This window comes from Leptopilina boulardi, unplaced genomic scaffold, assembly GCF_019393585.1.
Source record: "Leptopilina boulardi isolate dan_hultmark-lab unplaced genomic scaffold, ZJU_Lbou_2.1 LbouV2_211, whole genome shotgun sequence".
In the NCBI taxonomy this organism is placed as follows: Eukaryota; Metazoa; Arthropoda; class Insecta; order Hymenoptera; family Figitidae; genus Leptopilina; species Leptopilina boulardi.
The window spans coordinates 126613-195339 of NW_026137765.1; the positions used below are offsets into that span (position 1 = coordinate 126613).

The 68727-nt window shown below is 28.8% G+C and overlaps 3 protein-coding genes across 3 annotated transcripts in view; 2 read left to right on the plus strand and 1 right to left on the minus strand.

Annotated features, from left to right (window-relative positions):
* LOC127278832 (Y+L amino acid transporter 2) overlaps positions 1-2138 on the plus strand; it is a 4669-nt gene extending 2531 nt beyond the window's left edge. The window contains exons 8-11 of the mRNA XM_051300755.1: positions 1-161; positions 233-382; positions 447-624; positions 712-2138. The exon at positions 1-161 is cut by the window's left edge and continues 40 nt beyond it. Coding sequence (XP_051156712.1) covers positions 1-161; positions 233-382; positions 447-624; positions 712-773 — 551 coding nt within the window. The 3' untranslated portion in view covers positions 774-2138. The remainder of the gene's footprint in view (positions 162-232; positions 383-446; positions 625-711) is intronic.
* A 33-nt stretch (positions 2139-2171) lies between these two features.
* Positions 2172-3467, minus strand: LOC127278835 (V-type proton ATPase subunit F 1). The gene is made up of 5 exons (XM_051300759.1): positions 3284-3467; positions 3090-3171; positions 2824-2906; positions 2573-2695; positions 2172-2424 (listed from the first exon to the last, which is right to left on the minus strand). Exons 1-5 carry the CDS (start codon positions 3335-3337, stop codon positions 2395-2397), a joined length of 372 nt encoding a protein of 123 aa, XP_051156716.1. The 5' UTR covers positions 3338-3467; the 3' UTR covers positions 2172-2394.
* A 1453-nt stretch (positions 3468-4920) lies between these two features.
* On the plus strand, positions 4921-59827 carry LOC127278834 (ras-related and estrogen-regulated growth inhibitor-like). The gene is made up of 6 exons (XM_051300757.1): positions 4921-5529; positions 7949-9134; positions 21533-21589; positions 30437-30513; positions 47366-47547; positions 55815-59827. Exons 2-6 carry the CDS (start codon positions 9044-9046, stop codon positions 56071-56073), a joined length of 666 nt encoding a protein of 221 aa, XP_051156714.1. The 5' UTR covers positions 4921-5529; positions 7949-9043; the 3' UTR covers positions 56074-59827.
* Positions 59828-68727: the final 8900 nt, after the last annotated feature.

A 68727-nucleotide genomic window follows, 5' to 3' on the forward strand; every position in this document is an offset into this window, starting at 1 on the left:
TCCCGGTAATGGTGTCTGTATCGGCTTTTGGTGGCTTGAGTGTTCACATTATGACATCATCTAGAATGTGTTTTGTAGGCGCTCGAAATGGACATTTTCCATCAATGTTGAGTCATATTAATGTCAATAAATACACACCAACACCGGCATTAGTATTTATGGTAAGAGCGTTAAATTAAAACAAAATTTACTTAGACTGTTATTTTATATAAATTAAAATTTTTCTTTTCAGTGCATCTTGTCATTATTAATGCTTTCCACTAATAAATTGGATGTTCTTATCACTTATTGTACAATTGTTGAATCGTTCTTTATAATGCTCTCTGTGGCTGGAGTTCTTTGGTTGAGACATAAACGACCCAATATGACTCGACCAATAAAGGTAAATTTCGATAAAAATCATTTTTCAATTTCTAAAAATAATTAATTTAATTTTTGTTTTTTAGGTTCCCCTTTGGATTCCAATTGTATTTGTTATTATTTGCGCATTTTTAGTTATTGTTCCATGTTATGAACGACCATTTGAAGTTGGCATGGGTTTAGTTATTACATTAACAGGTGTTCCCGCTTATTTATTAGGTGTTTGTTGGAAAAAGAAACCAATAGGTTTTCAAAAATTCAACAGTAAGTTTCTTTTTTTTATTAATTTTATATTCTTAGGAATAATTCAAAATTTATTTTAGATAATTAATGAAATAATTTTTTTTCCAGTGAAATTAACGCATACAATACAGAAATTATTTATGTCTGCCCGAGAAGAACATGACGATTGATCTAGTTTACTTGATTTTAAATTGTAAAAAAAGTAAAAAGATTACAGACTGTCTAGACAATAAGATAAAATCTTCAATTGAAGCTATAATTGTCAAAAGTCACAATTTTTGGAGCGTGACATATACGCTTGATGTACCAATGATTTATTTTTCACCAATGATATTAGAACATCAACCAAACAAGAATCTAATGAATAGCTGTAAGCATTTATATTTCTACTTAACATTCTATAATTTTTGTTTCTTTCTATTTATTTTTCATTATTTTTTTGAGGGGAATTTATTAATCTCTTGAGTTTGTAAGCTACGTGTTTAAAAATATTATCTCAAAGAGTTTGAAATCAAAGAAAAATTAACCTAATTCTTATTTAATTTCAAAAAAAAAAAAATTTAAGAAAACTATAATGCAACAAATGATCTAATTATTAATTCAGGTTTTTATGATTTAATAGTACAATTATAAATTACTTAAACTTACGAATTACTGTTAGTTAAAGTAATTAATGTTCGTTATATTGTTTAGTCTTATAAATTATATATAAGGTGAAGTCAGTTACCTAAATTTATCTAACTACGTAGATCTGAATAAATTTTATACTGTTTTATAAAAGCTAAATGCAAAAACCATTGCCTATAAAAAAGTGTTTTCGTCTTAAAATTTTTTGCATTGTGTGTGAGAGAATGAAACAGCCAAAGAAATGTTTATATTAAATAATAATATATCTACGAAAATGGTATGAGTCTAAAATTATCGTTGAATCAATGGGTATTATGCATAAGAAAATTTTTTAAATCATTTGTTATCAAATACGTTTTTCATTAAGAGTAGTAATAATAATAATAATATATATATTATTGATAAAGAAATTGAATTTTCAGCATCTTTATTGAATTATTATAAATATATTGCTATAGTTAAATATTAATTTTAAAAATATATAATTGCAGTCAAGTGCTTATTATAATACGTGTTAAATAATTATAATCTAAAGTTAATTATAGTATATTATATTATAATTAAATTTTAATTACCATTTAGTTAATAGGTTAGAAAATTATTATTATTATTAATAATACTCTTTGATTAGAAATTTAACTGAATAGCCAAAGTATTAAGGGATTTTTACTCGATTGATTCACTTGAATCATTATAATGTGCACCAATTGACAAAATTAGTTTTATATTTCGCAAAAAAAAAAAAAAAATGCCAAAGTAAAATACCATACTCATAAGAAGATTTCGATGAAAGTACTTTTTTCAGTGTCAATATTATAAAATTTATACTTTCTAACAAATAAGTAAAAATTTAATAATATATTGTAATTAAAAATCTCACGTCTATCAATAAATGATGTGTCTTAATAGATCAATTTTTTTTTATTGATTAAGTAATATCGTTTAGATTATAAACAAACTTTATTGTACTAATGAAAGCATGAAATTTTTGTTTAACAATTTTTTCAGTGGAATGTTATATATACTTTCAGCAATACTGTACAGCAACAGGAAATAATATTTAGAAATTTGCCTAATAAATATTACATGAGGGATTAACATATTTTTTTTTTTATAATACATCTTATACATTGCAACATTTTAGTGCAAAAATTTAATTTATGATCAGTGAATATCTTCAGGATTGAACATTCCCTAAAAAGGCAAAAAAAATATAGTTTACCATTTTTGAAAATGAAAATTAGAATACTAGAGTTGTTCCATTATATTTTCAAGTATAATGGAATGACTCTAAGGAATTTCTTTCTAATAAATGACGTAATTTTAATTAAAAAATAATTACCTTTGCTCGTCGTAATATAGAATCTTTACTGGCATCGTAGGGATGATCTTTGCTTGGAATTTCTAATACTGATGGGATAGGCTGAATGTGACTATCAATAACGTGTCTAATCATTTCTGCAATCTGAAATTAATTTAATTAAAAAAATTAATTAAAACAGTAATTCTAGTTCTATTTTCCTGAATGAAAAATATTTAATTAAACTCCAAAATTAGTGATGATAAATTGTGAAAAAACTTCTTTAAACTTACATTTTGATTAATGAGTATAATATCAATGTCATCTCGTTTGATGAAACGTTTAAATGTATCCTCAATTTCTCCGACTGCTGTATCTAGAAATAAAATAATACAATTTTTAATAATTCAATAAACTTCAAATTACAAAGAAGCGAATACTAAATATCAATATAAAAATAAAAATTCTAAAATTAAATTAAATAAAAATAAAATAAATAATAAAATTTTAATTAATTGATCTGAAAATAAAAGTACGTGTATATATAATAAAATATTACTTTTGTCAACAACCATAAAATTGGGATGACGATTTTTGTTAATTTCGCCAACTCCTCCCAATAAAAATCCTACACAGGTATCCTGAAAGAAAATAAATTAAATTTCTTAATTATTACAAGAAATTAAATTTTTGGAGCTATTTCAACAATTTTTTTGGAGTAGGAAAAAACTAAATAATTATTAATTTACTCACTTCATCACCAATGACAGCTAAAAGTTTTCCCTTTCCTGCAGAGTGTAGTGCCATTTTTCAAAAAAAAATTTATTTAATTTACAAAGTATTTGAAATAAAATATTATTTATTTTCCAAAACGTCTGCAAATGATCTTTTTCTCTTTCAGAATAGAAAATCAGCTGACCGTCACACCTACAATCAAATGGATGCGTTCAATTTTTCTTGCTACACAAGTGACATCTGGAATTTGATTTTCTTCAGTTGGTAATACCGACTGTCAACCAGTATTACCAACGTGAATCGGGGAATCCACAGTCATTTCGGGAGTTCCCCTCAAGATGACACCATACAACTGAAATTCAAAATAAGTAAGTAATTATTAAAATTCAATCATTATTTTTTATCTCTTATTTAGATATAATTAATTTTAAGTACTTGAGTAATAAATGAAGTACATGCCAGTTAAATAAAATAACACTTATTCGGAGAAATTAAAAATATTAAAAACTTAATAGAAAAAAAAAAAAAATTAATTTTAATATAATTTGAAAGATAAAACAAATTATATTGCCAATAATTATTATTTTATTGATAATATAAATAATTAATTGTATACAAAAAACAATTAATGTTATTTATTTAATATTCTTTGAATTTATCATTCGGTATTTTATAATAAAAAAGAATATTCTTTTTTTTTTGTCTCGCGTTAATTATTATTATAAATTAAATTTAAATATCAAAATATATTAAATTTAAAAATATAATATTAGATTAAAAAAATGTTATATTTAAAAAAATATTAAAATTAAACTATCGTAATATTAATAAATTATTAATACTATTAATTAATAGTAATAAACCTAATTACTAATTATCTGTTAGTAGAATTAATTTATTAATTATAATTTTTATAATAATTGAATATTATTTGTTTTAATGAAACTTTTTTTCTGATGTAAAAATATTGTCAGTGAATGAACTGGGTTAAAAAAAGTTGATTGAACCATTAATGAAATCTTTGTTTTATATTCATATCAAATATAATTAAAGTAAATAAAAAAGTTTGCCAAAACGAGATGACATAAAAAAATAATAATATGCGTCTATTCGCATATATATATATATATGGGCTGTAAATTTGCATTATCTTTTGATATCACGTACACACAATGAAAATTTCAGTAGATAAAGCTAGTTTCAGTCAGGCGCGCAGTCACTGGCTCATGAACTGTGCTTCGTATAAACATTCAGTGGAAGTTACGATAACAAGATTATTGCTTTCTTAATTTATATTATCTTGAGGAATATAGGTGTTTTTTAAAATATTTAAAATAAACAGATATATAGGAAAAATTGATTAATATTCAATGACAATTATATAAAATTTATTAAAAAAAATTTTCTATTTAGTAAATTTTCCATATTTTACTTTTGTTTTAAATACTTTATTATTTAATTATTTCTCTAATTTAAATAAAAATTTTGTTCTCATTTTTATATTTAAACATTTTTAATTTAAAAATTTTATTTTTCAAAATAAAAAAATTAAAATCATCTCCCATATATGAAAATTTGGTTAATAACAATCGATTATTAATTAATTTTGCGATTGGTTAAATAAAATTCGATTCAGAGGAAATTCAGTACTATTTTTAGTAAATATTTGTGCGCGTTCTCTTGAAGAAAATTGTAGGAAAAATTATTTTTTTTTTTTATTTTCCTTTTTTTTTTTAAAAGAAGTTTTTCAAGAAAGAAAACCACAGGCGCCACATTATCGTTGCACGGTCATGATTGTATGTGTTTGTACTAACACGTGGACATTTGACTGGCTGGTTGGTTGGCTTTACCTGTTAACATTCAGCTTGTAGCATGGCGCGGTATCGCGTACTACCCAGTAGGTAGTGCATATTAGACGGTGCACGGACTCAAATGCGAGCATTCGCCGGCGAGCGCTCAGCGCGAGTAGTACAAATTGTATATGTATGTGCTTAGCAGTCGCCGCTTTTCCTCAATATAAATAACATTTAACCGGCATCACTTTATTAATCAAGGAATTTCCGTGAAAAATCGCTCAAATAATAATTTTTTTTTCTCATTCGTCAAGTGAAAATCCTCAAATATTTTTCCCTTTTGGATATTTAATAAATTTTCGTTCTAAGTGAAATTCATGAGAATTTAGTGTGTGCCCATATATCGCAAAAAAAACGGTGATCTTATAAACGAGCTTCTCATACAAAATAAATTTGAGAAAGAGTCTTGAGGTAAGGTTCAAAATTTGAACTCTGCCCTTGATGTAACAAGTCCTCCTTTTCTTTTTTTAGATTGCAAATTTAATTGTGTATTAATTTGCATATATAGCTATTAATCAACTTTTTTTTTTTTTTAGATCAAATTGATAATTGGAATGTAATGCAAAAATTTGCATAAATACATTAAACAAAGCAATGATTGAATGCTAATTAAATTAAAATGAATCATGTACCAACAATGATAATTGATAATTAAATTTAATCCCTGTTTTTTTTTTATCCTTGGAGAGTTCAATTCTATGTGTCGCAAGTTATAAGGAAATGCTGACAATATTATAATGTTGTGTGTACATTTTTGTAATTCTCCTCAAATAAAATTCAATATTGATATTATTTTCGGTGAGATGTATATATATGTGGAATTTTTCTTGCAACGAATGATGAGCGCCGCGTAATTGTTTTTTTATGGTTCTTGGTATTTTCAGACGAGGAAAATGTAAAAAAAAACAGATCGATTTATTCAATGTGAGCATTAAAAAAAAAAGAGTGAAAAAATTTTTTTTCTTAAATTTAATTTGAAAATTGAAAATTTTTTAATAGTAAATGAAATTTCTTTTCTTGATCTAAAAAAGAAAGAATATACGCACCTGAATCATCAAAAATTCAGGGTGCATCATTAATCTTATCTTAAAAGAATGTTAATAAATACTTCCTTCTTGATAAATGTAATTAATTCAATTGGATAGTACCTTGTAACGAATTCTATTTATGTGCACTAAAGTTTATCGCAAATTTACATCTACTGAATTTCCTCTATATCGTTTCCTATAATCTGATATTATTATCATATATTGAAAATTTCACGCAATTTAAATTAAGAAAGTCTTTTTCTTTTTGTTATTAGAAATTTTATTTTAGAAATCGTTAATTAAAAAAAAAAATTTAACAGTTTTTATACGGAAAATTTGTTCTTGATTTAAAAAGTTAATTATTTCTCAAATCTATATTTCCGGAAAATTATGATGATAATAATATAATAAATATTTACTTCACGTGTATAAAAAAAAACCTTCGTCTGAAAAGGCCAAATTACTAGGATTTCGGGATTAATATGATGATAATATAAAACTGACATAATATTATCAACTGATAAAAATTCGTTTTTTTTTTTGGTAGTAAATGCTCTTTAAAAATGTAATTTATCTAATTAACAGATAATTACGTTTACATTGCTCGTTTTACAAAATTCTACCGAGTAGAGACTGTTTATGAATTCAATGATTAGGTGATAAAAATTAATTCGAAGGGGCAATTTTATTTAAAAAAAAAAAAAAAAACGAGTTCGAATATTTCAAAAATTATCGAAACAAGATTAAATTTTTTTTATATAAAAATATGCAAAAAATAAATAAAAATAAATAAATAAACCCATTAATAAATAAATAAAATAAAAATATTATTTTGTATTGAAAAGAAATTTCTTTCGATAGATTAATTTTTTTTTGTCTCTATTTATACATGAATATCACGTGGCTTTTCCCATATGCAACGAGTGTCAAAAGCAATAGATCATATATGCGTGAATGAGGAAGTACCATTCAAAAGATCTGCGCATATATTTATAAACGTGAATGATAAATGACTAGTCATTGTTATCAGTTTGTGATCAGTTTTTAACGTGGGTTGTGCAAGTGTTACGTGTCTCCTATCACCAAACAATATAGAAAATCGTGGATCACGATTAGTTCAGAAGCTCAATATATATATATATACTCCAGTTGTTGAACCTGCTTAATCTTTTTAAACATAATTTTTATTTTTTGATCTTGCCATATACTTGACCTGATTAATCTCACGCCTTAATCTCCCCTAATCCAGTTGCTTAATCATTTTAGTTTCAAATCACTCAAACAAATCCCTCGCGCGAAAACAGTAGTTTGCAATGTTTTATATCTATAATTTAATTCCAAATTTTTTAACCGGTAATTTTTCTTTCAATACTTTCGGTAATAAAAAAATTTTTAAAAAAAACTGATTTTATTGATTACAAGAAACTCCAATTAGTTAATTAGAATAATTACTAATAATAAAACAATTACACAAATCATTGTATAAATTATTTATAGGAAATAATTAATTCAATTGTTTTGGATTAATTTATCAAATAATTAATTAATAATTTAATTATTATTAATTAATTATTATAATAACTAAATTTATTATAAATCCTTAAATTATTAATTTATCTTGTAATTTGTTCGTTAATTCGGCAAATTCGAATTTTTCTTTCTTTTTAGTTTTGGTACCTTTAATTTTTTTTATCGTTTTGTTTAAAAAAAAAAAAAAATTCTGGTAATTTTTTGCATCCTATATTATTTTTAATGACTTAATGAATGAAGAAAAAAAATTTTTTTTTCTGTCTAAATTGCAGAATTGTCAAGTCCCACGTGTCGAGACGCATCTCTCGCGACCACTACTACCACCACCACCATCGATACTGTCATCATCGTGAAGTTACTTACTCCCGGATAAGTCCCGAGGACGCAGAGAAAGTGAAGTGATCGGCCAAAGAGAGAACTGGAAGCGTAGTCGAGAGCTAAGTGGCGCCTCGGCACTTTGAGTGGTTGCTCTTGTGCCTTCATTACGCGAATTCCTGCGGCTATCTTCGCGACCCTCGACAAAGCATTATTCTGCAAAAAAAAAACAATAATAACCAGCAAATTTTTCAATTGCACAAAAAATTTAAAATGAAAAAAAGGACCAATTTTTCAAATTAAAATTTAAAAGCAAAAAAAAATTATTTAAAAATCTCATTTAATGATAACCGCAAAATGTTTGATAAATGAGAAAAAAAAAATGAATAAAGGAAGTTGTGGCTGGTAATTTAGCTGGTAAAACGTTCCATTTTGCAAAAGAATAATTACAAAGCGGTACAAAGATATCGCGCATATTTTGAAATCCGCGGAAAAGTGCGTGTGCCACTTGTTTACACGCAAAAAGGAAACAAAAAAAAAAAAAAAAAAAGAAAATTTACGCGTCCAGGTAATCTCAAGAGTGAATAAATTTTTGCGGTGGACCGCGAAAGAGAGAGAGAGAGAGAGAAAGAAAAAAAAAAGTTTCTGCGAAGTTGCGGGCAAAACGACAACGACAACCAAAGGTAAAAGGGAATCCGATCCCGAGTTAGATGCAAATCAGTGACAGTTGGCGCGTATTGTCGTGTTTGTAAACACTTTTATCAAAGCACAAATCTTCAAGTGAACATAAGACTCGCCTTTACCCCTCCCCCCTCCCCTTCTTTATCATTTGAAGTGGGTCAGTGTCCTCCTCTTTATACATATATAGATACAAAAGAGAGAAAGACCGCATTGTGCTTTAAAAAAAAAAAAAAATGTGAGTGAGAATCGCGCAATATTAACCATTTTTTTTTTGAGAAGAGAGAAAAAATAAAGAAGAGAAAAGTGATAAAAAAAAAAAGTGGGAGATCATCATTCAAGATATAAATGTATAATGTATCCATGTGCTTCAAATGACACCTAACATTTCGCCCTGCCAGCTGATGACAAACGTCAACAGGATAAGGGTGGTCGTCCTCGGCGGCCCCAGAGTCGGCAAATCTGGTGAGTTTCCCCCCCCCCTCTTTTTTTTCTCGTAAAAAATTCTTCTTTTTAATTTTCAGTATTTAGCATAATATTATTTTATCGAAAATTATTTTATTTCGAAGAAAAAAAAATAAATGATTTTTAAAATTTTCCTTTAAGAAAAAATTGGATTTTCTTATTTCTCTTTGGAAAAAAATTTATTTGATTACAAATTATATAATAATTATTACCACCATCATTTTTTGTATGTCCCGATACATGCGCCCCTCCTGACCCTTCTTCAGAGAACTTTCGGTCATTTTCACCTGAAGAGCGGAAATTTGGTACATTATTATTTTACGTCCGATGAATATTTATTAAATGAAAATATTTAAACTACTTCTTACAGTAAAATTTTTTTAAATTGATTTTTATTCTCAAAAATAGAAGGTGAAAAAGTGAAACTATTCGACAGTAGTAATGTCCTGTTTTAGTAAGACGCAACTTCAAATAAGAACTAATTTCAGCAATAAACTATTTTGTTAATAACGTTAGCCGGATCATTAATAATACAAAGTTAACTTTCAGTTATTTTGCAAAAAAAAACTAAAAACAGTATAAATACTATAAAAACATTAAAATCTCGCTTCAATTATATATATAGTATATATGTAATCTCATCCTGAGATGAGAAATCGTAATAAAGTTTCTTTATTTCTTTTTTTTTTTTTTTTTGCGGTAAATTACAATTTAATTGAAGAAATCGAAAAACTGATTTCCAAGTGCAATTTCCAGAAAAACGGGATCATGCATTTTATTTTAATATAATCTAAATAATAATTATTTTTTCTATAATTATAATATAAAGTGCGCACTCGATTTTATTAAAACTGTTTCTTTTTTTTTAATTTCGTGTATTATTAATGTCTTTTAAAAATGTTTATTGTCTTTTAAAATAAATATTTTCACGCCAAATTATATATAGATATTAAAAAGGCAGATATTGTTGTCAAACAGATGCACTTAATCATGAGAAACATTATCTGAGAATATTTTTTACTCGAAAATTTTTTTAAGTTTTTACAAAAACTCAGTAATTAATTAATATGAATTTTTTAAATATGATACTGAAAATAAATTTACTAGATTCAAATAATTTACTTGACTATTATCAAATAATTATTAATTAGGTCAATTATACAATTATTTAATTTTGGTTTCAATTGAAATTAAATATTATTAAATTAATTGGCACTAATAATTAATATTTTATTTTAGTTAGTAATAAACGATAATAGAAACTAAATAAAATTGTAATAAAAAAATAGATAAATATTATATTATTTGTCATATACAAATTAAAAAAAACAATATAGTTCCTATAGAAAAGTAATCTATATTTAAATTATAATACAGTCACTTGTTCTTTTTTCGATTCTAATTTTTCATTATATCCATTGTTATTATTGTTTTGTAAACAATGATAGTGTATATCATTATGAAAAGGAATTTCTTTTATATTGAATATAGAATCACAATATTTGATTATAATTTTATTGACTTTTCATGCCTTTTTAATAAATTAACTTTTTTATTTTCAAAGAATGAATAAAAAAAAAAAAAAAACCAAAGACGAACAATCATATCGTTTTTATATATTTTTTTTGCATTTTAAACTTTAATGGAGATTAGATCACGCAAAATGAGTGTTTAAAAATATAATTTCTCAGAATTACCTCATTAAAATTACCTTTAAACAATGGTTTTGATAAGAGACTTTATTTTTTTAATTAAAAACAAAAGAACTGTATAAAATATATTAAAAATACATTTTCTTCTTTTTTTTAATAATCTAACTCTGTAGATTAAAAATCATCTTACTAATTAATTTTCCAGATATGTTAGCGATTAAAATCATAAATCACAGAGGAATCTACTCTGGAAGTCTTTTTCTTAAATTTCTAATTTTTTTTTTTCTAAAAAGTTAATCACAACATTCTATCAGTAGTAAATAAATTTTAAACTAATTGTGTGCACTGGAGATACTGAAATGTTTGTTTTAATTAAACTGAATTGAAAATATTTTCTGAATTAAGTAAAATTTAAATAAAAATTTCTAAAATAATTTTTTTTAATTAATAAAGACACATCAAATTATAGCAATTAAATATAATTTGATATAATTTTTAAATTACTTAATTATCAAAATATTTGTTATTAATTATATAATGAATTATTATTTCTTGGCATTTTTATTAATGCAGAAATGATATCAAACGAACCGACATAGTCCTGCGCGAGTTCATTATTCATTCGCGGTTCTCCTTATTTGAATTCCTCGCTCGTAAGGGAGGATCCAGATAAAGATAAACCCTCGTTAATAACAATTTTTATTTCTTACTCAATGAAGCATTACTCACATATATATATACAAATTTAAAATTTCCATTGTTGTTTAAATCTTGCTTATAAATAAACATTAAGATATTCTTATTTCAATTTGTCTAAAAAAAATCTTTAATTATATAATTATAATTTTAAAAAAAAAATAATTTTCCCTTAAACATTTTTATTTAAAAATATTTAAAAATTTTTAAAAATTCTTTTTAACAAACAAATTATAGCGAGAAAATCTCACTCACGTAGTTAAGTTAATTTTACTTGATGTACTTCAAGTTTTACTTGCTTTTATATTTTAATTTGACACAACTTTCTAAAATTGATTACCAAGATTGTAAAATTTTGCTAATTATGTAATTTATTAGCTTTTTTTTTTGCTTTAATTTTTAAAAAATTCAAATTTTACATTTTGAAAATGTACAGGAAAAATTACGTGAAAGCTTTCACAAATAAATATTTTTCTTGAATCAAATAATTTTTAGTTGAATTAAATAAAGTGTATTTGAACCAATAATTTCTGTATTTGAAACAAATACCATCTCAAATTTATTTGGTTTAAGTAAATATTTATTTGATAATAGTCAAGTAAGCGATTATTTGAGTCAAATAAATTTTTTTTTCAGTTTAGTAAAAGTTTTAATGGTTTCAGTAAAAATGCTTATAATATTTCAATCGTTATAGCATTTAATTAGTCCAATTTGTCTATAATATTAATATGATAATTAATTATCCCATCTTTCATTTGCGATTCATTTAATCCTCTCTGATTAAAAATGATTCGCGAGAAAATTATAATATCACACTATATAAATATTATAAAATATTGATGTGTTCTATGAGCGCGAGATACTTTAGGGAATAAATTTCGCGATTAAACCATATATATATATATTGAAAGTTGTTTTATATAACTATATAAAAGAGGGGACGAAATGTTGGGAGAGAATCCGTAAAAGTCGTGAGATCTCGTGTTCTACTAGCTATAATAAGGATAAGGACGGTTCGAGGACGTTATCGGATACCACGGACGGCTGGTGAGGTTCTTTCGCTGGTCCACGAAATCCTGAGAAGCTGGTGTATACAAAGATGTGGACATCCGATATACGCGAACGAGATGGTGTACTGAGAAAAGTAAAATAAAAAAAAAAAAAAACAAAAAAAAAACAAATAAATAAAAAAAAAAAACGTGTACTTACGTGTACATATAGGCTTTCGTTAAAACGTCCACGTGGATTCCAAGTTTACGCATTCACATTAGTTCTCCTTTTATCTCCATGTGGTGTGTGCGCTTTTTCGACACGCTTATAAAACCCCCCTTCAACAGTAGCCGCCGCGCATATCCACCAGGATAATTCTTATGTCTCGTTAAAATAGATCCCAGGAGCTCGGCTCTTTTATATATAAGCTCCTTCTGAAATCAAACAATTTACCGCATTTCATTTTTTACCGAAATTTCTCGATTGGAATTTATAAATCCCTTATTTTATTATAATTCTCTATAATAAAAAAATTATTTTCAAATAATTAGTTATTAAATAAATATTTACGTGAATCGAATAATTTTTATTTGAATTAAATAAATTTTATTTGAACCAATAATTTTTGTATTTGAGATACAATTGATCTGTAAATCAATTGAGATTGATAATTATTATCTAATACAAATACTTATTTGATAATAATGCAAACCAAAATCTGTTGATCCAATTAAAGTGCGCTTATAATTTTAAAAATATATATTCATTTGTCGCAAAGAAAAAATATTTACCTATTGAACAATAATAATTGTGCAATTAAAATATTAATTTATTTTAAATTTACGATTATTTTTATTTTATAAAGCTCAAAGACAATGTAGGTTTATTTATTAATGATTCCATCCAATCTCATCAAGTCTACATCGCGATGTAGCAATTGCGTAATTACTTAATTGTTCGTATATACTATATACAGTATACCTGGAGAAGATGAGTCGGTTTCACAGAAGAATCTCTTACACAATTATTTAAAAAAAAAAACAATTTTGTAATAATTTCAAGTCCATTTTATCTCCATGTGATGCAAAAATTTAAAGTATCAGAATAAAAATTATCTGTCAATAAAATTATTAAATATTTTACTCGCATTACTTTTGACAATATTAAAAATTTCTTCATTTATTCGAAAAAATTCATAATTATCAAAAAAAATTGATTTCTCCAATACCAGTGTAGAAATTTTGTCAGGGCCCAGATCGGGGCCGGATCAGGCTGCCCTATTAGGGAACGAAACGCCGCGCCTGATGTGGCCCTGATTAGAAATAAAATTACATATAATAAGCAATTGAAAAGTCAACATATTAAAGGTTTAGGTTTATTTCCTGTTTGAAACTCGTTGATATTAAACTTTCGACTTTTGAACAGAGAACCCTCTGCTCATGGTGTCAGGTAACATGACACATTTTTTTTTTTTTTTTTTTTCTTTAAATTTTAATCCCGTCTTCCGGAATCCTTTCTTTGTTAGCAAAGTGTTTCAACAGGTTTTTCTTAAAAGTTAACGAACCAAACCTGTTGGACACTTTGCCCAAGCAAACCATGTCTGGAAATCAGTCAAGGAAACAAGAGTGATAATTAAATGCTGTACACAATTACACGTTCATTATACCAAAGGCGAATAAAAATGCGAAAATTATTTTTCATTAACACCAAAGAACGTGCGTGCGCGTGAAAATGATTTAAAAATAGCATTCTTATAAAATCACATTTTATAATTATACACCTTTTCTTATTTAATTTAATAATGATCTTAATTAAAATTTTTAAAAAAATTAATTTTAAAAAATGTCTTTTTATAATTCTTATTATATACGATAGTAGAAAGCAGCAATAAATGACTTTCAACAATAAACGAAAGTTTTATCATTGATAATTATCAAAATGTTGCTTTTATATACATATATATGAATCATATAAAGAAAAATATTAAACAAAAAATTGTAATGATTATTTTTGCTAATTACTCTATCGAGAAAATGGGTCATTAGGTGCCTATACATCCCATGGATGTCGATAGCGTGTTCCCCTTTTCCTTCCATAGAACATAACGGACTAATCGATACTGTTATCGATACGAAATGGACAACACGTTTTCCTTTCCGTTTATAGATTTGTTCGTCGGCAATACTAAAAACTTTTTAACGACGTCCTGTGTCGACAATTTCACAGCGCATGATATAATATTTCATTGAGAAAAACTTCTCCTTTCACCATAATCGACATCATTCAATCCAACATTGAAATATTGTTCATAAACAAAAATTTTAATTGATCCCTGATTAATTTATTGAATAGAAAAGAAAAAGTAGCATGAAAAATTAGTTTCATATTATTTTTATTAATTAAATTTATGATTCTATGTGTGAGAAAAAATATACTTTAATCGGAGTTTTATGCAAAGCCTCGTTGTGTGCGAAGGTGGTTAGGTGGGTAGGTTATCGACTTACGAGCATTGGGGTCTTGGGTTCGATTCCCGGTGGTTACAATTTTTTCTTCGTTAGATATACATAGGCGTTAGGGATTTTAATTAAAAATTCGAAATAGGATAGAACAATTGAAATTATAATAAATATAATTTATTAAATTCAATTAATTAAATCAATGGTAGTGGCAGATAATATCAAGGGTAGTTAATATCAATGGTAGTTATTGTCAATGGTAATTAATATCAATGGTAGTTAGTGTCAATGGTAACTAATATCAATGGTAATTAATATCAATGATAGTTAGTGTCAATGGTAACTAATATCAATGGTAATTAATATCAATGGTAATTAATATCAATGGTAGTTATTGTCAATGGTAGTTAATATCAATGGTAGTTAGTGTCAATGGTAACTAATATCAATGGTAATTAATATCAATGGTAATTAATATCAATGGTAGTTAGTGTTAATGGTAACTAATATCAATGGTAATTAATATCAATGGTAATTAATATCAATGGTAGTTATTGTCAATGGTAGTTAATATCAATGGTAGTTAGTGTCAATGGTAATTAATATCAATGGTAATTAATATCAATGGTAGTTAGTGTTAATGGTAACTAATATCAATGATAATTAATATCAATGGTAGTTAGTGTCAATGGTAACTAATATCAATGGTAGTTAGTGTCAATGGTAGTTACAATCAAGGGTAATTAAAATTATATAAGTTATCCGTGATAACTCTTCTTCGAAATTTTGTATAATTGTTAGAAAACAGATATGCATTTCCTCGCAATTTGAATACTTATCAAAATTTTTCTCTGAAATCATTTCCATAGTAACTCTCAATACATTTGCATTATCTATATGTATCTCTTTTTTTCCCCTTCTGTGAGAAACGTGCCTTGATAGAAAATTTCTTGAACGCCTTGAGACGAATAATTTATACGTTGACGTTACAAGTCAATTTACGACTTTGGTTATTCTTCTATTTTTCGCGTCTTTCGCGATTGGCGCCATTAATAATCAGTAGGCAGTGAGTAAGTAAGAATTTTTCACTATCACGCCTGCCCATCATCGCCTAGGGACTACTATATATATATATACTCTCTCAAAGAACCGGCGTAACTGTTAGGGGAAAAGATGAGTATCGATTGCACTTGATAAAGTCTCACAAAAAAGGATTAGATTAGGTCACATTAAGTCTAAGGAAGATCATAAAAATACGATAAACAGTTGGAAAAAAAGAGATAGATCTTAAATCTCCCTCTTTGAGAGAGATACAGATAATTGAAGGTTTTAAAACTGAATTAATATTAGTGATAATATAAAAATCACAAGGGTTTAAACCATCCCTTTTTTGGATCCATTTTCGACTTTTTTTAATACGTTCAAGTGCGTGTATTATTACAATTATATATAATTTTTATATAATTTAATTTCTATATTTATATAATAATATAATATAATTTTTATATTTATAATTTAATATATTATATTTTATCAAGAAATATAACTATAATATGTTTTAAAAAAAATACAAACTTTGTTGCATTCAATCTTTATCGTGACAGTAAAATTTAATTGACTTGATGTAACTTTCACTGATGCGAATGTACTATATATGAATAGAATATTAACGATTTCCTTGACTAGATATTACAAATTTAATTTTTTTTTTCCATCAATTATTATATCTGCAAATGGATAACACCTTCAAACATAATTATCATTGATTAACAAATGAATATACGTTTAAATGGATGAATTTGATGATTTACATTAAGTGATTAAAAAATTATTATAGCTGTCTGCTCATAATCGAAAATCCATTAATCATCATTTTTCCTGCAAGTAGAGGAAAAACTTGACAACATAATTTCAGATTTTTTTTCCTATTCTTCCACTTTTACTTTTTTTTCAAACAGTAGCTTTCTTAATTTTCATTCTAATATTTATATAATATATTTAATTTTTTAAAGATGTGTTTTTTAAAACTTATTTTTACAAATTTGTTATCAGGTTTATATTAGGTAAATTTTATTCAATATATAAAGTAATGTGTATATGATTTGATTTTCATAAACAAGTAAAATTATTGAATGTAGGTTGAAAATTTTTATTGATTGGCATTCCTCTGCTTTTATAGTCTCGAACATTAACTGAATGGTGATAAATTCCCAAATCCCATTAAAATCTTCAAGTTGAAAACGAAATATAAATGGTAAATTACCATTTTGCTAAGTATGTCTCTTCCTCGTATATCTGTTTGAAATATAACACAGTAAAGCTGAGTAATAGTAAAAGAATGTGAATTTGCTGGTGATATTATGGTAACACAGAGGTATCATGCTTGAAGGATCAGGTTATAAATTCCTTGTTAGCTCATATTCCTTTGCATTGAAAATGTATGATTTCGCTTACGAGAGAATCTGAACTTTCGATCCTCTGTTATAAAGAATAGTTTAAATCTATTCTTCATGTGACATATAAAAGTCAATGACTTCAAAAAAAAAAAAAATAGTTTTTCACATATTTCTCATACTACAAATTCTTTTCATATTTTTGTAATACGAAAACTTTTTTTTTTTTTGATTTTATTTCGTTTTTATTAGAATTTATTTTCTCGAAAAAAATTCTATCTTCAACTTGTTGGAATCTAAAGTCACAGAAATAGTATAGTAATAATAATGAAGAAAAAGTATGCGAGAATTTTTAAAATGTGCGAATATACAAGTTTTTGGTTTTTTTTTTTTTTTTTTTTTGTTATTTACTCGAAAGATTACATTGAGGCATTTTTGTATATAAATATCTTTCAATGTTAATAATTTTTTTACGAATTTCAATGCGACAAAGTATATAGAAAATTCAAATGCCAACATGATAGTGTCGAGTACGTTGTGTATATTTTTGCTTTTTCAAGCGGAAGGCCAACATGACACTCGATATGCAGAGAGAGAGAGAGAGAGAGGAGAGAGAGAATAAGCGAGCATTGCGTGGCGCGCTTCATAAATTTCTCGATACTTGGCGAACTTATAGTCAGAAAGGTATAGTGTCGCACCAACCGATGTTATTCGCATCGAACCTCTGAGACTTATTAACTACACACAGTACAGTCGTCCAGGGATTATGTTCTGTTCATAAATTTGTCTGCAAGTCTCATTCAAAAAACTATATAGCTTCGCAAAAAAAATACACATTTACTCCCGGTGTGTCTTATTTAGAATGCTATGTATTGGCAATCAGAGAAATAAAGATTTAACAAAAAAAGATTTCGAAAAAAATTTTGTTTGCTGAATTTTTTTATTTTAAAAAACAAATAATTGTTCAAATTTGTTTTTTCAAATCTCTCAGTTATAAGAATCCAGGTAACTGGATTTAATAACAACGTACACAGAAAATTAAAAGGCATTAAAATAAGCTGCAACGCTTATTATTTTAATCCAATTTTGCTTATTTTAATAACAAAATGGATTAAAATAAGCAAAATTGTATTAAAATAATAAGCGTTGCAGCTTATTTTAATGCCTTTTAATTTTCTGTGAATGCATTTTTCTATCGACAATAATTGTAGTAGGTCCGTGGTTAGGTGGCTATGTTATCGACTTGCGAGCCTTAGGGTCGTGCGTTCAATTCCCGGCGCCTAAGATTTTTTCTCCTTTTATTATACAAGGGTTATGATAAATATAATTCATAGTAGTTTTCAATAATAGCATTTATAATCAATGGTAATTAATATTAATGGTATTGATAATCAAAGGTAATTAAAATTATAAAAGTTATCCCTGATTAAAGTTACAATTAATAGCAGTTGTATAATTAATGATAATTATAATTCTTAGTTATAGAAGGCAATTTTCGACTAAAGAAATTATAATCAAACTATCTGAATTATATAATTGTAGTTTCAATCAACAATAGCTTCGTAAAAAAATATTTAAAAAAAAAATGTTTTATATGGTTCTTACAAAAAGGCGCATATCTAAAATTCCATTTCATTTTGAATTGGATTTTTTTTTCAAACTTAAGAATAGACGTTAAACAATCGGATTTGAAAATAAAGGATTGTATAATACACACCTTCTTTAAATCGACAATTGTCTCGACTTCCAACAAACAAGATTATCTAAACAAAAAAAAAAAAAAAAACAAAAAAAAAATGGGAAATAATGACAGAGGGCGGTTAGAATTATTGCTGGTCATAATAATTGCAGAACTTTGCGCGCTCTTTATCGATAAATAGAATAAGAAAAGGTGTTTCTCGTCTCATTTGCATTTATTCAATATATATCTAGTCATTTTGTAACCGAGTGAAATTTAAAAATTTTCAAATTTATCGAGTTTTGAAACTATAGCGATTTTTTTTTTCTGGGAAAAAAAAGAGAATTATTATTCCTTTTTTGATTTATCTCTGGGATATATCGACCCACTTAATTCAAGAGTATTGGAATTCTATGTATTATTTTTGCATATTAATCATATCGTGGTAGGAATTTATAGTATGATAAATATCCATATCTCAAATATATTCGACACTGATTACAAATATTTGATAAATGAAAATATTTTCTTTTTTAGAAAATTTATAATATTATATAATTTTCTTTTTTTATATATTTTTTTTTATATATTTTTTTTTATATATTTTGCCAAATTTAATATACTGTATCTCCTTTCTTTTAAATCGCGCGTGGGTCAAAGACTTTTGTTACATTGCCTTCGAGCAATCATCGTCAGAAAAAAAAGGACTTTACTTTGGCACTTGAGTTTATTGCGCTCTTCCTATAGTTGTTGTGGTAATCGGATCAAGACGCTATTTTTGAGGTGTTAGGTTGTTACGGTGTGTAATTACGATTCGATGAAGGACCACGAGAAGTAATCTTCTTCTTATTCTTCTTTGCAAAGAGCAAGCAAAATTGTAGGGTATTCTTATATTCAAAGAACCAAATCGTTTTTAACAATCTACAAACACGTGTATGTGTATCCCTTTGATTCTTTTAATCATTTTTTTTTTTTATTTTTTTTTTTTATAAACTAATTTAAAATTATTTTTAAAATTATTTTTTAAAATATTTTTAAAATGATATCTAAACATAGAATTTAAAAATTCTACAATCTGCTTATCATCAATTGCATTTATTGCAAATAATTTATTCTGTTTTGCATTCATGACTTTCAACTTTCGACTATATCGGTATAGACGTAAAAATTTTTTCTCGTCTTTTCAGGTGTGAAATACCCCAACTCTCACTGGTGATATTCAAAAAAAAAAAAAAATTATCTTTCATCACGTATAGACATCCAACTATAAATTTTCTTCCGCTACATTAATTGCTAATTTAGAAACACACTATTAGAATTATTGAAGCTATTAAATTATTATTATTGAGACCCTTAGAAAATTACTTAATAAAATGTCACAATTAATAAGAATATATATAGAGAGATTCGAAGATAATTGCATTAGATAAGTCTCTAGTACGATGATTTATATTACATATGCGCATGGAAATCATTTTATATAGATGCACTTTGATCGAGGAATGTGGAAAGTAATGTGGATTAATTTAACCTGGATTTACTGGTTTCATATGTCAATTTAAATTTAAATTCAAGAAAAAATTTTCTTTTTTTTTTTTTAATTAATTACAAAAAACAATGATTTTACCTTAATTTATGATCTAATCATATGGCTTTTATTTCAAAAATTGCTATCGAAATAAAGTGCCCTTGTAATGAGGTGTTTGAAATTAATACACTTATTATTATGTTTATGAACTTACTTTCTAATGACTGTGACCACCTGTCAAATTGATTGATGTCAATTAGAGTATTAGAGAGGAAAATCATGTTAATTATTCTCACTCTTTCTCTTATGTATTTTTTTCCATATATGTTTATATAATTAATTTTTTTATGTAATAAATAATAGTATTAGTGTAAACTACTAATTTTTAGTCATCACTAAAATTTCAGTAAAAAAAAAATACTGAATCAAATAGTAATATTTAGTATTAGTAATAATTAATAATTAATAATTAATAATTAGTAATAATTCTCACTAATTTAAAAGAGAGTAAAATATTTATATGTTTATTAAGAGTATGTGCTGACAGGTGTTTGAGAATTATTCTTCACCAAGTTAGGTCAATACTCGACAAGATTTTCAGGGTCGGGTCGTAGCGTATTACAAGACCATCGACCGACCGCGTTATATACGCTTTTGTGCAATTATTTTTTATTGGTTCACTCAATCATTATCACACACGCACACACACACACATACGAACGTGTGCAACCAACTTTATATTACACTTCATTCTTTCATCGTAATTGCCTTTGTATCATTTTAAATTCCCAAACAAAAATTCTTCATCATTATGAAATTTGTCGACAACCGAGGGACAAAAGAATTTCCAATTATGGAATAATTTAAGTCTTATTTAAGCAATTGTAAATGCATTCAAAATTAATATAAAAAATTCTACAAATATTGCAAAAATCAGTAAATAGAAAAAATATTTTTTAATAAATTAATATTTTTATAAAATAAAAATATTTTTTTATGTTACAGCCGTCGTAGTGCGATATTTGACGAGACGTTATATCGGCGAATACAGCTCAACCAGTGGTGAGTAAATTTTTTTGCAATTTCTTTAAAAAATTTTCCTGCAAAGAATGTCAAAAGATTCTAAGATTGGAAAGATAAAAAAAAAACGAAATGTATATCATTAAGAAATGTATGTAAGGAATTTGAAACGTTTCTGGAGAAAAATGCATAACTTTTTTTTATTGATTGTGATCGAGTAGGTTATATCTTTTAAATGTTTCGTCTAGTACTTAAACTATTCTTAAACAACTTTCAAGTATATTGCGGCAAAAGCATTTTTTTTCGCATTTATTTTTTTTTTTTTGCTTATATGGGATTCCACGGGAATTCCTCAGTGAAATTCCATATACTCTATTCACAAGTGAACGAAGGCATGTAAAATGAGCTTCGATGGAGTTACTTGCCGTAATAAAATATTTACCTCATATATACCCTATGAAAGATAGATAGATATCCTTTTTGAGATGAGAGTTTCCGCGCGCGTGTGAATCGATGCGCAGAAATAAGTAACTTTATTTTCATCGTAAGAGCAGTTGATCTAGTTTTTATGACACACGAGAAACACATACACACAGACAGAGTATCTTAATTACTTTATTATCCGCACATTAGTTTCTGTTACTTTTCCTTTCTCGTTAATATAATTTTCCCATATTTCATATGGATGGAGAAAAAAAAACAAAATTTTAACAATCAATAAAGTAATTTTCCACTCAATTTTAAATGTGGAAAATTATTTTTAAAATTTGTTAATTAGAAAAATATTTTCTATTTACTTAATTGAAACTACGCGAATAGGATGTTAAAGTATATTGACAATATAACGGAGTTGAAAAATCGGGTAACGATTTCCTCAATTGATTGCTAAATTCTCCGAAGACCGGTAGCTATCAACCATATAAATGAGACTCGTGTCTCCACGTGCTTCAGGTCCAGTTCTCTTTAAGGTCGAGCGAGCAATCACCAATGGTATAAATGTTAAAGAAATAAAGTCAAGTTAACATTCTCTGTTCGTTTCAAAATGAAATTAAAACTTTCATATGGAGAAAAAAGCGTTAATCCTTAATTCAAAAATTAACGATTCATATTCAAATTTCAAATATATAAAAATTCAATTAAAAATTTTTATTAGATGACAAATTTTATTAAATTATTCGTTTAAATTCTAACCGAGGATTTACAAACAAATTGGGGCCGATGAATTTTCTATATATATATAAAAATCAATAGTTAGAATTTTGTGTTTATATAGGAGTAAATTTTCATGATATTCAAGGCCAATATCAAAGTTCAAGCATTAGTTTGATTTATATGATTTTGAGAGATGATTGTCGTTGTTTCCAGACTTGTTTTCTAAAGCGTGTTTTAAACAGTGAATCAGAGGGCGGAGATTTAAACACTCGATATGAAATAGAGCCTCAGGGAGGGCCTTTAGAATGCAGATCTTTTTCTCTCTCCTTCTCTCATAATTCACAAGGGCTACCATGGCACAATAATTGCTACACGCCTGTGGATATTAAAATCTAAAAAAAAAAAAAAATCCAACTAGCTGAATCATAGATCCTCTTTCCCTTTCGTCGTAATCCGCTAAATACATATACCCTTCTAATATATAATAACAAAACTCGCGCGATAGGATTCTAAAACTTCCATTAAATACACAAGTCAATTAATTTTATTCTTTACGATCCTTTGATAGCTTCATGAATATAACTTGAAAATTGTTTTCTATACTCCTTTTGAAATTTATATTCTTTGGCAATTAATTTACAAGTCTCAACAATGTAGCCCAAAATTAATCAACAGCATTTAATTTTTAATAATTTCTCTTTTTTTTTCCTCTTTAAATAATTATTTATTATTATTTAAAAAAAAAATTCATTCAACTAATTTGAAAAACAAGGAAATCATTTAGACTTTCACCAATATAATTTAATACCTTTCGATATTATAAAAATTGATATATTAATAATATAAAAGACAATAAAAAGATATTTAAAGTGAGCAATGATTCGTGACATGGGAATAAATTCAACAACTGTTATAAATTTACTACATGTCGTATAAAAAGAACAAAGTTGGAATGCAAAACATAAGTACGGGATGTCCAAATTATATTATCCTTTTAAAAAGAAAAAAAAAATTGCTTTTATAACCCGAACACTCACCAGGGAAAATATGTTCAATATTTATATTTTAAATGACAAAAGCAGTTATATATATATATATATATATATATACACAGAAACAAAGAATTTACACAAGGAAAATAAAATTCAAGTTTCTTTTTTTTTTTTTAATTTTAAATTGCGAGACAATATTTTTCCCTATTAAAATGAAGGTATACGCAAATGTCTTATATCCGCAATTAATTCTTTAAAAATCACAGAAAGTAGTTTTGCATATAAATATATAAGTGAAATCTATTGAAACTTTCATAAATAATCCGAAAAACTATAAATGTGAAATAAAAGTCAAAAATAACGAAGTTTAATTATCTTGAATATCATGACAAACACAGTTAAATATGAGAATAGACACATGTGTCCCACTTTTGTATATTCTATTAATTGCATATTGTTTTTTTTTTTATTTATTTATTTTTTACCATTATTATTTTTATGGTTCAATTGGGATTTTTTAAATTTTCGACTTTTTCTAATTAAAATATTGGAAGATGAAAGTAAAACAGCATTTAGAGAGATTTTAAATTCATAGTGAGAAAAAAAATTATTATAAATTCAAATAATTTTTTTTTTTTTATTCTCAACAGATGAAAAATAGATTTATTTGAATTTTCTTACAATATTTCCAGTTCTTGAAAAAATTACAGAAGATGATAATTTATATATGTCGAGTTGTGAATCAAGAATAGCGGCAGGTGTATATAATTATTATCTGATTTATAACACGCGGATTTCCCTCGATACTTGGATGGGCAATTTTGACACCTTTTTGAACAAAACAAAAGCAAAGTTCGAGGGCATGAAATTGAAACAAGTCGATCTATAATGAGTACCTTAGAGTGTATATATACAACGTGTATAGAAAATGATCGATCGACTTGATTTCACCTATTGAAGGTATCTTGTCGGAAAAGCGATTTACTCGCCGATTAGATCAATCACCATTGAGAATTGACGCTATAATCACAAAGAATTATTTATTGACCGCGAATCGGTCACACATTAGGATATTGTGTATAGAGAAAGAGATAAAATATTGTAGACATTACAATAGTGCAATTGACCTAGATTATTCATATATAAAATTTGTGGGCGTTAATTTTATCAAACTTCCAACAATGAAAGTTTTCACGGATTCGTTATAATTTCACTGGAATTTTATTTTATCTATTATATACTTCTACTTTTACTATATATATATTTATAAACTATTAATAGTATCAAGCTAATATTTCTGATACTAGAAGCCATGTTATCTTCTTTTATTACTTGTAAGAGTACCTTTTCTTTACTCAATTTATATATATTTTTCTTCTTTCAATATAATTTTGAAACCCTTGCGGTGCAAAAAGATCTGATTTCACTGCGAAAAACCGGTTAATTCCAACTTACGGTAAAATCATCTGATACGAATAATGTAACCACAAAAACCGATAATTGTGTAAAGACGCTAATATAATGAAATCATTCTATATATCACCCAATATATCAATAAACACTTGACTTATTGGGAGAATATTGAAAAAAAAAATTTTTATTTCATTTAAATAATCGGTTACTTTAATCAAATAAATATTTTCTTGAATCAAATATAATTTTTTTTTTTCAATAATAAATAATTCCATAATACACTTTTTTAAAAATAAAATTCTTCTTTTTTGTCAATTCTAAACCAGAAAGTCCCCTTAATTTTTGCCATATTTTTTTTGCGTAAATATTATGGAAATTTATTTTCTAGCACACATATAGGAAAATTTATTTTCTTACGCATATTTTAAAAAATTTATAAAAACATTTATTTTTCAATATGTACATAAGATATTAAAATCTGACATAGTATTGAGTAAAACATTATTTGTGACTATCTTTATTAGACACATATTAAAGACCCCTTTGGTGCAGCATCGATTTACAAGGAAGTTAAGCAATTTCACTTTTCAATCAACATTCCTTATAATATTTTATTCTTGTTTATTAAAAGGCGTGGGAGAAGGAGTTTCTAACGCTATGTATATAATTCTATTCAAAGAAAATCCTAGTCACGTATATATAGCCTGCTAATTGAACGTCGTTTAAACCAAAACAGCTTACGATCTTGTCTGAATGCTGATACCTGACAAATGGACCTCGTTCGATGTAAATCCACCAGGGCAGGTCATTTACATCGTGATCGGACTTGCACCCGAGCTCTTATTAGCGTTCATTTAATCTGCTTATTGTACCTTGGCAAAGATACTCGCGTGATTGCCTTTCATTAGTACTATATATATACATATATATACTATATAAGTTCGCAGGATTAAACGAGTTTCTGAGGATGTATCATGGATCCAGATGATACTGTATTTTTGTTGATCGTTAAGTAAAAATGCCCTGGTTTTTGGGTTCAAGATTCGTTAGCGGAATTGAGGGCTGACTTCTTCGAGGTGCATCGTTAAAACGTAAAACCTTATTTACGTGGACCTCTTTCTGCCACCAAATAAACTTTCTTAATAGCCATGTAACCCATCCAACATTTTTATATTCCCTCGTGAAATCTGATATATCTTTTTAAACTGACTCCGCGTATTGAATTTTCACACAACAGAACAATAAAAATAAAATTAATAATTTCTTTTTAGATTTCATACCCCCGCAAAAGTTTTGCTTTTAATTCCGAAGAAAATTACTATTTTATAGTAATTCAATGAAATTTCACTAACTTAGCAAATAAAGAACCGTGCTGTAAATAATATCTAAATTATATTAAGAACGATTGGACCATTATAATATATGATATAAAATATAATGATATGTAATGAAAGTTAGTAAAGAAGGTTTTTTTTTATTTCTAGTTCATTAATAATCATAAACATATTATTTAGCATTAAAAATTTCTTTATAGGAGCACTAAGAAGCCAACAAATATCGTAATAGATCGAATTTTATCGCGTTCACTTGTTTCTTTTTTTTTTTGTCGCACGAAACATTAATGTGGCTTCATCATCATCTTTCACATACATATCCGATATGGAAACATGTTTTCATCATGGACATAATGCAATCAATATTTTAGTTGTCGTCGTCTATAGGTCAAGTGTGGTTTTCATGCGATCGTTTTGTATTGTACGCAGAGAGCAGTAAAACTTTCTCAACCGTAACGCAAACTAATGTATATAACGAGAGAGTCCTTATTTGCGCTTGTTCTTCTAGTTTCTGATCATGATATGAATTACGAGGTGTTTACGAGTTTATTTATATCGTTTTAGATGCTCCCGCTGCTTCTGATCATGATGGTTCATTTCCGCATTTTTTATTTTGAACCATATATATATATATATATATATATATATATATATATATATATATATATATATATATATATATATATATATATATATATATATATATATATATATATATATATATATATATATATATATATATATATATATATATCATAAAAAAGCTTTTTCTAACAAATTACCTGTGTCATGGAATTCAATCAAATGCTTCCTAAACAGTTCCTTAAAAAATAAGTTTCCCAAAAAAAACTTATAAAGGCATTTGTAAAATCAGAAGCACCAACTCAAATTCCAAAATTTTCGTTAGCACGTCTTGTCAATTTCTCGAAAAGTACACAGAAAAAAGCTGGTGTTATTTTTATTGCGGGTAATTTTCTCCAATGCTAAAACCTATAAGATTTAATCCAGATTTAGGGTAAAATTTGTTGCGTGTTATTTTAACACCAATTCTGGTGTTAAAATAACACTTTGTTTTTTTTGTGTAATTAAGGTTCTCATACGTTTTTTTTTATATAGGTAAATAGACCTCGAATTCATTAATAATACCCTTTTGATGTGATCGAATGCTAAAAATGGCAGTTAGAGGTAAACGATTCGTGATTGAAATGGTCTATTGCACCTGCTGAGTTGAATTTATCACTTGGATAAAAGCCTTTCGATAAGGCAGGACTCATTTTATATATCGATCTCTTGTTTATGAAAGTGATAATTTTCACTCACTGGAAGAAAATTATATTCATTTCTATATATATATATATATTCACGAATCTGAACGCATTTATTATAATCTTGTAATATATATGGAAATAACTTTTGCAAAATGAATTTTATTCAAGCATTGCAAATTCATATTTTTTCTGGATGCTGTGAGAAAATTTTGCATCCGAATGAAAGTAACGGTTTTTTTTTTTTTATTATTAATTTACATATTAGGTCCGGAAGTTCATTTTTTTCACTTTTATTAATCACAAATAATAAAATAATTTCGATAACTTTCAATTTTCTTCTAAAGTTTTGGTTTTTTTTCCCTCCATACTTTTATTTTACTATGACCTTTTATGAGGATAAAAATTTCAAAGAATTTAACATGAGTTTCGAGTTTTGTTTGTTTCTAAACACATAATTTTTTTTTTTCTATACGTATTTATGTAAATGAGTTCCAGTTATTTTGCGTGTATTGAAACGATGAAGATAGTCGCGTGTTATATATACATTCTTTGATGCGTGTTTTGTCGAACTTAGCAGTAATTCAAAATGCCAAACGTTTCGAAACACGAAACAAGATATAATTTATTCACTTTTCAGGAGCAAAATATATTTTCACATATATATATATATGTGATAGGAAAAAAAAGTTCAATGAAATTGTTTATTTTAAATCAAATAGTAAGACAGTATTAATTCCTGATAAATTCTCAATAAGTTAACTGCTGCAGTGATTTTGATGTATTAAACTTTTATTTTCCAATCTTACAAAAAGGATCTCACATATATTATGAAAGTCTTATTTTCTTCAATTTTCTGTTTAGATAATAATAGAGCGGCTTATAGAAATAATAATGGATATTCAAATGTATTATAAATTTTATACTTTCACAGTCATTATAATTTTTAACTTAACAAAAGAGAATATCTGATTAGTGAATATTTCTTGTAACATTAATAGTAGCCTCGGAAATTGTCAAACAGTAAAACAATTTTTTATTTTGTCCTTTTTTAATAAGTTTAATTTTCTTATCCAAACATAAATTTAAAAAAAAAAAATTGTTATATTAATTTATTATTGAGAGATTTTAAGCAATTTTCTTGTGCAAACAAGAAAAAAAAATATTAAATTTTTGAATATATAAAGAGGAGATGATATATATGTATGTAAGAGATTGACATTTGTTTTTATTTTTGGACAGGATACCTTCCATTTTAAGGAAGCGAGTGCCACTTTTCGCACGTCTCGTGTGTTGGTCCCTCGAGGGGTTTAAGCAATTTACATGTTACACGCAACTTTTGCACACGTACACTCGATATATTACCGACGCGTGGAAGTAATCTTAGCCGCCATGCTTATTCATAAAAGAGCATGAATAAAAAAAAACCGGTTAAATGTCGCACTAATCTTAAATACATCAAAGGTCATCAAAAATAAATATTCCCTTTTTTCTATTCTATAAAAAATAATTCCCATTCAAAAATTAGGTGATTACTGTTTAAAAGATGAATTTGAGGGTTTAAAAAAATCTCTAGAAATAATTGTCATATATATATATATAGTCCCGGAAGAAATGAAATGGGTCATTCGACGCAGTAGTTGTTGTTGAGGGTATAATCAGTGTCCTCCTTTAAATTCAATTTGACTGTGTGTAGAGAAATGCAGCGTCACTCTTGCGGTGCATTATTTTTGATAAAATGCAACCAGTACCGTAACAATGGCCTCAGGTTTTATCGCGTATTATTACGAGCAGCCGACCAACAAACGTCGCAATCTTTTTCCAACTCTTATTGCCTCTCATATTCACCTTCTATCAATCCTCATCCTTAAAGTCTTTTTTATCTTGATTTCTTCTCTTTTTAGATTATTTTCTTCTACATTCTTTACAATTTTTTTAATCATTTTGATTTTGAATTTAATTTTCTTTTCTTCTGTTTGGTATTAAAGCTATTTAACCCATTTCCTTTAATAAAGCTTCAAGGATTCATAATTTTCCAACAAGATGTGCCTTAAGTTTATAAGGTTCGAATAAACGAGATAATTTTTTTGGCCTGTTTAAAAATTACAACTGCTACTATTTTTCAATACAGAAAGCAATATTTTGTAGATTTTTCGTTCAGAATTTGCAGAATATCAAAACGCGGTTTTAGTGGATTTAGCGGATACGGATTAAAGAAGCAGTAAACAAAGTTTTCGTTCAGAATTTGCAGAACATTAGAACGCGGTTTTAGTGGATTTAGCGGATACGGATTAAAGAAGTAGTAAATAAATTTTTCGTTCATTTAAAGGTTCAGAACTTCTACAACATCAAAATCGGTTGTAGCAGATTTCAATTGGATACAGATTAAACAAATTTTCCCTTCATTTGAACACTCAGAATTTACAGAACATCAAAACGCGATCCTAGTTTAAGAAAAAGGGTTCTAAAATTTGCGGCATTCTGAGAAAGGCAATTTTTGACAAGATCAATTACAGATATATATATATATAGACAAAATATGGTTGGTACGCTAAAGGTCGATAAACTAAATCTAACCTAGACTTTGTGAATTCCGCATTGTTAATGGCCGACCTTAGAGCCATATAAGAGAGCGTTCAGATCACTCTTAGGCATCTCTTCTGCGGATAGTGATCCAGGATAGGTCTATCATATATCAAGGTGTCAGTTTAATCTCGTTCTACTCTGTTGCAGATTTCCTCTACCGGCACAGCGTTCCTATCGATAATGTTACTACCGAGGTCGAGATACTGGACACTTCCAGGTGCGAGGTGAGTTTCCTTTATATATATTTATATACATACAACTTTAATAATGATATGTGTCACAATGAAACACTAGGGATAAAAATTTTCTTATATACACCCTTATCACATGAAAATCAAAATGGGTGGAGTCAAAAGTACTGCTATACAAAGGTTAAAGCAACAAATTAGTAATACACAATTTAAAAACCCAAGTGCATATATATCCATTCCAACAATCTCTTGAGATCTTATCAAAACATGAGCATTTCGCGCAGTTTCAAAAAAAAAAAATAAAATAATAAGAGCAGGAAGCGGAGTTTTTATTCTCAAAAAATATTTTTTAATTAACGAGATGACATAAAAAAAAGATTATATCATCGTGTGAAATCAAATTTTTGTAGTTTTCTTTTTAATTGATTTAATTTCCTTTTTCTTGCGCTAAAAGTTGTTTTCTAAATATAAATCTCGTTTGAAGGGACCCAAGGGCCATGTCTGTCATATGTCGGCTATATATACAGTATATGTGAGTCTGGAATAATGCAAAACGGTTGCGGTTTACTCGTTGTCTGTAAGATTCTCGTTAGCCAGTCACAATGCGTTCATACTCCTTCTTCGCCATTCTGTCTGGCAGTCTGGCAGCATCTGAAAAAAAATATTGCTCGGCAGAGACAAGGACGAGAACCTCATGCTTCATCTTCCTTCGCATGTCGCCATATATGAACCACTTTCAATTTATTTCTCTCATATTTCTCAAATTATCACATTTTATATTTTTTCTCAGCTGGAAATAAGAGAATTATTTTTATTATCATTAATTTTCTCCATCTAATTTTAAATAAAATTAGGTCTTGCAAAAATGGCTAATATGAAGAAATTAAAAAAAAAATAAAATAAATAAACTTGATATGTATTATTAATAAATTATGCCAAGGCAAATTGATGTCAGGAGGTTGGACACTTTTGCTTTTATCTTCTTTATAGTACGTGTGGTCAGCTCAGGGGAATTTCTCCAGGATTTTTGTAATTCTTGTGAAGAATTTATACACACACACACACATATATATATATATATATATATATATATATATATATATATATATATATATATATATATATATATACACAGAGAAGAGCTCAATTGGAAATCATCTTTCCGATGGGCACGTAAAATGCGCGTATGAACGACTCTCAAGAGACACTTTGCAACCGCATTAAATTACTGCTCTACTGGAATTGAGGACATCCTGCGGCGTAGGCAAGGAACAAGAATTGTCGCCTCGTTGACTCTTGAGATAGTACCGGTTGTCCGGTATATATGTATGTATATAGTATGAAGCAGTTTAATGTCGATTAATCGAAATCGTGAACCAGATCTGTTCTGTCTTGTGAAAAAAAAAAAAAAAAAAATTATAACCAAGCTACCGGTGTTCCTCCCGCGATTAATTAGCTTCAATTCTAACAGTAAATATTACAACAAATCAATCACTATAACAGTAAGTTAAATAGAATGTTTATTAAAAAATATTTAAGTATTTTTCGAAGATCGAAGACTCGTAAATTAAAATACCAAAGAGAACGAGTCTTCAGCTTCAGAATTTTATGTTTAGTTTAATAATGTCGTAAAATTATTTTTAAATGCTCCTTCTATATATGAAAATAACCGGTGTAGACATTTTTATGTTGGGGTGACATTATGAAAGTCTCAATTAATTAGGACGAATTGGATTCAAATCATTTTATAATTAAGCGAAAATGTCCGTGCAGTGCTTTCTAGCAACTGCAATAATGTAACTTTATCATTAGCAGAGAGAGAAAGAGAGAGAGAGAGAGTAATTTAAGACATGTATAAAATGTTCGTGAGCAAGAGTAATAATAATGTTTTTTTTTTCCTCATTTCCCCTTTTGAAAAGCGAAGGTACTTGAAATCAACACCTTTTTGTTGTCTTGCCTAAGGTTGTAAACACAACTATTTTTATTTATTCGATACCAATCCTTGTTGCTGAGGTGTAATGCGTTTTTCTTAGTCTCGAGACGCAGCGCCGATCTGCTTTACTGTCAGGATGAGGAATCACGTTGTTATATGCCGCTCACGAATCACCTGATGAACCGTGCAGCAACGCTTGGTCATCGTCCTTTCTCATGTTCTTCTGGTTTTTTCCTGTTTCTTTGATTAAAGAAAAAGAAAAAAAAGAACAAGGGCAGATGGAACTTTTAGAAAAAAAAAAAAATAGTTGATTGGTACAGCTTAGATTGTTGTTCTTTTTTTCTTTCATCATATTGAATTTAGTTATTTATAAAGTCATTCTCTACTTGAATTTTAATGAGAAATGTGCTTCAATTAGAAACTGTTTTTCGGTTACGTTTCACAGTGATGCCAACGTAATTCCGAAAAGTTAGGTTATGTTTACCATATTTAGTTAACACATTATGCTGGTATCACTAACTCTCTATCAGAAACGTTGCGCGCAGCCCTATTTTTTTTCTTCTCGAATATGAAAGCTAAAAAAAATATGCAGCAATAATACTATTCTTATAAATAAAATTAACAATGAAATATGACGACAATATTATTCTTCCTCAGTTGGTGTAAAAATATAAAAGATATTATTTTTAATTTATAACTGTAGGCTCATTATATGTATTAAAAACGAGTAACTGTAACACTTCGTGTGTCATTTATGCGCTGTTCTTTCTTGAATTTATGTCCGGCACTTGAAGGCCACGAAAGATCTCAAGATGCAGCTAACTTTATCAATCAGCTTAAAAAAAAAAAAAAAAAAAAAACACTCCGAAAATTCGCAGTGACAACCTGTCTTTAAAAACAGTATACGCGCGTGTAATAATTGAAGGTGAATTGCGTAATCTCTAAAACTGTATTTTCATTTATTTCTGGCCGATGGTAAAACAATATCGAATATTTGCGATTTTAAATTTATTTATCTACTATAAACTAAAATAAATCTCTGAAATTTATAACTATCTCACGAAATAAATCTCTTCGAAATTTATTTTTCCTTGTAACTACAATCTTTAGTTATTCAATTCGTTTGTGTTTTTGTGTTTATGAAACAAGAATGATTCTTTCTTTTTTTGTATTACAATTTTACAAGATGAAACATAATTTATATTGAAAGAAGAAAGTCTTGGTATGGATTTTCATGGCGTTGAATCTTGTTTTTACAACATATAATCCGACAGTCGCAAATCACATTTTATGTAAATGATCATTGGGCGTTGCACTACCGTTTTAGGTTGTCAATCAGTCTTACGGTCCATTTTAAGGAACTGCAAGGTGGAAGAGGCGTGTCCGAAAACTGTCAGGCTCTACTTCGAAAAATCACTCTTCTCAAAGGATCTCCTCGGGATATATCTCTCGCGCCTTTCTCCTTTATTCACACGTATGCCTTGAAGCGTTCAAATATCAAAATCACGAAAGTATATCAAAATAATCAATCTAACAAAGTTTGATTGACAAGACCCAAAAACCTAGAATATCTCTTTTTGAACCAAATTATAAAAAATGGTACTCTCGTTATAGTGTTGGTTCTTTTTTTTTTATTCTTTTTGAGGATGAATGGCATTTCACTTATTTCTGATTTCCGCCTATTCTTTGTAACTTTCTCACATTATTATAAGGAAGTTCCGCGTTTTCATTTTATTGCCAATTTCCAAAATGTCCTCGCCAAAATAAAAAGAGAGCGTGTGTAACGAGACATTTTTATTATAGTAAACGGTTATAAACTTTTGGTAAAAACGAGCGAAACTCAACAATATATACATCTTTCATTCGTTTTGGCGATCTCTTTCTCGATTCTCTTTTCCTTACCAAAATTGTGCACGTCTTTCTTCCCGTGTCGACTAGAGAATTCCTTTTAGTTCATACAAAAAAAAAAAAGAACCACTTTCAGTTTTAAAGGAGATTGCCCAGGGCAAAAAGTTATTTAGTTTCGCGTGTTGTTTCCGTACCGTAACTTCGTTTTACTTTTTTCTTCACAAAAGAACCAGTTGTAAACTGAGCTGATCTGCTTGGCTTGTAGTAATTTTACTCATATAATGAAGCACTTGTATTGTGCATCACTACACATATATATATATATATATATAAAATTTTCTGAATGATCCACCCACCGTTTTGTTTCTTTTTTTCGTTTTGTTACAAATTACTTCTTTTTTTGAATCGCATTCTTTTCTGAATTACTTCATTTTTTAATTTCTATTTTATTTTTATTTAATTTCTTTTTGTAATTTTAATCTTTATTTCATGTGAAATTAGATGTGAAATAAAATTCCTGTAAATTTTGTATACGTTGAGAATAGATAATTTTACTATTTATTTATTTTAAATTCAAGAATGAGAATTCAAATTCGGGTATGAATAATACAATTTGCATATTTTGTGTATGCCTCGTTTCATAAAAGGAGAAAATGCAGATTTTATAGCTGGTTGACCCTCACCTAGTAAATTTTTTATTTTTTTCTGACCTTGAAAATTGAGTACAAAAATATATAATATACGCGGAGAAAAAATACATTATATGGATAACTAATTTTTAGTTATTATATCCATAATTGGATTTAGCTAAATATTATCTAAGGTAGCTAAATATCAAAACTAATTTTTTTTCTCTAACAATTAACTTGTTTCTTTATAGATCTACCCACGGGTACATAAAAAAAAGAAACAGTAACTAAATTTAAATATTATCCCATTTTGAAGATGAGGTTAAAAAAATTCAACGTGATATTTCTTTTGTCATTTGCTTCTTCTCTTGCATATCCCGTCGTGTGCGATGTACGATCTATACGATGCACGTTCGGTAGCCCACTCCTTGGGAATCGGCGCGCGGGTTGTTTTTAGCAAACTGGTTTTTGTCCCTCTCCTTCCACCTCCCCCTTAAGCACAATTACTCGCGCCGTTTTTGTCCGCTGCGCTCCAAATCTTTGCACCTGTCGCACCAAAAAGACTCCCGTGGATACTGCGCCGGTAATCGAGCTATATCGTGAATTTGAATCTCAGTGTTGTAAAATTGACGAAAATACATTAATTAACGTTTTTTTTTTTTTTTTTTTCAATACACATTTATTGAGGTTGTAAAAAAACACTTTCTTTTGTGAAAGTATATTTCAAGTTTGATTATTTAAAAAATCATTTCTTAAATTTTCATTTTATAATAAAATATTTTTTCTATTAAATTAATTTTGGAAACGCACTATCGAATAAAATAAAAAAAAAAAAATTCTGGGAAAAATGATATAAGAAGCTGTCATAGAGGAATTATTTAGTGTCTTGTAAAACTACTATTGAACTTTATTATATATACACGATCTAAGTTATATAAGATCAAATGCATATATTTTGCACACAAACAATGTACTTGAAATGCTCTGCATTGAAAACAATAGCCGCGTCACAGGTATTACTCGCGGAGTTACCTTCTCTAACTGAAAAGGAGATAACATACCTATATGTATATAAGGCACCACCGTTACTGCATAGATCTCGCAAACATAAATAAGTTGAAGCAGGAAGCTACTCTGTTTAAGATTTGTGTATATGCTCTCCTATATGAGCAAAACTTGTCTACTTAGAAAATTTGAACGAGAATTTATTGAAAATTATTAAAACACTCTTGGAAAATATTCATTTCGAATTGAATATAGCAAGATTATTATTTTCTATCTTTCTTTTAAAATAATTTTCAATCTTTATTTTTAGGGTTACCATAGTAATTATTGTTATAGTAAACGTTGCTATGGTAGCCGATGCTATAGTAACTGATACCATAGTAACTGGTACCAAAGTAAGTAGTACCAAAGTAACTGGTACCGAAGTAACTAGTACCAAAGTAACTGGTACAAAAGTAACTGGTACTATAGTAACTGGTACCATAGTAACTTGTACCAATGTAACTGGTATCATAGTAACTGGTAGCATAGTAACTTAATGGTATCAAAGTAACTAATACCAAAGTAACTGGTACCAAAGTAAATGGTACCAAAATAACTGGTACCAAACCAACTGGTAGCATAGTAACTAAATGGTACCAAAGTAACTGGTACCAAAGTAATTGGTACCATAGTAACTGGTACCAAAGTAACTGGTACGAAACCAACTGGTAGCATAGTAACTAAATGGTACCAAAGTAACTGGTACCATAGTAACTGGTACCATGGTAACTGTACCATAGTAACTGGTACCATAGTAACTGATACTATAATAACTGGTACCAATGTAACTGGTACCATAGTAACTGGTACCAATGTAACTGGTATCATAGTAACTGGTAGCATAGTAACATAATGGTACCAAAGTAACTAATACCAAAGCAACTGGTACCAAAGTAACTGTTACCAAAATAACTGGTACCTAAGTAACTGGTACCTTAGCAGGCCACGAAACCCTACAATAGAGGCGTTAAGTTTACATTTTTTTCAGTCCCTTTATCTATTAAAAAATTTTGTATTTCATAATCCTTTTCTTTCAAAATGAAAAATATAAAAATTAATTATATTCAACTTGGGAATTTTTTTTTTGTTTTATTTGAAGATATGTGAAAAATATTTTCTTCACGGTGCTTTAAATATTTATGGTCAATGTGCTCCTGATTCTTTAATGACGTCATTTCTGTTCATCGTTCATGTCTGCCTTCAGTCTCTCTCTCTCTTTCTCTCACTCTCAGACAGTCTTGAAACAAATGTCCTCGTTAATCGGACCGCTTCGATAAGTATTTACGTATATGGATGACATGGGTGCATTGCTGTAAAATGTACACATATATTTGCCACACGTACTTTAATGTATACAATATATATAGGTATATATAGTCGCAAGTGGGCGTACTTGTCGCACCTAATCTTCTTTTAAAAACTTGAAGTAAATAATCATGCAGTATGTCAATTGAAATAAAAAAAAACCTACTTTACGAGCAATCCATTATCTTTACTTTTAAAAATAAATTTAATTCTGAATTTGGTTATGTAATGTTTAAAAATTAAAATTCTTATAAATTTTTGTTCAATGAAGACAATATTTGTATTCTGTTATTTTCAGTTAATAATTATATGAAATTTGAATTCTAATTTCCAATTAATAATAATTTTTTAAAGTGAAAATTCAATTGAATTGAATTCAATAAAAATAAATAAAATTTCATCAATGTTCAACAACAACATGAACTTTGTAGTTACATTGTCACTGTCAGATTAGCACTTACATGTACATTTAGTCGTGTTACGCGCGTTCCGCTAATGACAAATACCGTTCTAATGATATACAAGTAAATGAGATTCACCTCATTACAACACAAGTATTCGCGCACCGAGCGTTAAGCACTCTCGTTTATTTCCCCTTGACACGTGGGACATGCATCGCAAACAAGCAGAAACCTCTTTTTTGATTGGATCATCATTTTTGACAAATTGATTCCATTCATACATTCGTTTCGCCTCTCCTTATAGTGATAATAAATAAAATTGCTTTTTTAAACTTGCATAAATCATACAATAAAATTCCTATAACTATTCCAATCAAAAAACATTCAATACAAGAATGAGAAAATGATTAGGTATATTGATTGAAATTGATGTTTTATTTCACAACCGCCTCAACTTATAAATAATGGAGAGATATTTGCTCATACGTATTTCCTGTATACAAAATTGTTTCCATTTTTCTTACGAGAAAATAAAAATATACTTGACAAATAATTTTATCTTTTTTACTTTTTAAAAACATTTTTTATTATTTTCTCCTACAGATAATTTTTTCAAAAATTTTTAAAAAGACCATTAGGATCAATATGGTATAGCAAATAGTTGTCACCATAGTAACTGGTACCAATGTAACTGGTACCAATGTAACTGGTACCAAAGTAACTGGTACCAAACCAACTGGTAGCATAGTAACTAAATGGTACTAAAGTAACTGGTACCATAGTAACTGGTACCATAGTAACTGGTACCATAGTAACTGGTACTATAGTAACTGGTACCATAGTAACTGGTACCATAGTAACTGGTACCATAGTAACTGGTACCATAGTAACTGGTACCATAGTAACTGGTACCATAGTAACTGGTACCATAGTAACTGGTACCAAAGTAATTGGTACCAAACCAACTGGTAGCATAGTAACTAAATGGTACTAAAGTAACTGGTACCATAGTAACTGGTACCATAGTAACTGGTACCATAGTAACTGGTACTACAGTAACTGGTACCATAGTAACTGGTACCATAGTAACTGGTACCATAGTAACTGGTACCATAGTAACTGGTACTATAGTAACTGGTACCATAGTAACTGGTACCATAGTAACTGGTACCATAGTAACTGGTACCATAGTAACTGGTACCATAGTAACTGGTACCATAGTAACTGGTACCATAGTAATTATTTTCTCCTACAGATAATTTTTTCAAAGTTTTTAAAAAGACCATTAGGATCAATATGGTATAGCAAATAGTTTTCACCTCGTTTCTCATCGAGATAATAGGTCTTCCTCTACTTGTATTTGGTTCTCAATTTTTTTCTACGCTTTTACTTACGAATTTTTTTGGCAACTTTTCTATGAGGCGGCAGTTCTAAAAGATGGTAATAGGTGTCTTCCTTTACTCGGATTTGGCTGTCAATTTTTTCCTACTCTTTTAGTTGAATTCTGTGCAAGAAATTGCACTGAAAAAGTCTGCCTAAGAAAAATTGAATTTTTTTGAAAATTTTTTTTTGACGAAAAGCGCTTTAATGTTGGTAATAAGTGTCTTCCTCTACTCCGATTTGGCTGTCAATTTTTTTCCACGCTTTTACTTGAATTTTATGCAAGAAATTGCACTGAAAAAGTCTGTCTAACCAATTTTTTTTCGCAAGAATATATATTGAGAATCGCGCAGCATCTATTTGATATAAGCAGCACGTGCGCGGCGGCCAATAAACTCAATAAATTTACCAATCATTATTGTTTTGCCCGTCTGGACATAATTCATATATAGCAATCATTCAAAATGACTGTAAATATATAAATATATATTCCGGAAGACATTAGCTTCAATATAATAGTTTAAATCGTCACTGTAACTAGATTCGAAATTTAATTCAATATTCCGCTATCACTATGCGAAAATCCCGCTATCATATCAGAAAAATATTCTTTTCATTTGCATAAACATTTATGCAAATTTAATCTTATTAGACTTGTTTCTACTGCTCTCCGAAATAGATTCAATTTTTCGATAAAACATATTAAATATCCAAGTTTTTACCTCTTTTTAAATATAGAAAAAGCAAAAATATTATATTTTAAATAAATAATCAATAAAAATAAAAAAAATTTTAATTATTAAAAACTTGTGCAGAAGTTGTCCCAAATTGCTATTTAAAACCTCTTAAATAGAGGACCTCGCCAATTTTCCTAGTTCCATAGTGTTTTAGGCGCTAGCCAGTTTCTCTAGCCAGGGCCCCAAATAGGGAAAACTAGGAAGATCCCCATCAAGTCCACATTTCAATTTTTAAATTGTAATTGTAAAATTAAAATTTTTTTAGTTTTAAAACATTCACATTTTTCTATTTTGTAATAATAATTTTTATTGCTAATATAATTGTAATAAAAATTACAATAATAATTTTTATTATATTTAAATATTTATAAATAAAATTGAATATTTTGCGAGGGATATTTGCGAAATGATTGAACAACGTGTCATATAATAAATTAAGGGCGTTAAACCATTGATCTTGGTAATGTGATAATGTGTCCCCCATATAACACTATTCGTCTTATAGTAATAGAGGTGCTAACAAGAACAGATATAGAATTCTTTGGCGTATGTATATATATATATATATATATATATATATATATATATATATATATATATATATGTATATATGTATATATCTATATAGGAGGGCAATAGAATGAAACCACGTAGGATGTCGGTTCTCGAGTCCCGCGACGGGATTAATATTTCTATTGGGCATTGTTTCTTGTCACATAAATCTCGATGGGCCCGAGGGGCCTTAAACCACCACGTGAATCAGAGGCGTGTTCCCGAGCGTGTATACGCAATGTTTCCCCCATATATAGGGTGCAACATCCAATTCTTTATTCTTCGATATCAAAACCATAACTTTGCCAATTCAATAAATCAAAATTTAAATTTCTTTTTGCGCAAACTAAGCTCCACTTTAATCATATTACTTTGCCCCTAATTTTATATTATATTTTATATTATTATTTATTATTATTTAATGTAAATAATAATATTAATTATTATTTGTATTATTATTACTATTCTTATACATATTATGTAACTATTGTTACATATTATTTATAAAAAAAAAGAGACAACTATTTATGCTCGTTTAAAAAAATATGAATAAAGTAGGACACTTTTTATTTATTTATAGGCAAGGAATCTAGTTCAAACAAACAGTGATATATTTATTTTAAAATTTAGGACAAGTTTTTTTTTTTCGTTCGCAAAATGAGAATTTATAAAAAGGATCTGATATTAGCATATCTTTTTTTCTATATCTAACAATATTTGTATTTTTTTTTTCATTAGGGAAAAAAAATTTCGTTTTTTAGTATAAATTTTTTATTTTCATTTGAAAGAAAGCGAGCACCTTATATACGCGCGTGGCACACTTCTCTGATTCTCGTATTGTTCCTCTCGTGAATTCATTTTATTTTTTTTTTTTCTTACTGCTTTTTGTTAATATCTTCTTTGACTCGGGATATTGTATCTATAGGGGAAAAAAAAGAAGATAAAAAAAAACCACGAGTGGTATATTATAGAATGAGTTGGATTAAATTAGGGTTCTCTGGTGAACCCTTTATATAAAGATAAATGCCCTAAAGGACCTGTTTCTAGATTTCAACGTGTCAGAGAAAATACACAGAAAAATTATTATAACCATAAATTAGTTGAAACTTTTTTTTTTTTTTTTTGCTGTGATATACAATCGATCTACTATCATTATTGATAATTTTGGATTATATTTTTAAAAGTGGAAACAGTCATTTACCTTAAAGGTAATGTATAGATCAATCATTATTATATGAATAATGTTGATTGATTTTTTTTTTTTTTTTTGACGTCACGGCAATAACGTCAAAATTTAATAACGTCATTTGTAACGCTTTTATAAATAAAGAGAGAGAGAGGAAATGAAATGTTCTTCTTGATCCCGAGTTCATCGTTTAATTATTGCTTTTTCGATAGCTCGCGAGAATAAACGATCTTGAGGAAAACTCGATGAGTTACTTCCCAATTAATATCATTTGTGAAAGCCTTTTCTTATTTACAGCCAATATCTTTTCTCTTTGCATAATTTTTAATTTATAATATTCACTCTTAATAATATCATTACGATTAACTTTTTCTATAATTTTAATTACTTTTTTGATTTTTTTACGATTGTTCACGTTTACAAATCGAATTGTTTTTTTTTTTTTGTTAATTTAAAAAGAAAAAGAAAATTCTGAAATCTGTCACTGAAAAAATTTGATTTGTTCTATATATAAATTTCATGTTTTTTAAATGAAGAGCAAAGCTCTCAGACCTTGATGGTCTTGACCTCGTGACTGGTCTCTCTGTCTCTTTCTCTGTAATTAAGGCCAATGCTGAGAGAAAAGGAAATTAAGCTCATGAAGCGAGCAAGAGATTGGCGATATTGCAAAACCCGCCTATCGACATCAAACTTTAGTGACAGGACAATGGTGTTTAATGCATGTGATTGGTGCGATCGGCATTTCGTTTTCTCTCCTTTATTGCAGTTTGTGTGACCCTTAATTCTTTCGCATGACATGGCATCGTTTTCATTTTCGTAACCCCCTTGTCAAAACAACAATATTCCATTTGGCTTCGAGATTACGTACAACGATATAGACTACTTCCGCCTCAAAATAATCATACTTAACTTTTGAGTTATGACCAACCGCATGCTAATATTAACTAACTGAAGCAAATTTAAACTTTTTATTACGTTCAATAATTCACAGAGTATATTTTAAACAGTGAGAGTGAACTTTCGATTTAAAGAAAAACGTTTTTTCATTCCGAAAGTATTTGGATTTGTTTTGATTTATAAAGAAAAATAAATGATTCGAATAATTAGAAATAAAGGAAGGATTCCTGTATTTAATCTGAGAAAAATTTGTATTTTTGTAAACGCAATTTTTATTCGCAAAGTCTGAGAAAAGAAGTATGTTTTCCGCATTCGGAAATGTGAAAAAAAAATACAGGAAGTTGAAAAAAAAGAGACCTTCAAACTGCCTTGAGAGATAAATATTGGAATTTCCTTTCTCCGTTTCAAGTTACCTATAATAGTTATCACTTTCGTCTAGTATTAAGATCTAATGTAGCACCTGCTTTTTTTTTTTTTGAGAAACTAAAACCTAACTGAATTCAAGACGGTTTATTGAGCACCTATAGATGTCTCAACTATGATGATGAGAACCTGTCTTAAAGCTGATTGCGAGTTCGTTACACCCACTTGTCTGGTTCACTGACATCACAACGTTCTGTCGTAACGCGCATTCGCTTCAAGAGACTTTAAAACCGAGAGGATCGAGTGCACTTTCGCTCAATGTTCAAATGACATTAAATTTAAGCATCCCTCTTTCTCTCTCTTTCTCCCCTTCCCCTTTGCTGAATTTAAAGGGTGTACTTAATTTTATGTCAACTCTCTCTCTTTCTACATTTGTTTCAAAGCTGCAGTGCAGTTTATTTTTGGCGAAAAAAGAAAAAGAAAACTTTACTCGACAAAGCTTTTACGAGCCTATTAACACTTCATATCATTCTCGAATCAATTCAATATAACGAGAAAAATTCAAGAATGCGACTGAAAAACTAAAAATAGAAGAAGCCAAACAATCTTCGTCTCAAGGTTTTAGATAATAAATTTTTAAATACAATTTTTTTCATTAAAAATTTTAATGACAAAATGAAAATGGGATTTTAAAGACTATAAATTTGAAAGAAAAATTTTTTTAGCGTTTTAGAATTGGAGAATAAAAATATTTTATTGATACAATTTTTTTTTTTTTGGAGTCCAATTAAGAAGAAAAATTTTTAACACCTTGAATCATCTCATGGCAAAAGTACAGTGTGATTGGAATGCTATCAGGAGAAGATCTACTTAAACGGTCAACCCCTTGATCTGATCTTTTGAATGCAATGCACGACGAGCAAACTTCTATTTATAACTGTGAGGTTTAACCCGCGAGTGACTTTCACTCATATCATAATTTCTCTCCCTCTATATATAAATAATGATAACGTATTTACGCTCGTCTCCTTTTTCATCTGACCCCAACAATTAGCGACATAGTGTCACGCCCTCATTCCCAAATGGGACATATTTCCGTATATAGGATTTTATATTGTAATTTCCATATTAAATTAAATTACTATTATAATTTTTTTTAAATTATCAAATAAAACAAATTTTTTCACGAATATTCGGTTGAATTATTAAAAAGCCGAATTTTAATTTCACCGAAATTGCAAATAACCGAACAAACCAACAAAAAGTTTTCGGCTCTATTTTAAAAAATTGACAATCTTTTGCAAATCTTTGTAAATTCAAAAGCAGAAACTACACTGAGAAAAATGTTTAGTCAGAGCAACCAAAATTTGGTTGGGCCAACAAAAAAATTTTGTTGGTATTTAAGCAACCAAACTATTTGTTTGAGTCAACCAAAAAATTTGGTTGAGTGTTTTTTGTTGGCATAACAAAAATGTTTGGTTAGCTCAACCAAATTTTTTTTGTTAGGTCAACAAAAATCTTTGGTTGATTAAACAAACTGTTTTTTTTTGTAAAATTAAAAACTTTATTCTACCTTATTTCTTTTTCTTTTATCTTTTTTTTTATTTCATTATCTATTATCAATTTAACATTGAATTTATGTTTATCCAATTGAAATATTTGTGGACTTTGAAAAATCTTATCTTCGCCTGGAATCGAACATCTGTTTTAAAACTGAAGATTGGGAGCTCTGACCACTGGACTACCCATCCTTGTGAGAGATTTAAACTAACTATTCTCTTAAGGTATGAGCTGAGAGCGAATCAAATTATTTGGTTGTCGCAACCAAATTTTCGTTAGGACAACAAAATAGTTTGGTTTTTTAGACCAAAATATTTTGTTGTGTTAACCAAATTATTTTGTTGTCGTAACCAAATTTTGGTTGGAATTTAAAAATGTTCAACCAAATAATTTTGTTGGCCTAACCAAATGTTTGGTTGAGATAACTCTACGACTTTGTTTCAGCTAACCAAAATTTGGTTACAAGAACCAAAAAATTGCCTAACCAAACAATTTTGTTGCAAACACTAAATTTTTTTTCTCAGTGTAACTATTAATATTGCATTATTATTGTTTTTAAATGTTTTTAAATATGTTTATGGTTATACGAAACAATATTATTGAAAAGTGATTCGATAAAAAAATTTTTTTCTCTACTTGAACGCAGTTATATATTTATAAGAAAAATTCGCACTTCCTGGGCAATGCGTGCAAAATGGGCCAGACAGTGTGACATAAATAAACCTCGCTTAGCAATATGCAAATGAACCTCTTTACTGGAAGTGGTTGGAATATAAGCAGCATTTGTGTGTACGCTGCTTCTCATGTGTTTTTTTTTTTTACCTTTTTTTTCCACATAACTCAGATCATGTAATTGAGGTCGTAGAATTAAAGGCAGAAATTACACCCTCTTATTACCATATATCTAGTGATTGTTTTGCAAAAAAAAAAATTTTTATCTGCGACATTTAATTTTTTTTCACGTATTATTATTTTTTTCTTTTTTTGGGGAGAACTTTATTGTAAGTTAAAGATTCATCTCAAAAGAATAAGTCAAGTCATTTTTGCCTTTGTAACATGACGTAGACGATTCTCATTGATTGGCGGGATCAATTTCTTATTCAAATTGAATATTGATCACTTATTATTCAAATGGCACTTTCTTCCGTTTCATCTTGTAAAAATTTCAAGTCATATCTTTTTTTAATATATACCTTTTTTAAATCGCTCTCATAAAAATTTATGAACAATTTTTTTTTAATTCATTTGCAAATCGTTTGAAAATTTATTTCGATACTAATTTTTCATAAATTGTATCTATAGTTTTTTGTTAAATTGTCTTTTTTTTAAAAGCGAATGGATGTAACTCCAGGAAGGAGTAAGTCAAGGCAATGTAGTTATTTGAAAAAAAAAAAAAAAAATTGCAAAAGGTCAATTTCGGTATAACGGTTTGCTTTTGTATCATATGTATATATAGTTTCATAAGCAAAGTTATGTTAGATGGAGAGGGAGAGAGAATTGCACAAGAACGCTCGCGACCGCCCCACGTCATAGTATTCGCAAGTGCTCTGAACATACGTGGAATCCATTCCGGTATCACATCCAATTGTCTCGATACAATCGATCAATAAATATTTATGAGCCATTAAACTGATGTTACCACATACCTCACGTATTTCTCTTTTGTACCGCCAATGTCCCGCTGCTGAATGAAATTCCTTTTCATTGTATTCCAAGTCGTCAGTGTATCTGAAAATTTCAATTTTTTATTACACATTCTATTTGAAAATTTCAATTTTCATTACGCATTCAAAAAATTAACAATTTGAAAAAAATGGGTCAAAAAATGAAATTCTTACAAAAATCTAGAATGGAAATTTTTTTAAATTCTAAAATATTATTAAAATTTTTTTAATCTTTATTAAATATAAATAATGTAAAATAAAAAAATGAAGAAAACAAAATAAAGTAAATTGAAACATTTCCTGAAGTGATTTAATCTGATTTGGGTTCATAAAGGGTTATATAGTTCACTTTAGTATACTGTCCCCGCGCGGCAGTTGAGACGAAATATCTATGCTATATCATAAAATCCTGACTGATGTTCATTACGGGGTTTCGAGGTCTGGCGTTTGCACGATTCGAACGACGTCTCGCGCAGTATAATTACAAGTCAGTGTCAGGTCAATCATGTCAATGAGAAACTGGTGGAACGATCACGAGAAACGACATTTTGCGCGTCCAATTTTATTCCTAGTTAGATCTCTTCCACTTTGCATATAATTGCATCTCTGAATTCTATAGAAAACGAAATTCTCCATAATCCTTTTGATTCAATTTAAATCAGCTTCTTCTTTTTTTCCCCCTTTCCTTTCAAAATCGTGTCATTTTGAATTTCACTTATTCCATTACATAAAAAAAGTGTCAATAGTAAAATTTATTTCAATTAAATTAAAAAATTCCAAAATTGATTAATTTTTCTAGATATAAAATTTTATTAATTTTAAAGATGCAATATATCGGAGGTGACAAAATATTAGTACACTTTTATGGTTTATAAAAAGTGACCTGGACTGCACGCATCGTGATCAGTACGATATAAATCTTGCTGCTCACACCTGCTTTCTTATGCTCTTATTTCTTTTGAATTCTCCCTCTCACGAGAGAGAGAGAGAGAGAGAGAGAGAGAGGGAAAGAGAGAAGAAAAGAGAGACAAAGAGATATCTTAATTTGTGGTTTATGACAAGCCATCAAGAATATATTGCCTTCTTGAGATATATTGTTTAAGTGAAAAAGTAATTAACACCTGACAAATATTGTATCTTGTAATTAACATCTATTATATGCACTTAAAGAAAATAATTATCAAAATTTTTATATACTTTTTACGACATTTCTTTTATATATATATTTTTTTATCAAAAAATTATAAAAATATAATTTCATTTTTTTGAAAAACAATTTCTTTTCTGTGGAGTAAAGTTTGTAGTAAGTTTCTAACGAGTTTTAGAAAAAAAAAAAAATTCCACATATTTTACATAAATGAAATTGCGTTATTTATGTTTCAGGAAAACAATTGTCTTTACTCGCATATAAGATGGGGTGAGGCATTCGTCATTGTTTACAGCGTGACGTGCAAACAAAGCTTTCAAGAGGCGAGAGGACTTCTGAAACAATTGGCGGACCTTCGTTTGCCATCTTATTTTACCGCCCTTCTACTTGGTAACAAACGAGATCTCGATCATGCCCGGTAAGTGCACCACCCTTTCTCTCTTATATTCCTATTGCTATCATTCAAGGAAGAATCCCACTGTCCTGGGTCATGCCACCAGCGAAGTGAGATCAGTCGTTCCTTGAACCTACTCTACTTGCTTTGATAATCGGTTTCTCCCTTAAACCGGTTTCTCTTCTCTTTAATTTGACCTGACGATCAAGATCCTCTCTCTCTCTCTCTTCCTTTCTGTATTTATATATATATCTATCATGTAACCTTCAACCATTGACCCTATAAACATCGATTAATATTAAAAACCCTTTTTCTTATTATCCTTCTTTAGTTTATTGTTAAATTTCTTGTCGTTGCAAAGCGCAATCTAAGTTACGTGATATTTGCACAGAGAAGCAAAAGATAAGCTCACTCAACTTTCAAAACATTCTGAGTCCGCAGGAAGAGGCTAATAAAAAAATTGCTCGTTATAAAAACCGCATGCAGACTAAACTTGTTCATAAATGAATATATAGTCTTTCAATTTTTCTGCAGTGGTTGTTGAAAAAATAAGAATCAATTCTTTTTTATCTTATTACTAGAAAAATATTTTTCATTTCATTTAGCCGAAATCTCTCGCACCTATGGCTCTATTAGTTTATTGTGAATAATTTTCCAATTGTTTCAAATTAGAAACAAATTATAAAATATATTTTCAATAGTAAACATTTTTTTTTTTTATTTAACTTGCATATAAATTTTATTCCACAATATTTGGTTGATTATTATTAAACTATAAGCAACGCTTGTTGCCCTATTAAATTATATTAAAACGAGTCCACTTTCCATCTTGTTGTAACAGGATCTTCGTGAGTGTTTCCTATACATGAACGATTTTCGAGTAGGACCTCGCGTGTTTACTTCGGCCACTTGTGTTGCGCTTATATAGGTATATATTTATCCCTGTGTGTTTCGTGATCCTGTGTACATATGGAAACTATAGAAAACCAGTGACTTGCATCAGGCCTGAAACCGGATCCTCAGTATTGGAGAGTCTCAGCCACAGAACCTGACGACAGAGGAGCAATCGTCAAAGTAACACACCCGGCAGTGGTCAATCGTCAATCTGAATCCACTCACCTACATTGAAATCATTCACGCGATTGCCACTTGTTTTCCGCTTAATTCATTTCTCTGTCTGTCTGTCTTTCTCTATCTCTCTTTCTCTCTCGTTACAAAAAAGAATTGCCGAAAATATTATTTCAAAATTATTTTTATAAACATACTTTTGTAGCATCGAAGTATTATTTTCAGTAATTGCTGTAATTGCATAACAACTGTTACTTTGGTACCATTTATTTACTATGCTACCAGTTGGTTTGGTACCAGTTACTTTGGTACCATTTACTATTGTACCAGTTACTATGGTACCAGTTACTATGGTACTAGTTTCTTTGGTACCATTTAGTTACTATGGTATAAGTTACTTTGGTACCAGTTTCTTTGGTACCATTTAGTTACTATGCTACCAGTTATTATGGTACCAGTTATTATAGTACCAGTTACTGTGGTATAAGTTACTGTGGTACAAGTTATTGTGGTACCATTTAGTTACTATGGTACCAGTTTCTTTGGTACCATTTAGTTACTATGCTACCAGTTATTATGGTACCAGTTATTATAGTACCAGTTACTTTGGTACCAGTTACTTTGGTACCAGTTACTTTGGTACCATTTAGTTACTGTGGTACAAGTTACTTTGGTACCATTTAGTTACTATGGTACAAGTTACTTTGGTACCATTTAGTTACTATGGTACAAGTTACTTTGGTACCAGTTTCTTTGGTACCATTTAGTTACTATGCTACCAGTTATTATAGTACCAGTTACTATGGTACCAGTTATTATAGTATCAGTTACTATAGCAGCGGTTACCAGTAGGGCACCGGCTACCATAGCAACGGTTACTATATCAATAATTACTATGGAAACACTGACTGATTTTTTTATTGTATCATAACTTAATATTTATTCCAAAGAGCAAACACTAATTTCATACAAGTGAAAGTTATTAAGTTTCATCACAATTACTTTTCCTTTTAATTATCATTTATTATTTAACAATAAATATATTACATACTAAAAGAAAATAAAACAATAATAATTAATAATATTTCAGGCAAAAATATTACAACTCAAAAGAAAAATACAATTGTGGAACTATTAAAAAATATTACAAGCAAAAATTAACTTCAATAAATTATACATATCGCCATAAAACATCATGAAACAATATTAATCGATTTTCATTTTAATCAAAACTCTAATGAATTACTTAATAATAATTTTGAAAAGCTTATTTTCGCAAGAGATGAATGCAAACAAATTGTTATATGAACGTGCATATGTGTCGAAATTCTTTTTTGTAGAGAGTGCGCGAGCGCGCGCGCGCGTGAGATATGATTATTTTTGACACGTTGCACTTTCTACATTGGAGGAAGAAAGAAAAAAGAAACAAGTACAATAAGTTTTTAATTGAAAACTGTAATAAATCTTGCATTGAAATCTTATGACCGCGTTCTTTGGGTGCTTTTCGATTTCTTCGAACGTCTTCCGGCCCGGCAGGGCGTCCACCACATTTATATATATACTATATGTATATATATATAGCTTTCTGTGTGTACCGTTAAGGAGCCACGGGACCGCCATTAATCACAGTGGACTATCTTTCGTCGCGATAAAACGGTTTGTCCGCAGTTAATTTCACCGATAAGAGCTGTATACATTCGTGCTATACGAAAGCGCAGGCCACGATAGATATACTGTTGAGACCTATCCATGACGACATAGAATACCTTCTGGCAATTTAACATCCATTTAGTGTTTATATATATTGACGACAAATTTCCATTTTCAAAAACTTTCTCACACGAGAGAAAACTAGATGACCGACAAGTTTTTTTTTTGTTTAATGCTGATGTGTTAAAATCATAACATTTGTGAACAATTTATTTAATATTTTTATAAAGCTTTGCGTTTGTTTTTTTAGGGTTTCGTGGCTTATGCTCGAAAGCCTTATAATTTCGCTCTGGTGTCCGTTCCGTCGTACACTTTTATGGATGCCATGGTAACAGTAACTAAATAGTACCAAAGTAACTAGTACCATGGTAACTGGTACCAAAGTAACTGGTACCAAAGTAACTGGTACCAAAGTAACTAGTATCAAAGTAACTGGTACCAAAGTAACTGGTAGCATAGTAACTAAATGGTACCAAAGTAACTGGTACCATGGTAACTGGTACTAAAGTAACTAGTACCATGGTAACTGGTACTAAAGTAACTGGTACCAATGTAACTGGTACCAAAGTAACTGGTGCCATAGTAACTGGTAACATACTAACTAAATGGTACCGAAGTAACAGGTACCATGGTAACTGGTACTAAAGTAACTGGTACTAAAGTAATTGGTACCATAGTAACTCGTAACATAGTAACTAAATGGTACAAAAGTAACTGATAGCATAGTAATTAAATAGTACCAAAGTAACTGGTACCACAGTAACTGGTACTAAATTAACTTGGACCAAAGTAACTGGTATCATAGTAACTGGTACCAAACTAACTGGTACCAAAGTAACTAGTGCCATAGTAACTCGTAACATACTAACTAAATGGTGCTAAAGTAACAGGTACCATGGTAACTAGTACTAAAGTAACTAGTACTAAATTAACTTGGACCAAAGTAACTGGTATCATAGTAACTGGTACCAAAGTAACTAGTGCCATAGTAACTCGTAACATACTAACTAAATGGTGTTAAAATAACAGGTACCATGGTAACTGGTACTAAAGTAACTGGTACCAAAGTAATTGGTACCATAGTAACTTGTAACATAGTAACTAAATGGTACCAAAGTAACTGGTACCAAAGTAACTGGTACCATAGTATCTGGTATCAAAGTAACTGGTAACAGTCAGTTAAAGGGACTGTTTTTGTAAAAGAAATTTCAGTGTAAAATGTATTCTGAACTATCTGAAGTAACATGAATTATGTAAATTATTCTCTATTATTATTTATAATCTTCTATTCAACTAGTGGTATAGAATTATAAACAGTTATGCAATATTAGCGTCACATTTGCACTGAGTCATTCGCATAACAACCAAAATGCTTCCCTATTACGTTTTCAAGTAACAGAGAGAACCGTAAATGTCGTAGTATTTAAAAGACTCGCGCCGCCTTTATACACCGGTAGCTCGTTGGTTTAATGAGGTTCGTAAAGATTAGGCCACACACCATTGGGCCTCAAGGAGTATATATATATATATACAGACTATAACCGTTCTTTATACATATATATGTATGTTGGGACCCTATATTTGCCAGGGTATGTTATATCCAGAGTAAATTGCATATTAATAAACTTATCAATAGCGGAGATCTTGATATTTCAGCGCGACTAAACGGGCGCCAACAACCGGTGAATGTTGCGGAGAACACCTCACGCGCTAAACCGTGAAATTTTTATCGCTTACAAAACTGGTTGCATGGTTCCTCCCACTTATTGAGCTTTACGTATATTTCGTATATATGTCGCTTGCGTATATATGTATTTAGAATGAAAACGAGTAATTCGAGTCGTGCATTGTACATTCAACATTATCATTATATTTTCTTAAGAGCATTTAGAATTGTTCTTTTTTTTGGCAATTCGAATATTTTTTTTTTTTATTTTTTACTCATTGTTGTGCAATACAATCAGAAATAATTCTTCTAATTTCCTTTGAGTTACTGAAAAATGTCACTGAACTTCACTTGAAATAAGTGATACAGTTTCGGATGGAAAATCTCAAGATTCTTTACGACATCAAATATTTCTAACAATTCATTTCAAAGTCTTATTTTCCCTATGTAACGATAAGATTATTCCATTTTCGAATCCCTAATTGGCTAAGGAGATAGTTTTTCTCACTGACATTATAAAATCAAAAGCTTTTCTCACAGACAGAAAATGATCCAAATAAGGCAATGCTGCTCCTTACATGAAGTTAATCAGCCATCTACATCATGTAACAAACAGGGATCAACACCTCTCGCGAGTGTCGTTTTCACATTTCTTTCCATTTACATTTAAAGCACATTCAATTTCTAATTGCAATCGAATTCCCGCCGCTGCCGCCACAACTTTAACACGTGTTGCCTGCGACGCGATACTCAGGACAAAATGTCTTGCTGCGCGATTGCATATACATACATACAAGCAAGGGATCGTGGGAGCGCGAGAGATGATCGTGGCGCGAAGATTGCCAGGAAGCTCGTAGGTTGAATTTAAACGCCATGCCTCATAAAGCAATAGGATCGCCCGTATAAAATAAGAGGACAGATTAACGATGTAGTTTCGACATGTGTGTGTATATACGTGTGTTTATATAAGGGAGAGAGACGCGTGCAGCACAGTTGCTGCGGGTGAATCCGCGCTCGTGTTAAAAGAGAGGCGTAGCCCTCCCACGCATTGTAGCTTGAATATCACATGTTCCGTGAATTTAATTGCTACCATAAATATCGCGTGTTCTAGTCACCAAGAGAGAGAGAGAGAGAGAGAGGCCCCGTTTAAGATACGAGGATTCAAGTGGCATGGCACGGCGCTGGGCCTTACGCGCTCCCTCTATATATCTATATATACATATTGAGCAAATAGAAAAAAAATAATATCAATAAATAAAACACAGTTTGACCTAAGACTATTATATATATATAGCCTACTGTATCCGTTACGTTCGATGATGGCGGGAGGCCAATATAATAATCTGCCGTGAAACTAGAAATGGTGTTCGTGCCTTTACTTGCAAACCTTTACTTCCTTCTTCTTATGTCAATGCATTTTTTTTTTTTTTTTTTTGCAGTGCTGCAGTTAACGCCACTAGTTTGTCAATTCGTGTATAAACGTTAAAACGAACGAGCCATGACGATTACCGGGTTATTTCTTTCCGCAGTATAATTAAGAAATTATTCACTCCTCTGAAATTTGATTACCTTCTGCTAATAATGTTGTAGCAGCGACGTTAATTTTCAAACGCTATATACATGGAGAAAAATGGAAAACAAAAATAATAATTTTTACTGCAAAAGCAGTTGAAGTTGGAAAAAAAATTTCCCACATTCAGTAGTAAAAGACATTTTCTTACTGAATTTCTTTTACTACTGAATGTGGGAAACAAAACGTTTTTGTTTTCATATTTACGAAAATTGTTGTCTAGTATTAATAATGAATTTCATGAATTTTCTTTTCTTAATAAATAATTCTAATTCCATAATTAGTAGTATAAGCGAGCTATAGTCAGACAAAATTATATTTTTAACAGTGATTTTTAGACAGACTGGAAATTAAAATGTTTTGTATTTACTTATTCTTACAATTTAATATTTCCAGTAGAAGTAGTTAAGTCGAGTTTCAGTCAGACCAATTGTCCTAAATTTTAGTTTTATCAGTAGTAACAGTATTTTCCAGTCAGACAGTAGTTTAGTTTAGTTTTTTTTTTTGTAAAAATCAATTATAAAAACAAAAAAAATTTCTCTTTTGATACAGTAGAAAAAGTCAATTTCAGTCAGTCAAATACTAATTTTTATTGTTATTACTATTATTATTATTATAATTTTTTAGTATGTTTCTGTGAAAATATTTGTCTGGAAAGTATATTTTTCAAATGACATTAAATATTTTGATATTTAAACTTCAGGAATTTAAAAAGTTTTATTTATATATATATTCTTAAATATTAAGAGTCTCAAAATTTATATGTTAAAGTTCTCAATTTTATAGCATTGACCCATTTATGAATTGTTGATTGAATTCAATACTGGTGTACTATACAGAAATATAGTCGATAAAATAGTGTATAGATAAAATAGATCGTCTATTTCACTAAAGAATTCGGTTAAATTTAAATTGCATAATGTTAGTCATAACTTAAAATTTGAAAAAATAAAATCACTAACATTAAGTTTACTGGAAAGCGAGATAATTTCGATGGCGCGATTCGTTAAATTCGGATGTTCCTAAATTGATGCTCTAAATAACTCACGATAGTTTTAACATGAATCTGGAACCAGTCAACTCATTCCAGTTTTGTGGTTCGAATAACCTTGAAAAACAAAAAAATTCCTTCAATTAAGAATATCATTATTTAAATTTTTTTAACCCATTATAAATGGGAAATTAATTAAGTAATTATTTACATGTGATAATTTAAATATAATTAATTCTAATTGAATAAAATTTAATGTAATTGTATCTAATTTTAACTTTTATCAGGATAAATATAAGATTTTTATTAACAATAAATCTATTTTTGAATTTATATTTAAATTTCCAAGGAATTTTGTATAAAGACCACAAAAATTTTCACAAGCATCTAAAATATATCCACTGAAGAAAGTGGTTTTTGAGCCCTAAAGAATTTAACTGCTACATTACGGTAAAATTGTACAATTCAAAATGCTATTAGATCAAAATTTACTACATGTTACCTGGAAATTTATGAGCAAAGTTATAAACTTTTATGATTCAGAACTCTATCATCGATCGACCATCAGTTTTCGACCCCTGACTATATACGAGTATAATGTTTATATTTCAAGCATGTATGTGATTTGTTTCTAAACATAAACCAAAAAACAATAACTTTTATCGTCTATAATTTCGTCCAAAAAAAAAAAAGAAAAAAAAATTAATCTGAATAGCTTGCTTACATTCAAAGTACTTTGATTCACCTTGTACTGTTATTGTTTATTTATAGTTAGACATTACGTAATAATAATATACATTACAATAGAAAGATTAATCATTTTCTAAATGATTGTCATATTTTTTTGATTCTACTAAAGAATTAGAAACATAGAATAAAATATAGAAGGAATACTTTCCAGCTGAATTATATATAGGAAAGTATCGCAGCGCCACTATGCTTAAGGTGGCGTTACATTAAAGCCCGCGAAAATTTAAATTTTTGAAAGAAAGTAAATTTTTTTCGAAAACTATGATAGAAATTTTTCTCCGGTTTTGTTACAGCCAAACCAAAATTTGTTTTGGTTTTAATTTATTAATTTTGATTTTCGAACCCTACGAGAGGATGAAAAGTACTTCCTTTAATGACATTTTAAATTTCTCATCAAGTCTACCCCCCCCCTGGGAGAAAGTGTGCATATAGCAATAAAAAGAAACCACCCACTCCTGATTCGAATATATAACACATCACAAATGGAAATTTAAGTACCAAATAATAAGTGGTGCTCTGTAATTCTTTTGTTTCAGTGAGGTGTGCGTGGACGAGGGTCAGCAATTATCCTTGGCCCATGGTTGTCAATTTTACGAGGTTAGTGCCGCAGAAAGTCCGGCAGGTGCGGCCCTTGCCTTTCAAGCTCTTCTTAGGGAGGCTCGTTCCGTTCAACTATTACGAGCATTACCCATTAGACGTAAGCTCGGTGTTCATTCAGTATCAAGGGTATTGGGTACAATATTCGGTAAAAATACCACCAAGGACCGAAAAAAGAGACCCTCATTAAGTATATGACGCCTTCTGTGCGCCCTCCTCCTCGGAGGACGTGACGATCCCGAAAAAGGAACCAATATTGTCATACTCAGCAGTAATGTTTACGCTAATCGCTGATGAGATACGATAATTAAATCTCGGTTCTAAAAGTTGAATTATTTTCTGGGGATGACCCTAGGGAAAAACAAAAAGAAGAAGAGGAAGAATCTCTCCAAGCTCTCAGGCCCTCTGCAAAAAAAAAAAAAAAAAAAAGAAAAGGAGGTGGGGAAAATTTTGTGATCACTCTATATATAATCAGAGGACAAATGATCTGAGTTGGTGGAGTTTTTCTCTTGCAGTTGCACGGAGATTCGTCACGAGGATTAGGACAGAGCTTGTCACGTGACCAGATTGGAGAAAAGTATTAAAGAACATTATTGATAAAGAAAAAAAAAGAAAAAAACGATTTTCTGATGTTTTTCAAATTGATATATAAATGTGAAACCAAAGAATTTGCGTATAATGATGATGAAGGTGATGGATAATAATTTTACCCCGTTAGGTAAACATTGCCGTTTTGTATTAAATTTATCTAAAGATCTCTTATTAATATAATTTCATTTGTCTGTTTCCCAAAGATTTAAAAAGGGGAGCGTAACGTAAGCTTTGTTTTGTTACGATTTTGGTTGGGTTATACAGAATCAAAATCGGATTTTGAAGTTAGAAACAAACTGTGTACAATTTAAATTCAAATTTTGGAATCGTCAAAATTGTGTACAATTTCTGCTCGGCTTTCAGAATCCGAATCAAAACTATTTTCAGTTTGAATTCTGATTTTAGAATCAGAATCTGGATTTTAAAATCATCGAAACTTTACTGTTACTATTCGAATTTAAGAATCAGAATCAAAACTATTCTGATTTCAGAACCAGAATCAAAATCCGGATTTTAAAATTATCAAAACTGCACAGTTGCTATGAAAACCTAAGAATCAGAATCAAAACCATTCTAATTGCAGAACCAGAATCGAAATCCGGATTTTAAAATCATCAAAACTGTACAGTTTGCTATTCGAATTTAAGAATTAGAATCAAAAGCATTTTCAGTTTAAATTCCGATTTCAGAACTAGAATCATAATTGGGTTTTAGAATCAAATTCTGTTTTTTCGAAGCAAAACAAAATTATTTTCTATTTCGTTATGTTCCCTGAATTCAATATTATCTAATTCCTAAAGATCTAATTGTTTTGTTACCCAAAAACCATATCAAATAAACAGACATTTTTCGGTACAATTAAAAAAATGTCAAAATAAAATTAACAAAAAATCTGAGCCAATTATTTCTATTTTTATTATTATTATTTGTATATATTTATATATTGAGAGGCAATGACCGTTCGTTCTCGGGTTAAGAAACCCTTCTCATCCAAAATTAGAAGGGATTAGCGTTCGACAACCGGAAATCTTTAGTGAGATGTGGAAATATTGAACGCACGTGACAAGGATGAAGTTCCTGCAAGGTGAGAGTGGCGCTTGTACAGGCATTACTCGAAAGAGTTAACGTGGACATTTGTATACGCATCTTTTCAAGTGTCGCTAGTCTGATATTCATTCTAGGTGGGTGATTATAGACTCGGACATTCCATCGACATTTCGATGACATTCGCGCGATTAATCATCGGAAAACAAGAAAAAAAATTATATGATAATAAATATATATATCTATATATATATGAGAAGAAGTACTTTTGTTTTAAATTTACAAATGTTTCTTCAAATATTTTCTACCAACAGGTTACCTGAACTTGATAGTCTTACGATAGTCAATTAGTTGTAGAATATTATAATTTACGGAATTAAAAACTAAAGTTTACTGATGGTTTAAAAATGAAGAAACATTTGATTTTTAAAACTGCAAAACAAAACTATGTCATTTCAATAAAATGTTTTCTAATTTGCGTTTACAAATATATATTTTTTTTAATATTCGCAGTTGATACAGTTAATTAAAATCAGTTAATAAATTTACATTTTAATAATTATTTTATCAAAATGAATTAATGAACTATGGTTTTCTTTCATTTTTTTTTAATTCTCTTTTTTATTAAATGAAATTATTTTTAAAAACGTTCTTATTGAATTGACAAATTGAGTGCTTTTTGATAAAACTTTCTCATAATAATAAAGAAGAGCATTTAATGTAAATACTCGAATTTAATTTTGAAATATATAGTATACGAAAATATAAGAATTCGAAGAGAACGATACATATCAGCAAACGATACCCGCTTGTCTTTCAAAAGAAAAAAAAAATTTATTAATAAAAATCACGAGCCAAGGAAACAAATTGTGATTTTCTGATTGATCGTCATAAAATTTTGTATTATATCAGATGTGTTTCAAAAAGTGCCTTTATCAATTATAATAGTGTTTAAATATTGCCACGAGTGTGCTTTTAAATATATATATATATATATATATATTGTAATTATATTTCACTCAGGAAAAAAAGAGTTTCACGAATCTCTCGAGGATTTTAAATGTTTACAACTGATAGTGCACTCGGGAAATTCCAATACGATTTAGTGTTCTGATAACGAATATCTTTTAATAAAAATAAAATTTCTATACTCCTTTTCATGCGCATAAATTTCATTTATTTTTTACAAAAAGGTTTGCAAAAACTTTTCCATGAAGCTGCAAATATATTTATACATAATATATATATATATATATATATATATATATATATATATATATATATATATATTAAACTTTGATGTTCCTGAATTTCTAGATTATAATTGTATGTATGATCAATGATGACACATAATATAAGAATGCAGGAAAGATGATAAGAATGCGAAGAAAAAAAAATTTGTAATTTTGTGTACATATTGAGACAAGTGGATGCGATATGTGTTTGCTTTGCATTTCGTTAGAAGCTTCTGAAAACACTTACTTTAAACCAAAAGCAATAATTTTTGAGGAAAAATTAAAATTAAATAAAATCGAAAATTTTATAAATGCACTTTCAGTTAAATAAAATTTATAATGGAAATTTAGTGAATTTTAAAAAAGCAATAAGTAGACATTTTTTTCTAATTCATAAAAAATTATTTTTCAATTTACGTATTTATGAAAAAATTTCTCATTTTTTTATGATTTTTAGTGAGTGTTTTTCCAGACACAATACGTAATTTATTCCATATCGAAGGAACCATTAAGTAGTGAATATTGCTACATTAACGGTATTATTTTATTGTATAAAAATTTGTAAATATTTTTTTTTCCCCATTTTGATATACGTACGATTGTAAAACTATACTTAATTGTCAGTAAAGGAAACTGATATCATCGACGACGTTGTTGACAATGTTATATGCGAAAAAAAAAAAGAAATTCTAACACTTTTTTACATCTAGAGAAAAATCAATCGTCAAATTTTTAACGAAATATTAAATTCTAATTTTTTCGATTCACATTTTATTTGAAGAAAAATTGTTATAATTTCTGAAATTTTATACCTTAGCCAAAAAGAATAAACGCCAAAACAATTTATTAAAGAATATATGTTTTCTTTTTTTTTTTTTTGCTTTAAAATTTATTATTTTTCTGTAGATGTATCTTTGCAAGTAGTCGCAAGATTTTAAATACATTCCAGAATGTGTGTATGTGTGTTTTATTTTACAATTTTAAGGAAACGTCGTTCAAAACGTATTTTAAGTGCTAGTCACTTGTTATTGTGAAAATAAAAAGAAAAAATAAAAGTTCTCTATAGTTAATATTATATAATACATATTATGGATTTATTTCCCATATCCGAATTTATATTTCCTTTTACAGATAACCATTTAGTGTTATGGAAAAATTTTTACGTAATTTTCAATAATAATCTAATATTAAATATATGACTTTATAAAATTGCTATATATCAATTTAATTACTAATTAGAAATATATATATAATATTGAATTAGGTGGGCAGCGAGAACATATATAAATAAGAAAATAAGCGGCTTAGATTTGCAATATTCTCTCGATCTTGTGTGGACCAACTTGACCAACAATAAATTATGACAATAAACCTACTTTCGATTTAATTAGTGTGTGGTCAAACGGCTCAATAATTACGTAAATGGGATAATAATTATTGCACACGCGTGACTAAACGATATTTCAGTATTAAATCATGAAATAATTATCCTTTTAATTTTACATACATAATTATGAATTTTTTGATTTTTATATTCATTTCCAATTTTTTTTTTATAGTTATGTAATTATTAACTTAAGAATATAAAATAATATTTAATTGTAAATTTATTTTTTTAAATTTACTTTTTATTCTTGAATCATATCAATTTAAAAATATAAAATTAATGAAAGTAAAAAAAATTTGTTTCCGGCAATAAATTAAAAAGAAATTATTACAAGGTTCAATTTTCTATAAATTTTTTTTTTTTTTTTGGTCGGACAATAAGAAACAAATGCAATCAGAATTAAATTTTGATTTATCTACAGCAATATATTTCTTATATATTCTCTTGGTGCGAGATGATTTATTTTTGAAGATCATAAAAAGAAAAAAGAAATGGAAAAAAGTCTTTAATTTCATAAAGGATCAGTTGCAGTTGAATAAAGTAAATGGTAATTTAGGCCAAGGTTTTGAGTCTAAAATATACAAAAATTCGTCTGAGCCCTGCGCGAATTTCCGACCAGATGACACCATTGCGTCTTTCGTTGTCAGTTTTAATTAGCACTCTCAGTAATAGCTTCAAACTTTGTGAAGATTTTTTTTTTTCATCTGTTTTCTAAATGTTTTTCTTAAAAATCAATTTTTCTTAATATTTCTTATGTTTCGCTTATTATAAACTAAACTTACTACAAAGCAATAATAATTTATTTATATATATTAATTAATTAACAATTATAACAATTAATAATAATATTTTTTTAAAAATTAATTATAACAAAAAAAAATCCTCAGTCTCTAATTAAAAATTCGAAATAAAGGCTTCTTATTGTTTTGTGTTTTCAACAAGGAAATAAACATTGCACATGAATGAATTAAAATTTTTTCCTCGAATTAAAGATGCATAATAAAGTTTTTTTTCTGTAGCAATATTTATCTTACATCATCGAAGACGTGAAAATTGTTTGACTTCAAGGACACGTGAATTGAAACGAATTATGAAATTCAAATATATATATATATATATATTCTCTCTCGGAAAAGAAACAAAAAAAAAAATTTTTTTCAACCGATCTCCATTGAGGAAAAGAGAAGAAAAAGATTTGCTATATACTAACGAAAGCAAAAAGAGAACGAATGGGCGAGCTATCAACGAAACAGAGCAAAATCTTTGAGACGTGAATCACCATTTCATTTATAAATCTCACACCAGTGTTGAAGTATACTTTCGTCGGGATTTTAACTCTCACACACACAAATACATTTGTGTGCACAATTTTCGATACGCCTACACTCCATGAAAAAAATTGCATTTACAGCACCAACTACGGACGAATGATGCGGGTGGAAAGCCGCTGAGATATGTTTCCTACGAGAATGAATATCGCGGTTATTTTCGCGCGCTGAACTTAAAATTCATCACTCGAGGGTATCGACCAGACCTTGAAAAGTGTGCTCTCCTTATTCATCAAATATAAGGAACGATTGATGACTGCGAAACTAATTTTTGACGATATTGGTAAGAAAAAAAAATATACGAAACTTCATGTTACTTCAGATAATTTAGGCTATTAAAAATAATTCAAAATACTTCAGGATATTTTTCGATATTTCACGTTATTTTAGATAAGTCAGGATACTTCAGAATACTTCAGAAAACTTCAGATACTGCAGAATACTTTAGATAATTCAGGATACTTCAGATAATTCAGGATATTTAAGATAATTCAAAATATTTCAGGATCTAACTTTTCAGGATATTTTTCGATACTTCAAGATACTGTAGATAAGTCAGGATAATCTATAGATACTTCAGGATACTTCAGATAATTCAAAATACTTGAGGTAATTCAGGATATTTTAGAAAAATTTTAATATCATTTGAAGTACTACACAATAATTTAAAATACTTCAAGATAACTCGGGATATTTTAAAATATTTTATATGATAATACAGATTACTTCAAGGTACTGCAGTAGATTTCATGATATTCAAAGTAATTCAGGATACTTCGGATAATTCAAAATACTTTAAATACTTCAGGATGTTTTGCTATACTTTACGATATTTTAGATAATTCAGGATATTTAAAATAATTTAAAATACTTTCAGATAATTTAAGTTATTGAAGATACTAAGTACTTGAAGTACTTCAAGGTAATTCATGTTACTTCAGATAATTTTGGATATTTCAGATAATTCAAAATATTTCAAATAAATTTGAAAATAATTCAAAGTATTACAAATATATTTGAAGATAATTTAAAATATTTCAAAATCAATAAATTAAGTTTTATTTAAATTAAGCATTAAACAAATTACAAAAATAAAAGAATGAAAAAAAATGCATTTTCAAACATTGCAACAAAGTAGAATTTTAAGAAAATTGCTAAATAATAAACTTCACCTAACTTGCAGTAAACGTAACCACAGCTAAAGAAATAGAAAATAAAAATTTGATAACAAAATATCAGTGAAATGTCTCCTCTATCGTCATATCAAGCGTTATATCACATCAGTGATTATAATAATAGTCATTTCAAAACGTCAAGAAAATTAAATTTCTCATTATATGGAAAAAGGAAGAATTATCTCAAGAATTCAAATGTACTTTCAAAACATCAAAGTAAATGATTCTCTCTATTTCCTATTATTAACTACTATGAGTAAGATGGCAATTAACAGAAAGCATTGTTACTTTACTATACTTTCACAAAATTTTTCCTATATAAAATATAAAAAAAAAATACCTAATTGCAGAAGCTAGTATCAAAGAAGCCAATAAACTATTCCATTGGTAGATATTTCAGTAATTTTAGTACTATACGACTCTCGCTTAGTGTATTCAAGATTCTGTATAGGCGTATCTTGTATTTAATGTTAGCTTGCATTTGAACTTTGCCGAACTTTCAGCAAACAATTTTTTTTTTTTAAGGCACTCATGCGCTCGCGCGGATATCGACTCTAGCGCATAAAGTTTGAGCACGATGTGACTTGTGGACCCGGTTTAAGCCGCGGCTAGAAAAGAGATTCTCATATTACTATACCTCGCCTTTTGCAGCCCTCTCCTCTCTTTTTCCTCTTCCTCATCCCGCGGGAGAGTTCGCCAAAGATAAACGGTCTGGGTGTTCCGATAAAACGATGCACTCGCTAATTTATTGCTGAGAAACATCGCGGCAGGGAACAATGTCGTTGTAAAACCAACGACTCTCCTCTCTCTCACTCCTTCGTAGCGAACCCTAACTATATCGCGATAGCTGAATAGCTATTCAACTTGAATATATATTTACCTCTCATATAATATTGGACAGAAGTCGAATGCACGATGTATCGTTTCAACATCAAGCATTTCTTCTAGAGATCCAAGAGAGAGAGAGAGAGAGAGAGAGAGAGAGAGAGAGAGAGAGAGAGAGAGAGAGAGAGAGAGAGAGAGAGAGAGAGAGAGAGAGAGAGAGAGAGAGAGAGAGAGACAAAGACGATCTAAAGAGATTAAAAGTCACTTAAAAGCACACTTAAAACCTTCAAGCAAGACAACCTCGAGATAAACTTCTTCTCAAGTTGTACAACATTCTTTATTGAGATTCTGGACCACCTGCAGGGAAGAATGCAAGTGAGAACTAAACTCTGCTTAAGGAAATTGCTTACAGCATCTTCTCCCTTTGACTATATGTATCATTTCTATTATATAGGTATACACACAGTATTTTAATGTACAAATTGTTTTTTCCCTTACAATTCTCATTTTTTTTCTCTTTACTCCTAAAAGCTGGTTTTTCTTTCGAAAATTTTTGGTCCATTTTTGGTCGGATGCTGTAGATCCAAAAAGTACTTCGTGTTTATTTCTTGCTATGCCGGAGAATTTTTCTGGAAAATTTCAAATAACAGAATTTTTTGTTCAGTTTGGTCCATTGTATACTTCGGATTCTGTAGGTCCTATTCAAAAATGCCCCATACAATTCTTTCTTGACAATAATCTGCGGATAACTCTCCAGATATTTCTCCAAGATTGTCTCGAAAAATTAAAATTTCGAAATTTTTTGTCCAATTTGGTCCATTGTTGGTCGGATACTGTAGGTCCTATCAAAAAGTGCCCTATACATTTTTTTATATATCTAAAGATAATTTTCCTGCCATGCCGGAATTTCTTTCGAAAATTTAAATACTTAATTTTTTTTGTCTACTTTGGTCGATTGTTGGTCGGATATTGTAGACTTTATCAAAAAGTGCCCCATACATTTTTTGTATCTATTTAAAGATAATTTTCCTGCCATGCCGGGAATTTCTTTTGAAAATTTAAATACGAAATTTTTTTAGTCAAGTTTGGTCCATTATTGGTCAGATGCTGTAGATCCTATCAAAAACTACTCTATACATTTTTTTTGTAAAACACTATCTGAGTATCAATCTCCTGATATGCCAAAAATTTTATTTCGAAAAACTAAAATTTCGAAATTTTTCATACAATTTGATCCATTGTAGATCGGATGCTGTTCATATATATTTTTTTAAAAAAATTTAATAGCTTCAATGTCTAATTATATGTTCCAATAAAAATTTTACGAGATTAACAAAATTTTACACATTGGAATGTGCGGCTAATCGAAGATTTTTTTTCTTCTTCAGTTTTAAGATATTTAGATTTAGACATTCCATAGGATCAACATGCACCTGCACGTGTACAACTGTATAATCACTGATAACCTAAACAAATCTACTTACATAGTAGCCAACTCACATTTTTCCCCACCTACGATTTCCTTCTCTTTCATGACTTTACCAGGAAACGGAAGTTACTGTTGCTTGAAAATTGCAAACTTAGATAAAACAATATTCTTTTCTATATATCCATTGTCAAGATTTTATTCCCGATTATAGCTAATTTTAAATACCCATAGGAGTTAAACATTAAAAGTAAATAATAATACTGGTAGCTCTCTCTATTTTTTTTAGAACTTTTTTTTTTGACATTGAATTTTCTAGAAAATGTAATTAAAGAATCCTTTGTGAATTCGAGAAAAAAATCTGCCTCGTTTTCCATGTAAAGATGAATCAGTATTTGAAAATTTTTTATTGGGAATCGACGAAAAGTGTAACGTACACACCCGGAAACTGTTTATTTTAACCAACTTGTCTGGATTATTTTTTTCGAAAATATCTTTTGTTTTATAAATACTTGTTTTTTTATATTAATATATATATATATATATATATATGAAAGTAAGAGAATAATCTAGTCCTTTTAAAATTTGAATAAATTATTAATTAATTATTTTTATTTCCACTTTTATATTATTAATTTATTTGCTGTGAATTAAGATAATTAATCGTTATTTAATAAAATGAACAGACTAAACAGTATAATTATCGATCAACAACTCTTAAGAGTCAAGTTCAAGATCATTTCTTATTGATGAGTTGCTGATTCATTATAGAATTACTTTTTTGAAAAAAAACCCTACGTCACTTTTCAGTGCGTCGCGTCGCTTATGATGTTGTAAAAAAAAATTTAATTTTTCACTTGTAGAAATTCCTCGATGATATGTCGTGTTTAACTGACTTGAAGAATATCGAGTCTCTTTTTCCGCATGAAAAGAGTTTAAGGAGAAAAAAAAGGAGAATTGATTTCAATGACACATGTCAATAAAGGAGCAGCGCTAAAGGTTTCACCTTCCCATTTAACTTGCGGAGAGATAACACATCTCGGAAATGCGCTTTCGCTGTTTCGCTATTTCGATAGATATATATAGAATCAGCTATTGAGTGTTTAGAATTTTCTTTTCTCTCTCTCTTTCTCTATCTCCATTGTTGGATCGTATATATTATTGAAAGTGGCCTCGAAGATCGTGTTCAATCGACAGATTTTTTTTTATTCAACTGTTGTTTTAAGCAAAATTTGGTTGTTTCAAACAAATTTTTTTTTATTAATTTAGTAGAAAACCATTTTTTGAATCTCGCGATATTGTTCCACCAAATTATTATTATTCTGCTTCTTGCAAGGTCGTCATTAATTGATGCGCGCTAATTAATTGATAATTTAATGCGACACATGACCATTAATGGTGGAAACATTAATTTCCCATTTCCGCGACAAGTGATTTATCATTGCGCGTAAATATTCTCTATATATATATATGTTGCTGCGCATTCGCCATTACTTTGCGCGTCTCGACATTTATTATGTTTTACAAATAAACGATTCATCTATGATTTATGCCGTGTAAATTCTTTTTTGGAATTTTTTTTTCCCCTTCCTTTTTTGCGGAAGAAGAGGGAACATAAGGTTCCCTTTAAATGTAACACATACACCGCGCAATTACTCGGAAATTATTCATAACATATTTTTGAAAGACTTCCGTACACGAATTCAAAATGTTTAATTTCGTTTTTTATTTATAGTGAAGATATAAGTTTTCCTTGATTATATTTTTTTAAACGATTTTATACACTTACGTTTCCCTTATACATCGCGGTGGTTTTTTTTTTTCAAGTGTTTTGTATTTTATTTCTATGTGTGTAATTTATCTGTGGAGTTGATGAACAACACGGCATTTTTTTTTTTTTTTTTTGTATTATTTTGAAAGGAAAATTTTTTCTGTCACATTATATTGTGCAAATTTTTTTCAATTGAAACAACTATTAAAATCGAAAAAGTTATTTTGTACAATTTTTATTTGTTTAATTTAAAGAATAAACTACTCTCGAAGGCTAAATTAGTACAAATTTTAACTAATTGGAATTAGTGACTGACTTTTTGCTTTTTAGGGTTTCGTGTCTCAGACCCGAAAGCCTTATAGTTTCGCTATTGGCGTCCTTTCGTCCGTTATACACTTGTATAGTTTCCATAGCAACCGTTTCCATAGTAACAGATTCCATAGTAACTGCTTCCGTAGTAACTGGTACAACACTAACTGGTAGCATAGTAACTAAATGGTACCAAAGTAACTAGTACCATAGTAACTAAATGGTACCAAAGTAACTGGTACCAAATTAACTTGTACCATAGTAACTTATACCGTAGTAACTAAATGGTACCAAAGTAACTAGTACCATAGTAACTAAATGGTACCAAAGTAACTGGTACCAAAGTAACTTGTACCATAGTAACTTATACCGTAGTAACTAAATGGTACCAAAGAAACTAGTACCAAAGTAAATTGTACCATAGTAACTAAATGGTACCAAAGTAACTTGTACCATAGTAACTAAATGGTACCAAAGTAACTAGTACCATAGTAACTAAATGGTACCAAAGTAACTGGTACCAAATTAACTGGTACCAAAGTAACTGGTACCAAAATAACTGGTACCAAAGTAACTTGTACCATAGTAACTTATACCACAGTAACTAAATGGTACCAAAGTAACTTGTACCATAGTAACTAAATGGTACCAAAGTATCTTGTACCATAGTAACGAAATGGCACCATAGTAACTGGTACCAAAGTAACTTGCACCATAGTAACTAAATGGTACCAAAGTAACTGGTATCAAAGTAACTTGTACCATAATAACTTATACCATAGTAACTAAATGGTACCAAAGTAAATGGTACCAAAGTGAATGGTACTAAAGTAACTCGTACTAAAGTAACTGGTACTAAAGTAACTGGTACTAAAGTAACTGGTACTAAAGTAACTGGTTCCAATGTAACTGGTACCAATGTAAGTGGCACCAAAGTAAAGGATACCAAAGTAACTGTTGCCATAGTAACTGTTGCCATAATAACCGTTTCCATTTCATCGCGAATTCCGCGATCTACTTTCGCGAATACTGTCATATAATTTTGCGAATTCCACGACTTAGTTTCGCTAATATCGTGATCCAATTCGTAGTCGGAAATTTTAACCAAAAGAGATTTGAAAAAATATTGTATAGAAAGAACTTATATATTTTTAAAATTAAACGTAAATAATGTTTGAAAATTTCATTATATTTGTGTATTATTTTTATTTCGCATAGAATGTCATCGAAATGACAAAAAATATATAAATACAGGTAAAATATATTTGTTGCAAAATATTAAGAGAGGATAATTTTCTTCCCCTCTATTTTGACGTGTCCATTTTATGTGTTTTAAATTAACACGTCTAAGCTTGACGTATATACTTGGAAGCACCCTTTTTCACTCGAGACTTATGTCATTGGTCGGTGTGCAGGATGAATAATGGTTTTGTGTATGTGTGCAATAACAAAATCACAATTTTTTCCCATTTTGAAACGCGCGTCACTTTAGTTTTACGTTGGGATGATCTTATATATATATATATGCCGTGTGTTTAAAACAACTTTGGTGCAAAGTCGTGACGCCAAGGTCGTAGGTCGACGTTGCACCTTGCACCTCCACCTTATAGCGCGGCAGGAACTAACCGGCGTGTCTGGCCTCGGGCGAGAGTTTGAAATTTAATACTATGCGCATAACTTTTGCGACTAACAAACAAAAAAAAACCCTCCAATTTCTTCTATAACCTAATCCCTCTAAATTCCGAACCTTTTACTCACTAA

Bases quoted from the DNA above. Each gene is read 5' to 3' on its own strand.
- LOC127278834 (XM_051300757.1), top strand. From the start codon at position 9,044: ATGACACCTAACATTTCGCCCTGCCAGCTGATGACAAACGTCAACAGG. The intron at 9,135-21,532 runs GTGAGTTTCCCC...TTTATGTTACAG, and splicing joins CCCCAGAGTCGGCAAATCTG to CCGTCGTAGTGCGATATTTG. The intron at 21,590-30,436 runs GTGAGTAAATTT...ACTCTGTTGCAG, and splicing joins CGAATACAGCTCAACCAGTG to ATTTCCTCTACCGGCACAGC.
- LOC127278835 (XM_051300759.1), bottom strand. From the start codon at position 3,337: ATGGCACTACACTCTGCAGGAAAGGGAAAACTTTTAGCTGTCATTGGT. The intron at 3,172-3,283 runs GTGAGTAAATTA...ATTTTCTTTCAG, and splicing joins TAGCTGTCATTGGTGATGAA to GATACCTGTGTAGGATTTTT. The intron at 2,696-2,823 runs GTAAGTTTAAAG...AATTAATTTCAG, and splicing joins TTATACTCATTAATCAAAAT to ATTGCAGAAATGATTAGACA.